Source organism: Perognathus longimembris, chromosome 25 (assembly GCF_023159225.1).
Source record: "Perognathus longimembris pacificus isolate PPM17 chromosome 25, ASM2315922v1, whole genome shotgun sequence".
Lineage (NCBI taxonomy): Eukaryota > Metazoa > Chordata > Mammalia > Rodentia > Heteromyidae > Perognathus > Perognathus longimembris.
Genome location: NC_063185.1, coordinates 8,382,852 through 8,434,668, shown reverse-complemented (window position 1 = coordinate 8,434,668; position 51,817 = coordinate 8,382,852). Strand labels below are relative to the sequence as shown.

Genomic DNA, 51,817 nt, shown 5'->3' with positions numbered 1-51,817 from the left:
ATGATCTTATATCTGATGGACTCAAAAAACTCAGTACCCAAACTCCTACACCTAATAAACCAATTTGGCAAAGTAGCAGGATACAAAATCAACCCACAAAAGTCAGCAGCTTTTCTGTACACCAGCAATAGACAAACAGAAAAGGAAATTATGGAAACAATTCCATTTACAGTAGCCAAAAAAAGAATAAAGTACCTAGGGATCAACTTAACCAAGGACGTGACAGACCTATTTAATGAAAACTACAAAAATCTAATAAGGGAAATCAAAGAAGACACAAGGAGATGTAAAGACCTCCCATGCTCATGGGTAGGCAGAATCAATATAGTGAAAATGGCCATATCACCCAAATTGTTATACAAATTCAATGCAATACCTATCAAAATCCCAGCCACATTCTTCACTGAAATAGAGAAACCAATCCATAAATTCATATGGAACAGCAAAAAACCTAGAATAGCCAAAGCAATTCTAGGCAAAAAAAAGCAGTGCAGGAGGTATCACAATACCTGACTTCAAGATCTACTACAAGGCCATCATAACAAAAACAGCATGGTATTGGTATAAAAACAGATCGGAAGACCAATGGATTAGAACTGAAGACCCAGAAATAAAACCGCACTCTTACAGCCAACTGATATTCGACAAAGGAGCTAAAGACATACAATGGAATAAACATAGCCTCTTCAACTACTGGTGCTGGGAGAACTGGGCAGCCATATGCAGAAAACTCAAAGTAGACCCAAGCCTATCACCATGCACCAAGATCAACTCAAAATGGATCAAGGACCTCAACATCAGACCTGAATCCTTGAAACTACTGAAGGACAGAGTAGGAAAGACACTAGAACTTATAGGCACAGGAAGGAACTTCCTGAATAGAGTCCCAGGGGCACAACAAATAGGGGAAAGACTCGACAAATGGGACTACTACAAATTAAAAAGTTTCTGCACAGCTAAGGACATAGCCACCAAACTAGAAAGACAGCCAACGATATGGGAAAGGATATTTACCAGCACAGCAACAGACAAAGGCCTGATATCTGTCATCTACAGAGAACTCAAAAAACTAAGCCCCTCCAAGCCCAATAAACCTATTAGGAAATGGGCAAAAGAGCTAAAGAGAGACTTCACAAGAGAAGATATAAAAATGGCAAAGAAACATATGAGGAAATGCTCAACATCCCTGCTAGTAAAGGAAATGCAAATAAAAACAACCCTGAGATACCACCTCACCCCAGTTAGAATGGCCTATACTCTGAACTCAGGAAACAACAAATGCTGGAGGGGCTGTGGAGAAAGAGGAACCCTTCTCCATTGTTGGTGGGAGTGCAAATTAGTACAACCACTTTGGAGAACAGTATGGAGGTTTCTCAAAAAGCTCAATATAGACCTACCCTATGACCCAGCCATACCACTCCTAGGCATCTACCCTAAACAGCAAAATCCAAGATATCAAAAAGGCATTTGTACTTCCATGTTTATCGTGGCACAATTCACAATAGCTAAAATATGGAAACAACCCAGATGCCCCTCCACAGACGAATGGATCCAAAAAATATGGTACTTATACACAATGGAATACTACATAGCGATTAGGAATGGTGAAATACTGTTATTCGCAGGGAAATGGTCAGAACTCGAACAAATAATGTTGAGTGAGACAAGCCTAGAACACAGAAAACAAAGGGGCATGATCTCCCTGATATATGACTGTTAACAAAGGGAGACGGAGAGACAGTAGAGACCAAGTCTGTGAATACTGTATATGTTCTTGATACATTGTATATTGCATATATGTCAACCTGACCTAGACAAGGGATAGAAAAACAGGTCGTAAGATATCATAAGAAATGTACACACTGCCCTACTATGTAACTGCACCCTCTTTGCACAACACCTTGTAAAAAAATTTATGTCCAATTAATAAAAAAAAAATCCCCATTCTACCCCCAAACAAAACAAAATATAAAGAAAACCATAAAGAGGGAAGAAATCACACACACAACGTCTGACGTAAGCATGCTTTGCCTTAGTAGTTCTGTTTTTAATCAGGTGTAACAAAGCCACGTAGATCCCATACACTGCCACGGATGGAAACGTTTAAAGTAAATTGGTCCACATGACAAACAGGCTCAATTCAGCCAAACCTTGAAGCTGCATTTCAAACGTCCCCTCCTGAGTGCAGAGCTGTAAGCACGTTGCTCTGGAGAGCCGTTCAGGGCCGTCTCCCCGCACCGGAAGAGGATCCTGTCCTATCACAAGGTTACAGTGGCTCCTTCTGCCATCATTTTTCATTCCTTAGAGCTGGCTGGAAGAGGGTCACACACACACCCCCACCCCAGGTGAATTCTCACACCAGAACACCCACTTCTTATCCGTTGTGAGCATGTAACGCGGACCAAAGGGCACTTCATGGATCCCAGAATCATTTGTCCTTTAAGGACTCTCTAAAGTGGAATAACGAAGAAGTATAATTTAATGTAGCAGGTAGCATGGGCAGGGGCAGGAGAAATCGGCAGAAGATGGCACATTTCTTCCAGTCAGGGAACTTCAGGCATAAAATTGTTCTTCCTTTTAGAACTTGCTTTTCTTTGGCTCCTGTTTTATTTTTTTATGAATATTATTTTTCTAGTTTTAGTTCCTTCACACTGTCATGCTATGTTCTCATTATTCCTTCGATTTTGAACTACCTAAACCCTAGAGTATTACAAATCTGAATTTCCATCGGAAAAGAATGTGTTCCTCATGGGTGCCAATAATTTAATATTCCACCGGCCTTCACAACAGAATAAGCAAGACTTCCTTAGGCAATTGTTTTTGTTTTTATAAGGCATTTAAAATGAAAATCTGTGGGTCTATTGCCCAATAGGAAGTAAAAAGTTCCTTCAAACAAAACAAAAAAGTACAGCAGTGTTGACAAAAATCTTCATTAACTGCTGAGCCTCAGGGCCAAATATGACAACACAGAAAGGATTCAGACTGGTACACATGGCCAATAAGACGTGTGGCTTCCCAAGGTCACCGAGTTCAGGAAGATAACATGGACAGCAAACCAGATGCTAGAACTCAGGGCCCCCGCTATGTATTTCTCCGGAGCCACTCAGCTATCCTGGCCCCCCGTTCTTTGTTCTTCACATTCTCATTCTTCATCATCTGCAATTTGGCATGCACTGCCATCCTCTGGTCCTCGTCCAGCATGTTACTGAAAGCCTGCTGCAGCTAGAAGGACAGAGAGAGTCCGTCAGCGTGTCTAGTGTCTCGCTTGCACAGGATAAAACAAAGTTCAAGCTAAAGAGCAATGTGGCTTTACAAGGGGGTGATGATGGAGGCGAGGAGCAGAAAGCATGCACCTCCCTGCGTGTTCCGGGGAGCCTGGGCACACAGGTGGTGTGAGGTCAGCCACACCCAGGCAGAAGGAGAGGGACAGTGGAGGTCCCGGGCACAGGAACTCTGCCTGACTCGGTCCTTTCTTCCAGAATGCATCGGATGTCTCAATAAGGACTTACTGAAGGCACCGTGGCTAGGACCAAGCTTTGGGGACCCAGGCACTGGGAGACCCTTTTGGCACCTCAAAGAAAACTCAGCAACTTCCAAAACTCTAAATCGAGTAAATCATATTTTTCTATTTTACAGATGTTCATTTTTATTTCTGAATATTGTAGTCAAGTTGTCAGCGCTTGCTGATGACATGATAATCTTTTTTTAATGTGATTATTATTATTATTACTCCTACTACTAGTATTTTGTTTATTGGTCGTGAGGCTTGAACTCAGTGCCTGGGTGCTGTCCTTGAGCTCTTTTTGCTCAAGGCTACTTGCTCTACCACTTTAAGCCACAGTGTCACTTCCACTTTTCTGGTAGTTCATTGGAGGTAAGAGTCTCACAGCCTCTCCTGCCTGGGCTAGCTTTCAACTGCAATCTTCAGCCTCCTGAGCAGCTAGGATGACAGGTGTGAGCCACCAGTGCCTGGCTAATGTGATGCTCTTGTGCTAAAGTAATTCCAGAGACCATGAAAGAACTCCTGGCACTAATACATTAATTCAGCAAATTTGCAGCATACAAAGCCAATAAACAAAAAATCAGTAACATTGCTATATAGCAATGTCAAATTATCTGAAAAAAAAATGATGAGGAAGACAATCCCATTTCTAGCAGATACAAGAAAAAAAAATCTAAGTAATAATTTAACCAAAGGAAAGGAGGGAATTAAAGAGATAGTGGGAGAAAGTTAAGTTTCCTCCAATTGAAGTGTTACCCAGTGCAGGCATGAGCATCACAAGACTAGCAATAAACACGGAGGTTTTATGTGCCAGTTATACCACATAGAGAAAGCCTTTGCAAGAAGAAATGCAGCACAGAAGAAAACAAACACGAGACGTGGGCAGCATTCTCGCCTGTGAATGTGGCTGATAAGAGTCCTGAGCTCCAAGGCCTCAGGTGCACTCAGAGCCCAGGTTCTAATCACAGCAGGGGCGGAGAGCTCTAACCTCCAGAGGCTCAAAGGAGGATGGGGGCCATGGCCAAAGAGAGGGCTTGAGCACAGACATGAGAATGAACAGCTCCCAGGTCAGGTAGGGTGGTTCACACCTGCCATCCCACCTCTCCTCTTGGGAGATCACAGTTCAAGGCAAGCCCAGGCAAACAAGATAGGGAGACTTCATCTCACTGGAAATGGTGTGTGTGTCTTCCATGACCTCGGCTAGGGTGGGAAGTCAGCGGCTTTACTTGAAAAATAAGGAAAGCAAAAAGGGCCCTGGGTGTAACTCAGTTTGTTTAGCCCCTGCCTAGCAAGAGCAAGGCCCTGAGTTCAAAACTTCAGGATGGTTAAAAGTAAATAAACAGGGGGCTGGAAATGTGGCTTTAGTGGTTGAGTGTTTGCCTAGCATGCATGAGGCCCTGGGTTCAATTCCATGGGAATACCATGAGAACAAAATCTGTAGAGAGAGCCAGCCCTGGGACACGCGTGGAGGGTTTCTGCGGCCTCTCTTGGTCTCTGCCACCTGGTGGTGAGGTCCTGGGCAAGGTAGGGGCCAGCTCATGATGGCCTCTGTGGGCTACTCAGACGAAACTTTTGCTTTCCTCTAGAAGCTGAGCGGCATTACCGAGGTGTAGGGAGCGGGGCAGTGATGAGCAGAAGCTGGAGAAGGGGGTGCGGAAAGGAGTTGTTGGGACACAGAGTCTGCATCTCTGAGGCAGTAACACACATGAGAAAGGACTAGGCTTGACCCTCCAGGGACATAGCCATCTCTGTCTGGGGGCAGGGCAGACTTAAAGCCACGCCCCCTCCCTCCAGGGATGACAGTGGGGTTCTCTCTATAACTCACCTCTGCAATCTGCAGATCCGTGCTTAAGGGCCTCCCTAGGATGTATAGCAACGTCACCAATGAGTGGGTCCCGTACCTGCAAAGCAGCATGGAGCCAATCAGGGCCAAGAGGATTTTTATTTATTTATTTATTTTACAAAATAAAGCACATTTTATACAGCAGGTATATTAGAATTAAGTGGTTCCTACTAATTTGTGTCTCCCAAATCTTTGCAAAATGACAAACGAACTAGGTGAGCTTTATCTTGTAGCAGAAAAAAATCTATCACATGGAAAATCCTATGAACACAAAATGTTTACAAGTTAAATATCGATTTTTAACATCATTCTGAAAGTTTTGTTTCAACGTGTCAAGCTCTTAAGAAAAATGTATAAGCAAGTAAGTAAACATGCTGATATCCAAAACTGAGAGCGCATAGGAAATCAGTTTTAGAACCACAGATTTTAGTGTGTTGGACTGTTGGATTTGTGAGTCCAAAACACTCGTCAGTACCATGGAGGTAGAAGAGCTGTCAGGGCCATGTCACTGAACTGCACCCTTAGATAGTGCCTTGAACAGCCAATGAGAATCACCTGACACAAGCTGAGAGCCAGCACCAAGGAAAAAAGTGGATACATACCTCTCCAACTCGGTGCTGATGCTAAGGAAAGAAAGGACTTTGGGATGCATTAAAAAAAGAAAGAAAAAGCGAAGATTATTACAACAGAAAGAACAAGGAATGCCCGAAGGGCCTTGATAATTAACAGAGGCAACCAATTTACTTTTCAAGAAGGCCATCAGGAATTGTGGTAGAGCATGCCAGTAGTCCCAGCACCAGGGGAGCTGAGAATCAAGAGCTTGAGGGCAACCAGAGCTACGGAAGTGAGTGTTAGGCCAGCTTGAACGACATAGGGAGACCCTGTCGCAAAGAAAGAAGAATCCAAACCAAAACCTGACATTGAGAATCGTTCAAGTTAATTTTTTTTTTTTTTTTTTTTTTGGCCAGTCCTGGGGCTTGGACTCAGGGCCTGAGCACTGTCCCTGGCTTCTTTTTGCTCAAGGCTAGCACTCTGCCACTTGAGCCACAGCGCCACTTCTGGCCATATTCTGTATATGTGGTGCTGGGGAATTGAACCCAGGGCCTCATGTATATGAGGCAAGCACTCTTGCCACTAGGCCATATCCCCAGCCCCCAAGTTAATTTTTGAATGCATGCAATTGTAAAGTAAGCAGAAAGATCACTCCCTTGCAGGATTACAAAGTTTATCCTCACCAGAATTTGAATGTACAATCATGAACATTATGACCAGGGTCAATGTGTATTGATATAGTGATCTATTTTTTTTTAATTGGAAACAGTTGCTCCGTGCAGTGATTCAAGCCTGTAATCCTTGCTATTGGCAGGTGGAGGCTGGGGGATTTCGAGTCAAAGCCAGATTGCCCTCTTCCAAAATAAAAGTTTGAGTAATGGCTGGAAGCAGTAGCATTCCAGCCATGCACAATGGCGGATGGCCACCCGGCCAGTCCAGGTATAACGTGAGACCCTATCCTGAAAGTCACCAACACAAATAGGAACTGGCAAAGCGGCTCAGGTGAGAGAGGGCCTGTCTCGCAAGTGTGTGGTCCTGAGTTCAAATCCTGGTACTCCTCCCCCACCAGAATGGAAACATTCAATGCTAGAGAGGAGAGGAGAGTATAAAGGAGGTTCCCTTTACATATTTCCAGTTTCTAATTCAGCAACATGTTGGTGCTCAGTAAATGTTTATGAAAGAACATTATTCCATCTTCCTGTTCTATAATAGAACCATATATATATAGTATTTATATTCTAAGTATACTTTCTATATAATATTTTTATTCTCTTTCTCTCTTTCTCTCTCTCTATATATATGGGTATATATATATTTTTTTTTCCAAGTATATTTTCTGTTCCAAAGGAATAGGAAACTTTGCATGTTTGAGACTAGTTCTCACTATGTAGTCCAGGCTGTCTTAGAACTCACAATCTTCCTGCCTAGTGCTGCATTGCAGGCGTGTGCCTTAGACACTTATTAAAAGTGCTGTATAACTTTTCAGGTGCTCTGTCTAATTACCGGTTTGAACCACAATCCTCAGATCTCAGCCTCCTGAGTAACTAGGATGACAGGCGTGAGCCACTGGCATCTGACAAGGTAAGAATTATTATTATTTTTTTTTGGCCAGTCCTGGGGCTTGGACTCTGGGCCTGAGCACTGTTCCTGGCTTCTTTTTGCTCAAGGCTAGCACTCTACCCTGTGAGTCACAGCACCACTTCTGGCCTTTTCTAAATATTTGGTGCTGAGCAATTGAACCCAGGGCTTCATGTATACGAGGCAAGCACTCTACCACTAGGCCATATTCACAGCCCCAAGGTAAGAAATTTCATAAAGTCAAAAATCCCAAATCCAGATATATAAGGGAAATCTAACAAAAATCAAAGACATTAGCAACTTCCAGGCCACTGTTGTAATGAACTCTTTTTTCCCCTTAAAGATACAGTAATTTACTCCATAAAATAAATGAAGAGATGCTATTGACCATACTGAAAACAAACCAACAAACTTGGCTCTGTCTCTTAAGACGAAGTGGGGCAGATAGGGGAAGTGGGGTGGGAAATCTCCAATGCAGACCCACTTTCATACTGAAAGCCTAAACCAAGAGCCAGCAATCCCTTCCAGTTTGCAGGGGAAATAATGGCGTAGATAGTGGGTGCAAAGCCTTGTTGACTTCCCACCCAGATCAAAGCTCATCTCTGGCCCATGCCAGCGGCCTGCAGGGAAAGTGGGGTCTCTGCTCCCTGCTTACCTTTCAACTACAGCTTGTCTGTTGTTGATGAGGAAGTCTTTGGCCACGAACCAGCCAACTTCCGACCCCGCCACGATTTCCATGACGTTTGTGTCGTTGAGGGTGGATGGCGACGCAGTCATGGCGTGCTCCATAAGTCTGCAGGTGCACAGGATGTAAACACACGCACAGCTCAGTTGGGGGCTTTTTTAGATTAAGGGTGCATACATCCCTTATCTCTACTGGCCTCCTTTGTGTCGGGCTCTGAGCTGGATTCCAGGGCGTGGTGGGTAGGTGGGCATCATCCCCTACCTGCTCAGTGCCCAGGGGTCTCTGCTACAGCTCAGGGCATACGCGAGGGCAATCTTGTCGTCCTCGCTGGTGGTGTTCGTGTAGACCCCAAACAGAAAGCCCCACTCTTCATCACCTCCCCGGGCAATGCCGTAGCACAGAATGGAGTCCTTAATCACATGCGGGATTCTGAAAGGCACAAGTTCACCTTGGTTAGCGCATGCTTACAAGCATGACTATAGCAAGAGCACGTGCGTCCTCGGATATAAGATCACACGGAGAGACCCGGAGACAGAGCGGTGGGAACTGTGGTCAGCGTTGATACTGTGAGGAAGGACAGGTCGTTCAACTGGGAAACTCAGTTAACTAAGAAGAGCACAGGGGAGGTGGCAAGGGAGCTCAGTCATGTAAACAATCATCACAGCCCCCAAAAGTCCATCGGAGGAGGAAAATGAGGGCAGGAAAAAGCCCAGGACTACAGAATAGAATGCGGCTTTAGTGTTCAGGGAGAATGCAAACAAGAGAGACAGACAGACAGAGGGGAAGGAAGAGGAGTAAAAAAGGAGGGGAGGGGAGAAGGGGAGGAGCTATGCCCTGATATGTGTTCATAGGTATAACACTAATAAATAATGAAAAAGAACCACCTACTAAGATGCCAACCAATCCTAGAGCGTACAATGTTTATTTATTGAGAGAATGTATCAGCCAGCAAGGATCCACTATTTGAATTCTAATCTTTGGTGACTGTGGAGAGACTAATTTAGACAATAGTGTGTTTTTTTTTGTTTGTTTTTTTTTAGAAAGGATATTTGCAAAGCAACTAGAAAGAGGGGGGAGACAGAGAGAAGAGCGAGAGGAGGAAGGGGAAAAGAAAGGAGGAGTGGAAGAGAGATGGAAGGAGGGGTGGAAATGAGGAGGGAGAGAGAAGAGGAGGGAGAGAGAGAGGGAGGTAGAGAAGGTGGGAGGTAAAAGGAGAAGGAATATACCAAAAGAAGGAGGGAAGAAACAAGAGAGCATGGGTATAAAACAGAGAGCTTTTGGAGAATAAAATTTGTTCAAATATACTGTATGTCCCTATTGAACGATCACAAGGGAAACCACTTGTATCATTTATGTGCGCTAATCGTAAAATAAAATATCGTGTAAATCAATTTTTAAAAGGGAAAGGGGGTAGGGAGAGGGAAGGAAGGGGAAAGGAAGAGAATACAGAATTGGATCAAGAAAGAGATGAACCAAGTAAAAACACACTTGTTCTCATAAGAACATTAAACATGCAGGAAATGTCTCAGTGTCAAGAGGACATAACCAGGGAATGACATGACAGTTGGTGTGACTGGCTCTTACTCGTTCTCCCCGTGGCTCATCCATTTCTGGAAGAATTCCCTGGATAGTTGAAGGCAGTCCTGGAGGCCCAGCCAACAGGCCGTTCTAAACAGCTTTTCCAGCGACAGCCTTGAGGGAAAGAATCAGAGACAGGCAATTCACATTTCCTGATCCCCTTCATGTCCTCTGCTCACACCAATGAAGCCTTGTTTCACCAAAGGAGGAGAGCCCGAATGGGGATCTTCCCATAACATTGGGTTTGTTTGGTAATTTTTGTTTTTTTTTTAAAATAGCTTTCATGATGACAACCACATTTAGGGTGCAGAGAAACATTTGCCGAGGGCCTCTGGGGCACTCAAATATTTCCTAAGACTAGGATTTTCTTTTCTTTTCTTTTTTGAAAGTTAGAAACAAATCACCACCATCCTTCATCTCCTTCAAACACACAGGCAAGGACCCAAACTCCACATCTGCCTTCCATGTTCTTTCACACCTCTCATGGCATTGGCTGTATATGGATTTAAGCTAAGTCTTTGGAGTATCCGATTTCTGCTCTGGATGGGAAGAGGAGAGGAGAGAGTCTACTTCCACCCATCTCGACTTCACTTTTCTGTATCTCAGTTCCCACTCTTCCTTCTCCTGGCTAGTAGATGCTCATCCAAGAAAAGAACAGAGGGTTTTTTTTAATTGGGGGGGGAGTGGTTTGTTTTACTTTTTATAACTGAACATGAGTATACACGATAATGAAAAACAAATCATTTCAAATAATACAGTGAAAGCAGGTGGGTAAAACCTGGCCATGAAACTTACCCTTTCTCCAAGTCTGGGGGCTGGGGAAAGAAAGCCAAACTGGCCGTAAATTTCCAGAAAGTGCCAAAGCCAAGTGTGTACCCCTCCCCCACCTGCCGTTCACAATGAGCCTTCTGACTAGCAGATGTGGGGTGTCCAGTGTAAAAATCCTCTAGAAGGCTCTGGGCATTTGTGCTTGCTCACTTGCTTTCTCTCTCTCTCTCTCTCTCTCTCTCTCTCTCTCTCTCTCTCCATTTCTATCTCTCTCCCCATTTCTCTCTCTCTATTTCTCTCTCCCATTTCTCTCTCTCTTGCTTTCTCTCCCCTCTCTCCACTGCTCTCTCCTTCTCTTTCCCTCTCTCCTCTCTCCCCTCTCTCTTTTCTCTCTTCTTCTCTCCTTTTCTCTCCCTTACATGCTGCAATTCCAACCAGTAGCCCATGTTTTGAAAATACAGAGCTGTAAATGCATGCACACACACACACACACACACACACACACACACACACACACACACACACACACCTGTGCTAGCAGGTGAATTAGGATCCCATGTCATTGTGTCTTCTAAGGATCTAGGTAGCTGAAACCAGAATTCTCCGGTCGCTTACAAACCCTCTCAAGAGAGTAATACAGAGGCATTTAGACTTTAGTTTACAAATCCGGAAGGCCCTGTGTTAAAAGGAGGCATGTGATTGGATTATCACTGCCTCAAAATACGTACAGGGCTAAAAAATTATCCTGCAGCGCTGCCACGTCCTCCCGAATGATGGCTGAATAAGTGTTCCATACGGAACGGAGTCTCTGCAGCAGATACTTCTGGAAACCACAAAGGAGACACGCCATTAGTTTTGGCTCCATAGAGAAATGGCAGGTGCGTCCCCAGAAATTACATTTGGAATCCTATACTCTAAAAGGGACTCACTTTTTACTTTCTTTATATTCAGTTCCCTCCTACATAAAACCTGGTCTCCAGCAATGCCTATGTTACTGCATCATGAGGATTAAATAATCGGCAGTATTGTGGACCTCACAACCCACCCAGTGAGACCACCATAAGTACCAGCTGCCTTAAAAGCAACCCAAAGGGGAGGGGGGAGGGGAGAATGAGGGACGAGGTAACAAACAGTACAAGAAATGTATCCAATGCCTAATGTATGAAACTGTAACCTCTCTGTAATTCAGTTTGATAATAAAAACTTAAAAAAAGCAACCCAAACACAGCCTATTGTCTTTAAAATAGAGAAAATAATGCAAAAATATAAAACCTCTCTACCTTGGAATTCTGTACTAACTACATATATATCTATGCATCCATATACTTATTATAGATGTATATCTACACATATAGCTGTGTATATGTAGTCACACATACACTTATGTGTGTATATTTCTAATAGAAACTATTTTCAAATAGGTACTATTCTTTTCTATGAGAAAAAAAAGCATATGTTATTCTTAGGGTACAGTGCCACTTCACCAAGAGCAAAGAACCCAAGCCTTGCACCCGTGGCTCACACCTATAATCCTAGCTACTCAGGAGGCTGAGATCTGAGGATCATGGTTCAAAGCCAGCCTGGGCAGAAAAGTCTCCGTGAGACTCTTATCTCCAACTAACCACTCACAAACTGGAAGTGGAGCTGTGGCTCAAAGTGGTAGAGTGCTAGCCTTGAGCAAAAAGAGCTCAGAGACAGCACCCAGGACTTGAGTTCAAGCCCCACAGCTGACAAAAAAAAACAAAAAACAAAAAACAAAGAATCCTTCCAGATTTATTTCATACTCATCCTATAAACCAAACCTATACCTTAGGTGTTTTCTTCTAAAATTATCTAAGAAAATGAGTCTGAGCACTGGTGGCACACATTTGTCATCCTAGCTACAGGAGGTTGAGATCTGAGGATGGCAGTTCAAAGCCAGCCCAGGCAGGAACATTCATGTGACTCTTATCTCCAATGAACCACCAGAAAACCAGAAGTGGTGCTGTGGCTCAAAGTGGTAGAGTGCTAGCCTTGAGCAGAAAAGGAGACAGGGGCCTTTTGGTTTTGTTTTGGTTTTGGTTTTGTTTTGGTCTGGGACACTACCAAGGTCCTGAGTTCAAGGCCTATGGCTGACAAGAAATAAAATGAATAGGCCATTACTTTTGGAAAGTCCTTTCATGAAGATGCTGGCCAGAATAAGGCGAGAGGAAGAGAGGACTTACAATGTATACACATGCTATTACCTTCAGTAACAGGTATAAGTCGTAGTTGTTCGTATCAGAAACGAGTTCCCTGGTCTCCAAGTTGACCAAGACTTCATTCCACACGATGATCTCATCCTCTTCTGCAAGGTACTTGGTTAAATCGAGCGCAGTCTCCACCTCCATGTAATTGTGTCTGTTTGATTTAGAAGCAGACACACTCAAAAACAACTTCGTCTACTGTGTGGATTGCACCCTTCCATATTCACTCCATACTTTTTTCTTTGTGTGTGGTCCTAGAGTTCGAACACAGGGCAGGTCCCATGCCACCTGAGCCATACCTCCAGTCCTGGAGTGTGTTTCAACATGGTACGATTTAGTCACACTAAATCCGAATGCCAGATGATCATGAGTTTCCATTCAGCAAGCATTAATTAGGTATAGGTCATTATCAGTGTACTCTCTGGAGCTGCCAGGGTGCATGCAGCAGAACATGTACCCACCGCTAAGAGCACCAGGGAGGAGCTGTGACTTAGGCATAAAAAGCTGTTCCCAGAAAGGTTGGGAATATTATCTGTAAAGTGGCAGAGAAGAGGCAGGAAAGTCAGAGGAAAGTGGTAGAGAAAGGAAAGGCCAGAGAAGGGCCAACAGAGGAGCATGAGAAGAGCCAGGAGGAGCGGGCCAGTGGGACTACTAGGCACAGAGATGGCAGCCCAGAGCACAGCAAGAAGATGGGAAATCGTGCCATGGGCAGCCAGAGCTCCGGATAGGAGCTTCCCACTAGGACGCTGGTGGATGAAGTTCTACAAGGGGATGGGCCTCCTTGGATGACAGCACGGAAAGCAGTGGGAAGGTGCTGTTGGTTTTGAAAACGACTCGATTAATGCTTCCAGGGGCTCCTGGCTCACGCCTGTCATCCTAGCTACTCAGGTGGCTGAGATCTGAAGATCGCAGTTGGAAGCCAGCCCAGGCAAGAAAGTCTGTGAGACTCTTATCTCCAATTAACCGCCAAAAAGCTGGAAGTGGAGCTGTGGCTCAAGTGACAGAGCACTAGCCTTGAGCACAAAAGCTTAGGGACATCACCTGGTTCCTGAGTTCAAACCCTAGTACTGGTGCATGTGTGTGTGCACACATGCGCGCACACACATCTTTATTACCATAATGGTGAAGGCATAATAAATTTGGTTGCCAGTAGCTAATAAAATTGATCAGAAAATCAGTGATAAAGACAGGTGAGCACAAAAGCAGTGAATGTAGCAAGATGAGAATGGGAGAGAACTTACAAGAAGTGATGAAGGGACACCCGTTGGGTAGCTGAGTATGGGTGTTGGGGGTGAGGGGGAGGAGGACTCCAGGGAATTCCTGACATTCTAGTTTGGGTGGCAGAAAGAACAGTGGTCCTCTTGACACACAGAGAGATAGCAAGTTATTTCCGAGGACAGAAATAACTTTCAGTGTTTCAGATAATGAGTTGAGGGGCTGGGAATATGGCCTAGTGGTAAAGTGCTCACCTCTTATACATGAAGCCCTGGGTTCGATTCCTCAACACCACATATATAGAAAAAAGCCAGAAGTGGAGCTGTGGCTCAAGAGGTAGAGTATTAGCCTTGAGCAAGAAGAAGCCAGGGACAGTGCTCAGGCCCTGAGTCCACGCCCCAGGACTGGCAACAAAAACAAAACAAATAAAACAGATAATGAATTGAAATGCCTCCAAGAGGACTGAAGATGGACTTTGGTTGGTCCAAGGCATTACATCGTTGGCAGGGAAATGGATGGGCCTGCAAAGAGTCGGGCACAGAGAGCTGAAAGGTGCGTGTGTGAGAGTCAGACCTAAAAAGATGCAAATGTATGTGCAAACACATGCAGGACGATCTGCATCCACACGATCAAACTGAGGCGTGGCGTTTGCAGGGTGAGTTCCCACAGGCCCATTCTGCCCAACAGTTAACAGACGGTATGACAAAATGAAGGCTAGCAAGCAGAAATACATCTCGTCTGTGGAAGACAGGGGGTAATTAGAGGGGAGCAGATGGGTGGAGAAAGGAAGGGTGGCAAATGCAGCCATAATGCTCCCAGCACCTAGGAGAGAGTTGAACTCCGGAACTTGGGAAGAGGAATGCGATGGAATAGATGGGGATAGAAGGAAGGGGGGGGGGTCACAGATCAAGATATATTGTACACATAGCTGGACATGTTAAACGGAACCTCTTTTCACAACTATTTGAAGGCAAAAATTTTAATAAACAACAATGGGAAAGCCAGGTGCTGGTGGTTTGCACCCTCTAATCTTAGCTACTCAGGAGACTGAGATCTGAGCATCCAAGTTCAAAGCCAGCCCAGGCAGGAAAGTCCCTGTGTAACTCATAGCTCCAATTAACTACCAGAAAACTGGAAGTGGAGCTGTGGCTCAAAGTGGTAGAGCACTAGCCTTGAGCAAAAGAGCTCAGGCACAACAAGCAGGCCCTGAGTTCAAGCCTCGCCCCCCCCCCACCACTAACACCACCACCACCAAAAACCAAGAGGAAAGATAAAAGAGAATGAGATATCATGAAAATAATGATAAATGCAATATGGGAGGGAAAGCAAGCAGAGATGTCCACTTGGAACATTCACTGCACATCTTCTACCTGGGGAGCCAGGGGAACACACACATGGTGAAATGGCCACTGACATCACAAGAGAGAACAAGTCCTCCCAAGGAAAGAAAGAAGAAAATGATACCTCCATAACTCCCTCATGGAGCTGAGATTACAGGGACATACCACAAGGCTGAGCTATTGCTTGACATGGAATCTCAAGAACTTTTTCATGGCTGGCCTCAAACCATGATCTTCGAGAGAACCTCCTCTGTAGGGTCACAGGCTTTCGCCACAGTACCCAGCGACTTCTCAAGTGAAAATGTACACTGTGAACATACGGTCATTTATTGGTTAAACACCTAGCAGTGTAGCTTATACTGGGGAAATCTATGATACATAAACTCAACAATTGTGTAATGTATTAAAATGCCATTTTGATCTCATTAAAATTACAGCTACAGCCCATCAGCCTTGGGTAACTTCAAAACCTCAACTGATAATTTATCTATTTCCAACCATTCTTTCTGCTATAAAAAATTCCACCGTGAATAACAAACATGACCTTAGTTTTAATCAGGTAAGGCCTACGAATACTAAAGATTCATATTCACAGTAATGGGCTGTGGTCTTTTATACAGTTCACGAAGTTCACCCTAAAGCCACAGGAGAAGAAAATATACTCACTTAGACAAGAAAAATGCATCCCCCATCAACTGCAGTCTGTGTATCACAGGGATTGCCTGTAGATCAAGACCCAAATATGTATAGGGAACAATATGAGGATTTTTAGTGATATATTTTCCAAACAACAACAATAACAGCTTTAAAGATCTGGGCTGCATACAAATCACTGCTCTGGGAATTATCTTAAGTGTAGAAAAATAAAGCAATTTACAGAGGACACTCCCCAAAACATAATTCATGACACATCTGTTTCTAATCAAAGATTCCTCTGGAATTTAATCATCCAGTGGGGAAAGTGTTCCCAAAATGCAACTTGGAGGAAAAACATAAAACAGGCAACTGAACTTAAAAGGCCTCTCCAAACACAGGAAGCATACATTGAATTGTATTATAATGTCCAAATTATTTCCAAATTGGAATTTGGAGCAGAGAGCACTTTGCAAAAGCATTTAGTACTATTTTGATAATGTTGAGATTCTTCCCAATGACCTGTGTCCTCTGAAGGTCATAGGACAGTCACTCAGTGCCCTTAGCAAAGCCCTTTAACCCACAGGAAGATAGCGCTCACGTGCCCACCAAACCCACCAGGTTTCTGACCAGCATGCATTGCAAAGCCAGAGCTTTGACCTCAGCCGCAGGCTAGAGCTGCCCAATGCCGGTGACATCATTCCACCCAAAGCTGGCGACATCATTCCTTCCCACACTTTCCATCATCTTGACATATTCGGTCAAAGACATTGTACCTGATCTATTGCCCTCCCCGCTGCATGACACACAGAGGAGCTGGTCAGGAGTGGAGAGGCCCAAGGTCACATACTTAAATAATAAACAAAAGCATGGAAATAAATCTCCCTGATCCAGAATCCAAGCTCCAGGCCAATGTGCTCTCTGGCTAGAAGCTCCTGTGTATCTCAGGGAACTCTCCAACGGAGAGGGCCTTATGGTGGTGTTGCATTCACCATTCGTGCCGCAAAGTGGAGTCAGAGCAGAATCCTGAAGACTCCAATTCCACCAGCAGGGACCTGGCTTAATCCAGCCAACCAAATTCCGACCCATTGGAGCTGCACAACATGCTGGTGCTTACAGACTTCATGTCTTACAGTGTCTTTAAATTTTAAAAAATAATAATAAATTTAAAAAATTAAATTGGGCTCTCATTTACATTGATTTATTCATGTCTTGTGAATTTATTTCTCCCCTATGAGGGAGAGTGGAAATCTAGTTTTAGTGGTAACGTTAGTGTTTTTCTAGCATATACTAAATATCTATTGTGGGTTTCAAAGTCTTAAGTATTTAAGTGTGTGTGTGTGTGTATTTTTTTGTCAGTCCTGGGCTTGAGCTTGGGGCCTGGATACTGTCCCTGAGCTATTTACTCAAGGCTAGTGAGCCACAGTGACACTTCTGGTTTTCTGGTGCTTAATTGGAAATAAGAGTCTCATGGACTTTCCTGCCTGAGTTGGCTTTGATTAAATGTATTTTAAACTACACCTTCTCTAATCCTCACATGGTTATAACTGGATCATATTCCCATTGTACCTAAAAATAAGGAAACAGAACTAGAAAATTTTAATCACTTGCCAATCACAAAATTAATGATGAATAGGAAAGTGTATTCTGGCTCTTGCCGACAAAGCTTAAATTAGTTTGGCAAAGCGAGAAGAATGTCTAAAAACTACAGGAGTTTCGTCCCAAATCACCTCTTTCTGAAAGTAAGAAACCATATTCTCCAGTATGGCTTGGCGGGGGGGGGGGGGGGGGGGTGGTGGTGGTGGTGCAGTGAGGACTCTCCTCCCACCACAAAGATCACTGTAATCACTGCTACTCAGGAGGCAGAGGTTGGGAGGATATTGGTCCCAGGACAGTAGGGGGAAAAAAGTTAGTAAGCCCCTGTCTCAAAAACAAAACAATAGGGCTGGGGCATGGCTCAAGTGGTAGCTTATATTCAAGTAGCATATGTTAAGTCTCTGGGTTCAATTCCTGATACTGCAGAGAGAAGAGGGAGGGGAGGAGGAGGGGGATGGAATAGGGAGAAGAGGGAAGGGGAAAAGGAGAGTAGGAAGAGAGAAAAGAGGAGAGAGGAGGGAAGGAGGGAGGGAGAGAGGGTGGAAAGGAGAGGAGAAAGATGACAGTGTACTATAAATAATAATAGTTAATTAAAAGCATCATAAATAACCTTACCTTAGGATCCCTTTCAAGCTGTTGCTTTAATTTCATCCAACCCAATTGATCATAATTAACCCTATAATATCCAGTCAAATTCAGATTTAAAATCACCCATTCATGGTCAGAATATGAAAGCTGCATTTCAGGGAACACTTCTACAAAACAACCACAAAAAGATATGATATGTCTTTTAAGAATTTCAATACACTTTATATAATCTCAATTCTTTCTTGTCATTTTGTTGTCGGTCATGGGGCTTGAGCTCAGAGCCTGGGTGCTGTCCCTGAGCTCTTTTTGCTCAAGGCTAGTGTTCCACCACTTTGAGCCACAGCTCTACTTGCACTTTTCTGGTGGTTCATGGGAGATAAGAGACTCATGGGCCTTCCTGCCTGGGCTGGCTTTGAACCTGGATCCTCAGATCTCAGCCTCCTGAGTAGCTAGGATTACAGGCGTGAGCTGCTGGTACCCAGTTTACAATGGCAATTTTAAACAACAAGCAAAACTGAGGGAATGCTAACATATGAGACCCTACCTTATAATACTATCTTCTTTTTTTTTTAAAGAAAGCCTCATAAAGTTCCTTTTATTTACATGAGCAGGTGTCCTTTAAATGAAAAATCTTTTGTTTTGTTTTTCTGTTTTTTTTTTCTTTTACCAGTCCCGGGCCTTGGACTCAGGGCCTGAGCACTGTCCCTGGCTTCTTTTTGCTCAAGGCTAGCACTCTACCACTTGAGCCACAGCGCCTCTTCCAGCCTTTTCTATATATGTGGTGCTGAGGAATCGAACCCAGGGCTTCATGTATACAAGGCGACCACTAGGCCATATTCAAAGCCCCTTATAATACTATTTTAAACTATTTAATCACCTTTGGTTAGAAACTTTTCTTAAGACCTCTATAGTCAACAAGAACATGTACACTTTCTTTTGTTTCTTAACAATACATTTTAGCTGTAAATGAAGTAGGAGTTTGATAGCTAGACATTTTGGCATTCTTACCCTGCCTTTATAAATGGTTACATGTGAGGGGGAAAATCAAATTATTTACTTACTGCTGTCTTTCTCTAGCCAGACTAAAGATTGGGCTATTCCACTCTTCATCCAGTGAATAGGGACAATCCACGTGCCACTTTGTGGAAGAAAAGGAAACAGAATAGCTAAGATTAAAGAGGTAATAAAAGAGCAAGCAACACTCAAGTTCCTTGGTCATTCCTTTCAGGTATATAGGACTTTGCTCTTAGAATTCTTGTTCTTTTTTTTTTTTTTTCCTCTTTTGGTGCCAGTCCTGGGGCTGGAACTTGGGTCTGGGGCTCTGTCTTTGAGCTTTTACACTCAAGGCTAACACTCTCCCACTTTGAGCTACAGCTCCACTTCTGGACTTCAGCTGGTTAATTGGAGATAAGAGCTTCACAGACATTCCTGGCGAGGCACGGTCTTGAATAAGCACCAATGTGTACATGCACATGCACAGGCCACGTGCATACACAAGACCTTCTCATGCGTGCACACACACATGCACAAAGCTGCTCTTCAAGGACAGAGCTGCTATTCCAGCTCTACCTGTGGCGCCCTATTGATTGCCGCTGACCCAGAATATCAAGCCATTGGTATTTAGAGCACTGGAGTGCTCTAAGTCCTAGAGCAATGCATATTCTGATCCTGGATCGTAGGTCACTGGCCTTGCTCAGGCCGGGGGGCTCTATCTCGCCTCAGCACACAGTGACAACACTATATGGAGTCGCCCTTTGCCACTGGACGTTGCATTTCCATTTCACCAGATCTTGACTTCAGGCAGCAAAGGCATCTACTTGTGCCACCTACTTGTGGGCTAGGAGTGTCCGGTTCTCAGCTTTCCCCAGGTAAAAGGGCTCCTGCGTCACGGCACCAGTGGACACGTGTAAGGTGACCACAGGAAAGCCACTCTGCTGGGTCCAGGTATCCATGATGGCTTTCACTGTCGCCGGCAAAATAATTCCAGTCTGGCTATCTATGGCCTGTTTTGAAAAAGTCACCCAAGAAACAGGCAGAGTTTATCAGCCAAACCTTTTGAAGTAGCCAGGTCTCCCCAAAAGAAATAAAGCAAGCATTCTGCCCCCTCATTTAGATAGAAATCCCAGTGCTTGATATTGTACCAGATTAGATTCTATGCTGTTTATCTCTACAGGGTTTTTCTTGAGTATCTGAGGGGGACTTGTGGTGGGACACACACACACACACACACACACACACACACACACACACACACACACACAGAAGTACAGGGTCTGAGGTGCCCATCGCACTTCAGAAGACAGAACAGCACTTGCAGGGAAGCCACCATGCTCACCTTCCTACATCACATAAACCATCTCTAGTTTATTTATGAAACCTGTCATGGACCAAGTGTCCATATATCCAAGTCACAGTGTACTGACTGATGATCTGCAACATTCAATGGGTTCAATACAAATGCAATTGTCTTCCGTGTACTAGCGGACACACAGGTTGAAGGAGCCACACTGAGACTGGCAGACAGATAGACAGCTGGTAGATATTAACTCACGCCTTCCTTCACTCACTGAAAATATTGTTTATCATATTCATGGATGTAATTTGTGCCAGGCTATATAATCCCCAACGTAGGGAATATTACTGTCATTCACCTATGTCTTCCAATCTCTGACAATGTGTCAGATGAAAAGACTCATCCAAAAGAAAATGTCCCAAAATATGACAATCACCATTTGAAAATGACTCCACAGGTCATCTTGCTCAGCATTGGAGTAAGAAAATGCCTCCAAATATGACTGTAAAAACAAAGAAATTTAAGTTAAAAAAAAATAGAACGCCCGGAAACTTAGGTTGGCTGCTATGGAGTAATAATTTTGTAAACATACCTTCAGGGCGCTGATAAATAAATGCTCGTTTAGGAAACAGGAGAGCATCCGAAGCACAGACGCCCCCTAGGACATAAGAACTTGCTCAGTATTCAAACAAAATTCAGCATCTACAAACCAAAACACTGCATGGTGATCAGCAAGGTTCTGAGTTCTGACTGCATTTACACTCTAAAAAGATACTTGAATTGTCCACCAACTATGCTAATCAATAAGTAAAAGACAAGCAAATGTCCTATATATAAAGAGTTCAGGAGGGCTGGGGATATAGCCTAGTGGCAAGAGTGCCTGCCTCGGATACACGAGGCCCTAGGTTCGATTCCCCAGCACCACATATACAGAAAACGGCCAGAAGCGGCGCTGTGGCTCAAGTGGCAGAGTGCTAGCCTTGAGCAGGAAGAAGCCAGGGACAGTGCTCAGGCCCTGAGTCCAAGGCCCACGACTGGCCAAAAAAAAAAAAAAAAGAGTTCAGGAAACACAGAGATTTTTTGCATTGCTTATTGTTATTATTAAGTTGTTGTACAAAAGGGGTTACAATTCCACCAGTCAGCTATGAGTACAACGCTTCTTGATGAATGTCACCCCTTCCTTCATTTTCTCCCCTTTTCCCACTTCTGTTCCTAACCTCAAGTTACACAGTTCATTCTTTTTTTTTTTTTATCCTAGTGAGTGTATACTGAATATAATGATTACATTTGCTCATCCTTCCTCACAAAGATTTTTTTTTGCCAGTCCTGGGGCTTGAACTCAGGGCCTAAGCACTGTCCCTGGCTTCTTTTTGCTCAAGGCTAGCACTCTATCACTTGAGCCACAGTGCCCACTTCTGGCTTTTTCTTCATATGTGGGGGTGAAGAATAGAACCCAGGGCTTTATGTATACGAGGCAAGCACTCTACCACTAGTCCATATTCCCACAAGATTTTTAAATGGAAATATTTATATGCAATAACAAATTCCTACCAAATGAAAGGATATGCCTTTGCCATAGTAAGTTGAACAAGTTTCCTCTCAAAATGGTAGACAGCAAGCCAGGTGCTGGTGACTCATGCCTGTCATCCTAGGTACTCGGGAGGCTAAGATCTGAGGATCACAGTTCAAAACCAGCCTGGTCAGGAAAATCTGTAACACTCTTATCTCCAATGAACCACCAGAAAACCAAAAGTGGCACCGTGGCTCAAAGTGGCAGAGCGCTAGCCTGGAGCAAAGAGAGCTCGGAGATAGGGCCCAGGCTCCAAGTTCAAGCCCTATGACTGACCAAAGAAACAAAACACAGGTAAATAGTAATATCGAAAATAGGACTCAGTTGAATGTTGCTAGGTGAAAACAAAGTGAACCACATTTTCTGGTAAAAATTAAGGGTATTCACATCAGCAGTTTTAAATTTCATTGGAGTCTATACTCTGTAGAATGCAGTGGATGCAAATTTCTGCCAAGGGAAGGTGTCTCTGCTATTACCTTGTAGTATGTGAATAAGTCAAACAGGCCGATGATCTCACTGGTTCCTGTGAAGTTTTCCCCCTTCACAGACACAGCTCGGGCCTCCAGGGCGTGGTCTTCTTTGAGGACGCCATGTAACAGGTTAGAAAAAAAGATCTCATTCTGTCAAGGGAAAGATAGAGCCACATCAGCCCGCCAGGTGTCATAGAAACACAAAATTCAATGGTCCTAATGTCCCAAACTCATCACAGAGGAAAGAAACAATAACTGAGAAGTGCCTGCAAATCATAATTCACCAAGAGAAAGTCAGAACTCCTTGGACAACAAGACTGTCATATATTTTCCTTCATCTTGTGTCTTTTTAACTTTAATTGTGTGTGGATGTGTTGGGGAGTATGTTGGCCCTGGGGCTTGAACTCAGGATCTGGGTCTGGGCCCTGTCCCTGAGCTCTTTTTGCTCAAGGCTAGTGCTCTACCACTTGAGCCACAGCTCTACTTCCAGCTTTTTGGCTGGTTCATTGGAGATAAGACTCTTACAGACTTTCCTGCATGGGTTGGCTTCAAACCGTGACCTCAGCCTCCTGAGTAGCTAGGATGATAGGCATTGGCCTTTTAATTTAACATTTTAAGGAATTAACTACACACATCTTGGCTTTCCAGAACCATCCTCCGTGGAACCCGATTATGGATTTTAATCATCTAGAGTTTCATTGGTATTGAATCAGTGACTCAATAAGAGGAGTCCAGGTCTCTTAGAGGTCCATTCCCACAGCAAAATATGCACTAGATTTGCAAATCTGCAGCCAGGCTGATGTTGCAAACTATATGATTGAAAACAAAAACAAAAAATCCACTGAGTGGCTTTTATGTCTCATGCATTAGGAGACAACCACTTATTGGGAGCTAGACACATTTCTCCTCAATACAGAACTAGGAGGAAATGCAGCGTGGTCAGAGCAGGTACACAGGAGACTCAATAACAATCATTAATAATAATCTGCGCAGTGACTACAGGAAGCCCATTTCAGCTCAGAAGTGTCCGGATGAGGACCTCAGCCATGACAACGGTTACAGACAAGCAGTCAGGGGCTACGCACGACTCCTGAGGCCCTGGGTTCAATACCGGGCACCACAAGAAGAGACAATAGGGTGAGAGACAGTGGCAGCAGCCCCATCACCAAGTCTGCTGCCTCCCTAGACAAGCTGGGAGAAGAGACAGGAAAGTCAGTGAGTGACCTCAGAGCCGGTACTTCGGGAGCCTGGAAACCCTGTCCTTAAGCTTCCAGAACCTCAACCTGGACCCGTTTGCACGTGCTTCACTTTCTCACAGCTGGAATTTCACCAGGAAAGAGAAGAAGCGGAAATCTATGACGGTGGATGGTGTTGCAATTCCTTTACTTAACATTGCCTCAATCACTAGATTGCACAGAGCCAACGCTTAGGGTCTGCAGAGACCCCTGGAATGAGGCCACAAGCCATCCCAGCCCAGCACCGGGAAAGGCTCTCAAGTGTCAGGATCTCATGTTCCTCTGGCCAGAGCAATGATGATCGCTCCATTCCACGAACATTCGTGGCATTCCACAAGTAGCTGAGAAGTGCTGGCTCTGAAAAAGCAATTAGAAAACCACTGCTAGAAGCAACCATGTGGCACAAAAGGTGCAACTTTGGCTTCAAATATACCAGCAAGGTCTTCAAGTCCTGCCAGAAACGGATAGAAAAGTTAACCATTTTAGCCGCAGTCAGAAGTGACGGAGATGGATATGAATGATACATTTTACTAAATTAAGCAAAGAGAAACTCCTTTCACTCTTGACTACTTCAAGCATTTAGTTAATTTGGGATCCAACTCAATGCTTTCAAAAATAGTGAGAAATGGGATTCTATTTCATAAAGGAGATGCACATACAGTTTCGTAGGCAAAACATTCCAAGACAATGAATGATTACTCTATATATGTAAAGTTGATATGCATCCTGTACACATATGAACACACACATGTGCACACAAACACACACACACACACACACCCTTAGTGCCTCAAGGGCAAGAAGATTCCTGTGTCATCTCTGTGGGACGAAGGTGTTAAATATTAGCATGGTCCGGAAGTGAACCTCAGCTCTGACGTTAATAACTGTGAGGCCTCAGGTAACTTACTTCATTATCTTGATGCCTCAGCTTCCTCAACTGAGAATGAGTAGTGAGACCAGCACTTGTAGAGTTCTGAAGACTGAGCTGATGTGTGTGCAGAGTGCACGCTGCCTAGTCCTTCTGCTCAGGCAGCTGCTGAGTGACAAATACAATGTCACTGTCCTCGTTTGTCAATGTGTGTGTATGTGTGTGTGTGTGTGAGAGAGAGAGAGAGAGAGAGAAAGAGAGAGAGAGAGAGAAAGAGAGAGAGAGAGAGAGAGAGAGGAGAGAGAGAGAGAGAGAGAGAGAGTCCTGAACTCAGACCCTGGGCACTGTCCCTGAGTTTTGTTTTGCTCAAGGCTAGCCCTCTCTACCACTTGAGCCACACTTGCACTTCCAGCTTTTGTTTGTTTGGTTTTGTGGTTAGCTGGAGAAGAGAGTCTCACAGACTTTCCTGCTGGGCTTTGAACCATGCTCCTCAGATCGTGGCCTCCTGAGTAGCTAGGATGCCAGGCATGAGCCACCAGTGTCCAGCAGGTTTGTCAGCTCTATTATCTTGCCAAACAAGCCACAGAAACAAGCACCTGCCTACTATCATCATCTGTGAGGAAAGATGGAAACTCGACTACCGAAATAAACCCAGCCAGTCCTCCGTATTCGTCGGGTCCACAGCCACGAATTTCACTAACCACAGATCAGCATGGGAAAACACCACAGTTGGTACTGAACCTGTATAAATTTGTTTCCTGTCGCCACTCCCTAAACTATCATCATACAGTATTTCCACGAGAAAGTGTATTGTGTGTGAGCAGTTGCGGAGTCACTAGCCATGCTTATGGGGCTCTGGTATTGCACCAGGCATTGTAGGCGACGCACGGAGACCTCCAGTGTACAGGGGCCTGTGCTCAGCCTATATGGGAACAGCCCGGGTTTGCACGGAAGAGATCTGAGCATCCACAGCCTTTGCGCTCTGTGGGGAGAAATGCCTCACGGAGGCTGAGGGATGTCGGTAGAAGGACCAGAATCTCTGAGTCTCCTTTAAAGTTAATTGACTTAGCCTGTCATAAAGCTGAGCCAGTGAAACTCAGTGTTGTGAATATTAATAATCTCTTTGAATGAGTGCATACAGGGAGAAGAAAGGAGAAGGCTGAGCACTGGGGAGGGAGGGGGTGAAGGCCAAGGGTACAGAGAGAAGCAATCCCACGGATGGCAGGGGCAGAACCAAGTCGGGACGTGAGTCAGGACAGCACCTCTACTCTGCTGTAGAAGTGAGGGCTACATCAGCTCTACATTAAATCTAGATACTTACATGTCAAATCAATTGCTCTACATAATTACACCAATGGAATTATCAGATATATAAGCTATCATTGGAATGATCCAATTTTCATACCTATGAGTTTATTTTTCAATATGTACTATCTTTCCTACCATCAGAAAAACAATATCAGAAATAATATGTAATATGACTCACTGAAAGCAGCATATTACTTCAGTGTGAAAATGTCCTAATCAATTCCTCCTTTGCATAAAATAGATAGGTAAGTAGGTAAATGGATAGAAAGATGATAGCTTGATGACAGATAAATAAATGATAGATGATAGATAGGCAATAGATACCTGATAGGTAGGTAGGTAGGTAGATAGATAGATAGATAGAGTCCAAATGGTCATGAGTCAATACAAAGTAGAAAGCACATGACAGATTCCTATGTAATTCTCATTTAAAAAAATATTTACAATGGGTGAAATACCTGAAATAAAATGAATCAAAAAGATAACATGAGCTATCTCTGTACCATTTTCAGAACAAATGTCAGGGGTGCACTTACCCTGGGGAGCGTGGGGTTGAAGTGGCTAGTAACCCCGAACTCAAAGTAGGATGCAAAGCCCTCGTTGAGCCAAATATTGTTCCACCACTTCATGGTGACCAGATTTCCAAACCACTTTTAGAGATGGGAGATAAAAAAAAGAATTTTCTTAAATTTAAGTTATATTTACCATAACCATATGTTAAACATATATAAAGTAAATAAACTTTTTTTGTGGTCTGTCATGGGACTTGAACTCAGGGCCTGGGCGCTGTCCCTGAGCTCTTTTGCTGTGCTCTATCACTCTGAGCCACAGCTCCATTTTTGGTTTTCTGGTGGTTCATTGAAGATAAGAGTCTCATGGACTTTTCTGCCACAATTCTCAGACCTCAACCTCCTGAATAGCTAGGATTATAGGTGTGAGTCATCAGCACTTAGCTGGTAATTAAACTTTATTTCCGTGGGCTGGGGATATAGCCTAGTGGCAAGAGTGCCTGCCTCGGATACACGAGGCCCTAGGTTCGATTCCCCAGCACCACATATACAGAAAACGGCCAGAAGCGGCGCTGTGGCTCAAGTGGCAGAGTGCTAGCCTTGAGCGGGAAGAAGCCAGGGACAGTGCTCAGGCCCTGAGCCCAAGGCCCAGGACTGGCCAAAAAAAAAAACTTTATTTCCCACCAATAATAAAACATGAGGGCTGGGAATGGGGCTCATTGGTAGAGTGCTTGCCTAGCATGCATGAGCCCTCAGTTCAATTCCTCAGCAGTGCATACACAGAAAAAGCCAGAAGTGGCACTGTGGCTCAAGTGGTAGAGTGCTAGCATTCAGCAAAATGAAGCCAGGGACGGTGCTCAGGCTCCGAGTCCAAGCCCCAGGACTGGCAAAAAAAAACAAAACATGAAAACAGGACTCTACAATGCAGGTTCTTATTTTAACATAAGGAGACATCAAGCATGCATTACTCTGAAATAATGATTTTACCTCTCATAAGTGGAAGCAATTTGTGTTAAAAAAACAAACTATGATGTTTAGACATAGATCATGTAGAGTATTTCTTAAAATTAAGGAATATATTTAGTTCAACAAAACAGAAGGCCTGAATACTGACTTACTAGCTATTCACTCTTACACCTTGTTGTAAGCAAATGTATGGGGTGGATTTTTTTTATACTGGCTTTTTAAATGTAATTTTTTATTGTTATTATAAAGGTGATGTACAGAAGGGTTACAGTTACATAAGTCAGGTAAAGAGTACATTGCTTTTTGGACAGTGTTACCCCTTCCCCTGCTCTCTCCCAGTTTTTTCCTCCCCCCATCCTCACTCGCAAGCTGTATAATTCATTTTCCACAGTGTCCAGTGAGTACCATTGCTGCAATGGTTCACTCTTTGCAAATGTCTGTTGGCCTATGATTTGGGCCCTGCCCCTTGTACATCACCCCAGAAATCATTCGATCCACATGAGGTCCAGCTGCAATGATTTCCTACGTGAACCAACCAGAAAAGAGATGCGGGTTCTGAGCAGAATTAGTGAAGAAAAACACAAGACTTTCCCAACATCGACAGCCCCACGCCCTGCTTGCTAATCCAATTCCTCTAAGAGCTACTAGCTGCCTGAATTCCAAAAGAATCAGTCACCTAAGCAATAATTTTAAAAAAAAAATGATACTTGAGGTGACCCGCCCATAGCTTGGGAAGACCACGGCTCACTGGAGAGACTTTCAGACCTAGCAAGTTGCTCCTTCCCACGACTGCTTAGGAAGGCCCACAGCTGAGAAGGCGAGGCCTTTCTTGGTAGATGGCCCCTGTCCGGACAATCTCATGTAAATCCAGCTGCCCAAGTCGCCACCTAACCCAGCAGCTAGGATCACGGTCTGAGAGTCCCTAGGTCTATGACATGAATCTGTTTGCACTGTCTTCCCCCAATGGGGCCTGAGGATTACGAATGGCTCCCCTCGTTGACACAGTGACTCAATCCATTTACTCCCTCTCCAAAATAAAACTAAAGGCTGAAAGTAATTCATGGATGACAGGTAGTGATCTTTTAGCGACCTTTCTGAATATCCTTTGTTTTGTTTTGTTTTCTTCTTTCTCCTTCCTCCTGTCCTCTCCTCTTCCCTCCTTTCCTCTCCCTTCTTCCATCCCTCCTCCACTTCCCCCCTTCTTCCTCATCCTCCCTTCCCCCTCCACTTCCCCCTCCTCTCTGACAGGAGAGGGCGTGAAGAGCTCAGCACGGTTAGGCAAGTTTTCTCCCATTTCCTCAGTCTTTTGTCCTTTCGTTGACTTTTTAGATGGGGTCTGGTGCTTTTGCCTGGGAAAGAGATCTTATCTTCAGCTTCCTACGAAGCTGAGATTATAGGCATGCGTCACCATACTTGGTGCTGTGTGGCTTACTTTTCCTAAAGAGGAAATGAGTCTTTGCAGGTAAAATCCTCAGCCTGGACTAGCCTGGTTCTCAAATCTAACTGGATCCACTACGCAGACCCTCCCTTGCTTTCACTCCCTGTTGCCCTTCTCGAGACGTTATTTGCTTTCTTTTCCTCAAATCTGGTGGTGGCAGGGTTTTGTTTTCTGCTATTTGGGGGTCTAGTCGCTGGAGAAAACCTTCGTGCCAAACAAGGAAGAGCATTTTACCACGTGCCTGGTGCCCAACCTCGTGGGACACAATGTAGGAGATGAGAGTCTTTTTTTCCATCAGCTCGTCGCTGGGCTGCAGCAGCAGCAGTGACTCATCAAACATCAGCAGCCCCCAATTCTCCATCGCGCGCTCATCAAAGACGGGCAAAGCAATGAAATCTAAGTGGATTTAAACAGGGGAAATAATCAAATCATCTTTTTTTTTTCTCCCAACGGTTAAGATTCCAGCTATAAGTCATCTCAAAAATGAAGTCATAAAATTTCTGAAGAAACAAGTGAGTATTTATAACCTAAGGAGAAGTCTTTTTTTTTTCCAAGTAAATACCAAAGACAGAGACCAGAAATAAATTGTTTTGACTCTATATAAATCAAAAAAGTTCAAGGCCCAGGCTAGCTTTGAACTCTCATTCCTGTCTCCACTTGTCAAGTGCTGAATTACAAGCAGGTGACCCAACACCCAGCACCATGTAAGTCCTTCTGATAAAGAACCTGCACCCAACCATACAAAGAACTCCTAAAACTCAACCATCTCAAAACAACATGGGCAAAAGATCTGAACAGACACCACACTAAAGAAGCTACAAATGACAAACAGACGTGAAAAGACACTGTATCATTTACTACAGAGCAGAAAATCAAAACAATGGGAGATCACTATTGGCCTGGGGAAAAGACTCCAATCCCAATGGTGCTAAGGGCTCAGGGTCACAGGAACCCTCCCTCACTGCGGGGGGAGGGGGCTGCAATGTGAAACAATCACTCTGAAGTTCTCTTCCAAAGTTAAACATGAGTTTGCCATACCATTTAAAAATGACACTCCTAGGGATGAGCCCAAGTGGGCCAACTGCTTACGTGTGTGCACAAAAAAAAATCACACAGATGTGTGTGGACGATTCACCCATAATCACTAGATATTAGAGGCAGCCACACACACACACCATCAGCAGGCAGATGCATAGAGGCCCCGAGAACCCGGCACCAGGACTCTGATGACCACAGGGGCGTTTTTCTTGCATGGACACCATCACCAGCTAGACTTGCTGGTCTCCCACCCTGCGTGACCGGCGGCAGTAGGCCCGGGGCCTCTGACGGCACTGAGGCTGCTTTGCCTCGTACCTCGTCCCTCCTGAGCCCAGATGCTGGAGCTGCAGTGACTCCACCAGGAACACAGCTTAGCACATAGCATTATGGGGGTCGGGGAGGCCCTGGGGCGCCCAGGAGGAACCTGGGCCTGGAGAGTGGTCAGCCTAGCTGGACACAGGGCACCACGCGGAGCAGGAGCCCAGGCCTTCGTGTCTGGAGCTCCACAGCGGGAGCTGGGTGCTGACAAGAAGCCCATCCTGGCTCATCCGGGTCCCTGTGACCCCCATGCAAGTGGCTGCACAGCCAGAGAACCCACAGCACTGGAGAAAAGCTGTCTTACCTGTTTTGGGGAGGGGATAACTGATGTTAAATAAATCCTCCAGAAAAGAGAAGATGGGGCCAGTGATGTTCAGGGCAAAGTCGGCATTTCCACTGGCAATGGCGTCTTTGCGGGCCCAGATGCTTATCTACGTGGCAAGGAGGAAGCAGAAATGAGGAAGAGCAAAAAGGATCTGGGAACAACTCCCACTCCATGCTGCTCTACAGCCGCCCACCACCCAAGCTTTGCATGAGCAGGACCTGTGCTAAGAAAAATCCCACAAGGTAATTCACAAACTAGTGACTAGCAAGAGGAAACACATCCCAAACCATGAAAACAAACAAACAAACAAACAAAAAACAAATACAAATAAAAAAGAGGAAGAGAGAGAAAGGCTCAGAAGGAGTAATACCAGGGGAAAGGGTGACTCTGATGTGAGTTCATTATAGATGCGTTTTAAATCTCACAACAAAAACCCTTTGTGCTGTTCATTTGTGCTAATAAAAAATAAACCTACGGCTGGGAATATGGCCTAGTGGTAAAGTGCTCACCTCACAGACGGGAAGCCCTGGGTTCGATTCCTCAGCACCCCATATATAGAAAAAGCTGGAAGTGGCGCTGTGGCTCAAGTGGCAGAGTGCTAGCCTTGAGCAAAAAGAAGCCAGAGACAGTGCTCAGGCCCTGAGTTCAAGGCCCAGGACTAGCAAAACAAAACAAACAAAAAACAAAAAATAAACCTACAAATGAGAGTTTAAAGAGAATGAAGTGATTTCTTCAGAAAGGGCATCCGGTGAGTCCTGGAGGAAATTATGTATGATTGTGATTACCAAACAATCTGTGGATGAGCCAGCCACCCGCTTACAGGAAGGGGCTCTCATAGGAAGGGGCAGTGTAGCCCTGCTTGGCCTTCGCTTTTCAGAACTCATTTCTGCTGATCTGAAGCAGAACTGCGCTGTCCCTGTGGTTACCCAGCATGGCCCTTAGGAAGCAAACTTAAAATCATGTAGTAATTAAAACAAGCTGGGCATAGAGATCATGCCTGGAACCCCAGCCTCTCAGAAGGTAAAGAAGGGAGGACTGAGAGTTTTGAGGCAAGTCTGGATAAAATTAGTGAGGCTCTGTCTGAAAAACAAAACAGAAGTTGGGGGCCACAGTGTCTCATGCCTGTAACCTTAGCTTCTCAGGAGGCTGAGATCTGAGGATCACAGTTCAAAGCCAAGCGAGTGCGGCAGGAAAGTCCGTGAGACTTTTATCCCTCAATTAAATACCAAAAGAGCCAGAAGTGGCACTATGGCTCAAGTGGTAGAGGGCTAGCCTTAAACAAAAACGAAGCTCAGAGACAGTGCCCAGGATCTGAGGTTCTGGGTTCAATGCCCAGCATCACAATAAAAATAATAAACAAAACATAATCCTAACTCACTTTCAAATGGTAAAGATTAATTTCTCAAATGTAAAAAGTGTTGATCAAGATTTTGTTGGGTTTGAAGGGTGTCGAAGCAAGTGAAAATCTACTATTTCTCACACATTCAGGACAGTAAAAGTAAATCTTCCAATTTTTTTTCTGATATATGTCAGAAATCATTTATGTCACTTATTTGTGCAGCGTATGCTTGTGTTTAGCACCAAGTGCTATATGTATATGACAGCATTTTATATTCTATCGCAATATCATCTAAGCAATATTTTAAAATAGAATCACCAGCATGTTCTTTACAACCTGTATAAAACTAAAAACCCGTGGAACAGAAGTTGGAGGTGAGAAGAGGAAAATGTTGAATGTAATTAGCTTCAGAAAGAGCTGTGTGCAGAATGCAGCTGAAGGCTGGGATTACAGATGTGCGCTACCCTGCCCATCTTGGGTATGTCTCATTCTGCCAACACACACTACCAGCTTTCCCAGACTTGGGATGTGCAACAGTGGGGTGCCAAGCATCACCCCCACATACCTGTAGAGTGGACACACCATCTGCGGACAGCATTGTCCGTCTTCCCCCCGCCCCCCCCCTCAAGCAACCCCCTGTTGGCACCTCCTTCCCCCGCTCCATCCTGCTGACACGATCAAAGTCACACACGGCGAGTGCCACCAAGTATGTGGGCATGCGGGGTGTGGTGCGAAACGTGGTGACCCTCCATCGGCTTCCGTCCTCGTCCACCTTCTCAGACTGACCTAGGGAAACAAACTTTAGTCCCAGTCACGATCCATGGAGACCATTCCCAACTTGGAAATACTCTGCCAGGTCAGTTCTCCTGGAGCCCCCCTTCCCAGGTACTTCCTGTAATCCTCGGGTTGGAGTTCACCATCTACCACAAAACCATCAAAACTACATGAAGGATTCAAGCCCCAGTGTTTCTCTGTGTCTTGGTTCCTGTCTGCCTGCCTGCCTGTCTGTCTCTCTCTCTCTCTCTCTCACACACACACACACACACACACTCACACACTCCAGGATCTAAACACAGAGTAATGATAAAGGCAATAGTCACACTAGCTACCCTGATTTGATCAGTACACATTGTAACTCATAAATATGTATAACTATTATGCCGGTTGAAAGCATTTTCTAGTGCTTCGGGACATGGGAATGCACGCTCCCTGCTCAGATTTGATCATGACATTGCATTCGTTGTATATTATTTTTGTGCTAGTCCTATGGTTTGAACTCCGAGCCTGGATGCTATCCCTGAACTCTTCTGCTCAAGGCTAGTGCTCTACCACTTGAAACACCCCACCACTTTCGATTTCTTTTTTTTTTTGGTGGTGGTTCATCGGAGATAAAAAGAGTCTCATGGACTTTGCTGCCCAGGCTGGCTTTAACCACGATCCTCAGATCCCAGCCTCCCAAGTAGCTAGAATGATAGGTATGAGCCACTAGCACACTGTGCCCAGCTCACACACTGAATTCCTGTATCAAATCATCACAGGTGTTCACAAAATACGTACAACTGATATGGTAATGACTAAGTGGACGATGGTTAAGTTAAACAGCAGCAGGGGGAGGGCTGGAGGCCTCTCGGGTCACGTGCTCTGCACTGGTGGTCAGTGTGTGGGCTCTGGTCCCCACACTGCCTTCGCTTTCTGCCACCCACTTCCACTGTGTCCATGTCCTGCGAACTCCCCTAGACCTTCATGCAGAGCTGTCTGGATCTGAGGAAGGCTAAGGAAGAGAACCCCCACACACACTGTTCTCCACAGAGGCTATGCTCAGCCTAAACCAACCTCACAACCTGATATGGTGAGGACTAGCCCGCCATCGTGACATGAATGGGACTGGGAGGGGGCCCTGGGCAGGGCCGGCGGGGCGGGGGGGGGGGGGGTGTAGGGGACCAGGGCAGCATGTAGGGCACAGAGCCCCTCTTCTCAGCTGTAAGTGGTTGCTGTCACATGACAAGCGCAGAGCCAGTGTTATCAGATCTTCTTACTTTTTCAAGGAAGTTAAAAAAAAAAATCTAAGGGCTGGGGATATAGCCTAGTGGCAAGAGTGCCTGCCTCATATACACGAGGCCCTAGGTTCGATTCCCCAGCACCACATATACAGAAAACGGCCAGAAGCGGTGCTGTGGCTCAAGTGGCAGAGTGCTAGCCTTGAGCAGGAAGAAGCCAGGGACAGTGCTCAGGCCCGGAGTCCAAGGCCCAGGACTGGCAAAAAAAAAAAAAAAAAAAAAAAAAAATTTAAGATTTTTAAATTAAGATATGAAATGTATGCATCCAGTTGCCTAGAGAGAGGAAGGGCAGGCAAATACAGTCCTTACAATCAGCATGTTAGCGATGTGAAAACGGAGCCTCTTCACCTGAAGGTAGGGGATGGGGTGGGGAAGGATGGAGGGGAAGGATGGAAGGGCTGACCCGGAGCACAGCCTGCCTTGTGGAACTGAAACCCCTTTGTACAGCTACTGAAAACAAATAATGACACTAATAAAGAAAGAAGCTGGGTGCCAATGGCTCTTGCCTGTCATCCTAGCTACTCAGAAAGCTGAGATCTGAAGGTTGTGGTTCAAAGCCACCCTGGGCAGGAAAGTCTGTGAAATTCTGGTCTCCAATGAACCACCACACACAAAAAAAATCCAGAAGAGGAGCTGTGACTCAAATGGCAGAGGGCCAGCCTAGAGGAAAGAAAAGCTCCAGGACAGTGCCTAGGCCCCAAGTACAGGCTCTAGGACTAGCAGAAATAATAATAATAATAATAATAATAATAATAATAATAATAATAATTAATAATAATGAAAATGATGATGAAACCTCTGCATCTTTGGATATTAATTCAAACAAAAGAAAACTCGCAAGAGCCGAATAAAACACATCTATGCATCAGATTCAAACCAAGACTTCCACACTGGCTCATTCCCACTAAGGATCAAAGGGAGAGGGCAGAACTAACCGGCCGGTCTGTGTACAAGGGCTGAGTCCTGTTCCCAGACTCTAGCACATAAGGGTGTGGGATTTACCCCATACCACCACCACCACCCCCAAATCCGGCTCTCCCCAGCTGTAATAGAGTGCCACTATGATCACACTGCCTAAGAAAGCTGGCCTGGCACCAGGCACAACAGAGTTCACGTTTCTAGAATGGTGGGGAGCTGACCTACCCAGAGGAGGCATGTTGGAAAGGGCTACGTAGCTCGGGTGATGAATGATGGTAATGTTAAACGTCGCCTTCAGAGCCGGCTCATCCAAGCAGGGGAACACGTTCCTGGCATACGTGGGCTCCAAATGAGAGGCTATCAGGGCCCTGAAAGACATTGGCGGGGAGGGAAAATTCACTGCTTGCTGTCCCAGATCAACGGAAGCAAAATACCTACTGACGGGGACGGCTGCTAACTAGGTGTATGCAGAAAGTCTCTCAGAGCTTTTCCTCTGAATCTTCACGGCCCTCTCTGTGACACCGACTCTATTTCCTGCCGCTCCTAAGGGTTCTTCTAATACCTAAAGTCTCAAAAAAAAAAAGTGAACTCCTTCCTTTCCAACCACAAAACAAAATGTGCTTCAGTATCTCATCAACCTTTCAAACATAGTTTTATAAATAAAATAGGACAAACATAGTAAATACGCAATGTCAATGTTTTGAGAAATAGGCCTTTAAAAAAAAAAAAAAAAAAAAAAAAAAAAAAAAAAAAAAAACATGGACAGAAGGGGGGCCTGTGGCTCCCCGATGGAAGATTCTAGACAAAAGACCCATAATCCTGCCAAGCCTCAGCTCTCCTCCTAGAAAACAGAAACATGATCAACATCGCTTTACTGTTTACCTTTTTATATTATTAGTAATTAAACCTACCAAGAAATCACCTTTGAATTCTCTGTTCCTTCCAATTTCACAAACCATTGTTGATACAGATAAACTTTAGAAGAACCATAGTTATGGAGCAGTAGTAGAGGGCTAGAAATCATTTATTAAAAATATGTTTAATTGCCAACACTGCTAGCTCACACCTGGAACCTAAGCAAGGGAAGATGAGATCTGAGGATCTTGGTGGATCAAAGTCAGCCCTGGGCAGGAAAGTCCTGATACTCTTATCTTTAATTAACTACCCCAGGGGCTGGGGATATAGCCTAGTGGCAAGAGTGCCTGCCTCGGATACACGAGGCCCTAGGTTCGATTCCCCAGCACCACATATACAGAAAACGGCCAGAAGCGGCGCTGTGGCTCAAGTGGCGGAGTGCTAGCCTTGAGCGGGAAGAAGCCAGGGACAGTGCTCAGGCCCTGAGTCCAAGGCCCAGGACTGGCCCAAAAAAAAAAAAAAAAAAAAAAAAAAAAAAAAAAAAAAAAAAAAAAATTAACTACCCCAAAAGCTGAAAGTGGACCTGTGGCTCAAGCAGTAGAGCACTAGCCTTGACCTAAAGCTCAGGTTCAAGTGCCAGGCATAGTGTGTGTGTGTGTGTGTGTGTGTGTGTGTGTGTGTACACATACATACATTTAATTTTAAAATACATTTATCTGGTTGCTGGTGGCTCATGCCTATAATCCTAGCTACTCAGGAGGCTGAGATCTGAGAATCATGGTTCAAAGCCCGCGAGAGGAAAAAAGTCTCTGTTAATTGGAGATTCTAACCACTCAAAAACTGGAAGTGGAGCTGTGTCTCAAAGTGATAGAGCGCTAGTCTTGAGCAAAAGGGCTCAGCGACAGTGCCTAGGCCCTGAGTTCAAGCCTCATGACCTACAAAAACAAAACAAAACAAAAAAAACATTAACAGGTTGTAAGAATTTTAGTGTACTGTACATTAAATATAAATCATGTTTGACTACTAGGGGCTGGAATGTGGCTTAGTGGTAGAGTGCTTGCCTAGCATGCATGAAGCCCTGGGTTCGATTCCTCAGCACCATATATATGGAAAAAGCCAGAAGTAGCACTGTGGCTCAAGTGGTAGAGTACTAGCCTTGAGCAAAAAGAAGCCAGGGACAGTGCCCAGGCCCTGAGTTCAAGCCCCAGGACTGGCAAAAAAAAAGAAAAAGACAAAAAGTCTAACATAGGCAGACAACTGTTATCTGGGCATGAGCTTGGACAAGATGCAAAATACTGTCTCTGAAGCAACCAGAGTAAAAAATGACTGAGAGAGTAGCTTAGCAGTTGAGTGCCTAGCTAGCAAGCACAAAGCCCTGATTTCAAACCCCAGTATTTCCAGGTGATCTCAAAGGCCCTTTAGCACTTGAAAATGAATTCTAAAGAGCAAATAAAGATAGTGAACAAGCTGAGGGGAAAGGCCCAGGCGGAGGTGATGAGTAAGTAGCTTGGAGATGACTCACTGGCTTCTCTGAACTTGTAGAACATTTTGTACGAAGTGGTATATGAACATAAAAACAGCGTAATGTGCAGCGAGAAAGTATATCTGATTAGATGATGCATGGCTGTATGTTGGGAAACCATTCAAGGGCCAAGGGTTCGGTAAAAGGCATGCCAAAAAGTCAGGCGCCATGATAACCCCTCGTGTGCCGTGGCTTTACAACGCTCCTGCCCCTCAAGGAGTATTCAAGGAAGGAAGGAGGGAGCTACTCAGGAAGCTGAGAGCTGAGGATTGCTGTTCAAAGCCAGCCTGGACAAGAAAGTCCTTGAGACTCTTATCTCCAAATAACCACCCCAAATCTGGAAATGGAGCTGTGGCTCCAAGTGGTATAGCACTTGTCTTGAACACAGAAGCTCATTCAGGCCCTAAGTTCAAGCTCTAGGACCAACCTCTCCATGCTCATGCTCACATCACACAACACACACAACACACACTCACACACACACACGCACGCACGCACGCACGCACATGCAGACGCAGACTCTCAAGGAGGTGGGAAACTTCTATGGTGTGGATTCATAAAGGCTAAGAGACCTTAGAGAGTTAACACTTTAGCAAACCAATCATCAAGTGGGTTCCTTGCAATGTCTATGATTCAGGTCTCCAGAGAAGTGAAATAAAGGAAATTCTCTTGGATTTTATTCAACTATTTCCCTCTCCAATTTCGTACAAACAAAAAGCAAAGAGAAAGTCCTCACAAGCCCTCTGTGGCTGTCCATCTCAATTGTAACTGCGAGAGACAACACGGGCCCAGATGAGTTAGTTATACCACACGCCACATCTGCAGACCTCAGAGTGACATTTCTGTTCCTTCTCTCCCACCCCTTCCTCCCTCTTCCCTCCCCCTCCCTCTCTCCCCCTTCCCTGCTCTTTCTCCTCCCCCTCCCCTCCCCTCCTACCTTTCCTTTCCCCTCCCCTACTCTCCTTTCCCTCTCCCCTTCCCTTTATTCTCCCTTTCCCCCTCCCCTCTCCTTCCTGTCCTCCCTCCCCCTCTCCCTATCTCTGTCCCTTCCCTTCTCTCTCTCCCTCTCCCCCCCCCCCCTCTCTCTGCCCTGGAATTAAGGATTCATCTGGGAGCATTTCTTCCTAGTGGCTCAGCATTTCAGAGCATTTCCCCAAGCACTTGTTTTTGCCACAGACTCAAGGCCTTGCAGCTCTCCGGTGCTAGAAGAGATCTCAGAAGTGGAAGAAAGAAAAAAAAAAAAACAACAACCAAAAATCACCACACCTTTGGGAAATCAGTCTTGCCATAAGGGAAGAAAAATCAAACAAAACACCACCGGCTTGGACTCGCTCAGTAAAGCCTTTCATTCCAAATTGCCTAATGAGCTCCGTCAGCCTACAGCTCTCCCCTAACAAGTGTGAAATATCAGACTGGGTCGGAGATTAAATAAAATTCTTCAAGAGTTTCCCTCCACTTAAATTTTGTTACACAGCGCACACCCAGAAATCAAAATGTTGAGTAGAGCCAGATGTTAAACTGCTGGCCCGTGGATCCTGTTTGTTGCCTTACTTGTGCGATAAGCGATTGTTACCAACTAGGCCTCGCCATATAACAGATACAAACCCCAAAGGAAGGAGTCAACCCATGTTACCAAGGCATCCAAAGCAAGTGGCCTTCAAAGCGTGGGGCCCTCGCCGGCATCTCAGCTGGCCCCTGCAGGTCACAAAAGCAAGGTGAAGATATGAAGGACACAGAGATAGAAAGGAGATCTGGTGGGCACGGGGTGACATCTAACTAAGCCTCCCATGTGGTCAGGGGGTTGAGGCAAGGCCTCCTGCAAGCCTCCAACCTCAGGCTAGAAGGGGAAGACGCTGAGAGCAATACTAGTGTTTCCTCAGGCCAGGAAATGCAGGAGAAAGCCAAAACAAACCCTGTGGCCAGGGATGCTCTTGGTCGGGCCAGGTATGGATCTAAAGGCAAGAGAACAACTGACAGCTTTGGAGACAGAGACAGAAGATAGATGATGCCTTGGGCCCCATCAAAGTCCCGGACAAGCCGGGTACCAGTGGCTCATGCCTGTCATCCTAACTACTCAGGAGGCTGAGCTCTGAGGACTGCAGTTCAAAGCCAGCCCAGGCAGGAACGTCAGTGAGACTCTTATCTCCAATTAAGCACCAGAAAATTAAAGTGGTGCTGTGACTCAAGTGGTAGAGTGCTAGCCTTGAGCTGAAGAGCTCAGGGATATCACCTAGGCCCAGAGTTCAAGCCCCACAAGAGATAAAACAGAAGTCCCGGGCTAGGGATAAGAAGAGCTATGGCCTGGCCCACAGGGGGACCATCCCAGGTCCTGTTCACACAGCCGTCTGGACAAGGCTAAGAAGCTTTGAGATGTACTTGCTACTTGACATCCAGGGACCAAGGAAAGAAATGAAGAGCAGAGCAATGGGAGGAACACCCCTGTGGGCCGAGAGAATTATAGAAGAAAGACAGCAGGAAGACTGTGGTTAGTCTGAGATGGTAGACATCTCAAGGAAAAGGACATCATGAGGGCAGAATTAGGCCAGGTGAGCAGAGCGCAGTTCAAGCAGGAGCTATCGAAATGTGGCCGGGTGCCAGTGGCTCACAACTGTCATTTAAATTACTCAGGAGGCGTAGATCTGAGGGTCCTGGCTTGCAGCCAGCCTGGGCAGGAAAATCCATAAGACTCTTAGCTCCCATAAACTACCAAAATGGCTGAAAGTGGAGCTGTGGCTCAAGTGGTAGAGGCAAAAAAAAAGAAAAAGCTCAGGGACAGTACTCAAGCCCTGAGTTCAAGCCCCAGGATCAGTACAAAAAGAGAAATGTCCAGTGTGCTACCTGTTCTTATTAAGCCCTGCCCTCCGGGAACCCAGTGAAGTTCAAATAGCAGGGTGTCAGTGGCTCATGCCAGTAATCCTAACTATTCGAATAGGAGGCTGAGATCTGAAAAATCAAAGCAAGCAGGGAAAGGTAAATCCGTGTGACTCTTAACTCCAATTAAGCACTCAGAAAAAAAAAGTTAGAAGTGGTGCTGTGGCTTAGGTGGTAGAGTGCTAGCTTTGAGCATAGGCGCTCAGGGACAGAGTCCAAGCCCTGAGTTCAAGCCCCAGGACCGGCAAAAGAAAAAAAAAACTCACACCAATAATTATGATTAATTATGAAAGACTAAATATTTTCCCCCAAGCAGAGGAGCAAAATCAAGATTGTTCATTCTTAGTAGTCTTGTATAATATGGTGCTAGAAATTTTAGACCATGCAATAAGACAAGAAAACAAATTAAACTGCAATTGCTTTGGTCATTTATTGCATAATTCTTTATGAGAGCCTCATTTCTGGACTTAATGTCCAACACCACCAAATAAATAAATAGCCCAAATGACATAGTGCAAAAGGAGTCCTTACACAGCATTGGAGGGGATGCAACTTAGTGCAGCCACTCTGGAAATTAGTTTGGAGATTCCTCAGAAACATCAAACTGTGGGAGACTGGGAGCGAGAGAAAGGAAGTTTGAGAACTGGGCATAGAGGGGAGACCCCATCTCAACCAATAGCTGGGCATGGTGGCATGAGCCTGTCATTTTCAGCATCAGCGGGAGAAGCCTACAAGAGGTGTCAAGATCCAGTCCAAAAAAAAAAAAAAAAGTAAAACCCTATCTTAAAATCACCAGTGCAAAAAAGAGTTGGAGGTGTGGTTCAGTCATGGAGAAATCACCTATAAGCTTGAGACTTTTAGTTCAAATCCCAGCACTGCAACACAACCCACACAAAAACACTACGAGAGGTAGGCCATAATCCTGCTCTAGCTAGACTCCTGGTCATTGCATGCAGAGGAATGTCAGTCAGCACACAAGGGAGATGCCTGCACAATTCACCAGAGCCAAGCGATGGAGTCAGCTATGGGAATGCATGAGGGAGCACACAGCGGACTCTCCAGCCACAATGAGGAATGAAATCATGATGTTTCATAATGTTAATAAACCATAATGACATAAGCTAGCCTCAGAAAGACAAATGGCATATTCTCTGTCACTTGCAGCCTCTAGAAGCAATGTGGATAGGTGATAGATTAGATAGATAGATAGATAGATAGATAGATGATACATACATACATAGAGTCCATTATAAATATTATGCAAATTGAATAATGAGACCCATTAAAATTTGTAGAAAGAAAGGGGGTAGATGAGCCAGGGGTAGCATTAGAGGGGGCAAATGTAAGCGAAGTCCATTCTATCTTGTATGGAAATACCACAATGAAGTGCTTTTGCACAATCAGTATAAGCTTAATAAAGAACGGGGACAATTCTCTTCATAGTGGATGATCCACCGCACAATGCACCTTTTGGAATACGTATTTATACACAATCAAGAAGGGCCTAACTGCTGCTACACACAAATCACGTGGCCCTCATCTCACATCGCATTACATGAGAACAGCTCATGGCTGGAGCCCTCGTGCTGTCTGATTGCGAGATAGGAAACACACTGGGTCCCAGCTGCACTGATACACAAAAAAAGAGACACATGAACAAATGGCCTTTTCAAGAAGAAACCCCTGTCAGGTATGGATGCAAAGAGTTGCTGTTTTCTCCCTCTGAGAGAACATATGCTCTGAAGTGCAGTTATTTTGAAAAGTTCTTATCCTAATGAGACTTTTCAAGAACTGATGATGCTGATTTGAAGGAGAAAAATACACTGCCTTTAAGAACAAAAGTTACAGATTACATTAGTGAGGCAGCTCACTAAACTTATTTAGATCTTATTTCAACCATGGATGGGGGGGTCACTTGGTAGGGTTGCTCCCTCAGGAGGATGGGAGACAATTTTTTTAATGTAATAATAAAGGGCAAAGTACATGCAAGCCATAAATGTCAGCCACAAACGGTCCACCAATGTGTGGATGAAGAAGGAAAAGTTCACTGGTTTATTTTTTTTTAATTGTTTTAAGGCTGGGCACGTGTTGCACACCTGCAATCTGTTCCTTGGCCCTGTCTCCCCCACCGCTCAAAAAAGTTAGCAAGACCTTGGGATGTGGTGGTTCCCAGCTATGCGGAGGCAGAGCTAAGAGGATTCCTGGTTGTGGCTAGCCAAGGAAAGAGACCTGACATGCTTAAAGGCCGGAGGTTTCCCCCCACCCCCCCAAGTTTAAGCACCAATACCACCACAAAACAACAATAGAAGACTCAAGTCCCTTTTTTTCCTGTCTTCCCTTTCCCAGACATTCCTGCAGAGGTGTAAAAGGGACGCATGCACAGGAAACTCCTGGGAGTAGGCCCGTTGTCATTGCTTGTATTATTTTCCCAGCCGTGAATATCAGAGCCCCTAACCTGGCGGGGGTTGCTGCTGCCTGCCCGCCAAAGGCCGCATGGACCCCAGACAGGGGCGGGGGGACGGGATGGGAGGGGGCCTGGGGGGCCTGATGTCCCACCGCTGCCACCACGCATTCGCGCTTCAGCACCCAGGCTCACGCCTGTCACCATTTGCCGCGCAGGAGGCTGAGATCTGAGGATCTCAGTTCGAAGCCAACCCCCGCAGGAAAGTCCGTGAGACCCTTGTCTCCAACTAACCACCGGAACGCTGGAAGCAGCGCTGTGGCTCCAGGGGTAGCGAGACAGCCTTGAGCTGAAGAGCTCCGGGGCCCCGCGCCCGGTGGCGGGGGGGCGGGGGGGGGGCGGCGCCGGAATGCAGGCACCCGGACCGGACCGAGGCCCGCAGGTGCACGCGCGCACACACAAGTGCAGGCTGTATTCCCTAGCAGGGGGAGGTGAGAGGGGAAGTCGAGGCAGAGCAGACACCGAGGAAAACAGCTTGGCCGGGCACCGAGGACGCAGACCTATGCAGACTGATCCGCCCTCGCCTGCGCTGGCCCCAGGGGTCAGGGGAGACGGGGCGAGGGGACCCGCGTGGCTGTGCTGACGGGGGAAGGACGGAGGGGAGGCGGGGTGACAGAGGGGACGCGGGCCGGCTCACCTGAGCTGGGGGGGGGGGGGGAGAAGGGATAGGGGGGCCCCGGAGAGGACGGAAGGGATCCCGCGGGGAAGACGGAGGGGACCCCTGGGAGGACGCAGGGGACCCCGGGGAGCACGGAGGGGACGCAGGGAGGGCGGAGGGGACCCCGCGGGGAAGAAGGAGGGGACGCGGGGAGGCCAGAGGGGACCCCGGGGGCACGGAGGGGACGCGGGGAGGGCGGAGGAGACTCCGGGGAGGACGGAGGGGCCCCGGGAAGAACGGAAGGGGACCCCAGGGGGGGCCAGAGGGGACGCGGGCCGGCTCACCTGAGCTGGGGGGGGGGGGGAAGGAGGGACAGGGGGCCCCGAGGAGGACGGAAGGGATCCCGCGGGGAAGACGGAGGGGACCCCTGGGAGGACGCAGGGGACCCCAGGGGGGCCGGAGGGGAGGCGGGGAGGGCGGAGGGGACCCCGGGGAGGACGGAGGGGACGCAGGGAGGGTGGAGGGGACCCCCGGGGAGCACGGAGGGGCCCCGGGGAGGACGGAAGGGGACCCCAGGGGGGGCGGAGGGGCCGCGGGCCGGCTCACCTGCGGCGGCCCTGGTCGCGGTACTCGGTGAGGAAGAGCCCCTCCCGGGCGTCCCGCGCGGCGCGGCCCGCGAAGCTGAGGCGCAGCTCGTAGCGGCGGCCGGGCTGCAGGGGCTCCCCGAGCTCCAGCACCGCGAACTCGGTGTCCCGCGCGAACCACACGTCCAGCACCGGCACCCGGCCCGCCTCTGGGGCGGCGGCCTGCAGGGGCCCCGCGTCCAAGGGCCCGCGCACCTCGGCCCGCAGCTCGGGGAGGAGGCTGTGCAGCAGCAGGCGCGTCGTGGCCGCCCGGCAGCGCACGGCGAGGCGCACGCGGCCCGTGAAGTCCGGGGCGGGCGCGCCGGGGCGCAGCCGTGGCCACAGCTCCACGTCGTAGTGCTCGGGCGTCAGCCAGGGCGGCAGGCGCAGCCGCTGCCAGGGCCCCGGGGGCCGGGCCGGGGCGTCGGAGACCGGGGCTGGCGGCTCCTCCGGGGGGGCTGGCACGAGGACCTCGGCGTCCTGCGCCCCGGGGGCCGGGGACGGCTCCTCCGACGGCGGGGCGCGCTGGCCGCGGGCGTGCAGGGCGCCCAGCACCGCCAGCGCCAGCAGCAGCGCGGCGGCCAGCGCGGCCAGGCCCAGGGCAGCCCCGCGGCTCACATAGAAGCCGGAGCGCGCGGGAGGCGGCATGGCGGGGGTGGAGGGGGGGCGCTGCGGGGTCCCGGGGGCCCTGGCGGAGAGCAGCGGCGGGGTCCCGGCACCGCCACCCCGGCTCCTGCTTCTTATAACGTCCCCACCCCTTCCCCGCGGGCGCCGGGAGGACGGGCGGGACGCGGCCCCACCCGGCCATCCAGGCCCCGAGGGGCCCCTCGCGTGCGCGCGGGCGCCGGTCGCCCCCCGGGCGGCGTCGGGGCGGAGCGGCGGGGATGCGCCGCACACCCACCAGTGTGCTGGGCGGAGGTCGGGGCCCCTGATCCCCCCCAGGAGCCGCAGTGACCACCCCCCCACCCCCACCCCCGTGCCGGGCGCGAGGGGTGTCCGCGCCGTCCACACAGGGATCCCACCCAGGGCGCAGCCAACCGGGGGCCCAACCCCCGGACAGCAGGGAGAGCCGCGGACGATCGCTGTCCCAGAGACTTTCGGGGTTCAAGGAAAAGGGCAAGGGGGGCCCACAGAGAGCAGGAGAGCGGATGGAGAGCTGGGAGGACGGAGAAATGGGGGGGGGGGGACACAGAAAGCTGGGGCGGGGCAGGGAGCAGGGCTCCTGGCGGGGCTGTGCGCACCTCGCTCTCCCTGCCCTGCCCACCCCGGAGCACAAAGCGGCCGCCCACCGACTCCCCAGTCACCCGGGGCCCCCGCGACGGGCGCTGCGCCCCAGGCGGCGCCTCCTGGCCCGTGCGCCTGGGCGAGTCCCCCCGGCCAGCCGGGGCGCGGGGTCCCCAGTCTCTGCCAGTGAAATGGGAGGGGGAGGGAGCATCCATCGAGAAGCTTCGAGAAGGTGGGCACCTGAGGTTGGAGAGGCACTCTCCTTTTTGATTTTTAATAGTGAGAAAACAAGGCTCACCCCGCCTTCCCCGGACCGAAGCTCCTTACGGGAGCTGGAAGTGGGGCGCTCGCTGCACGCACCACCCGGGATGCACCGCCGCCCCGCAAGCCCCTCCGGAAGACGCCGGGGCGTGGAGCAGCGGGACACGCGTGCGGCGGCCCGGGCGCGGGGACTGGACCGGGCTTGCGTTACCAACGACGGGGCTGGGGCGCGCGGACGGGCCGGGGCGCGGGGATGGGCCGGGACTTGTGTTACCAACGACAGGGCTGAGGCCACCCGCCGTTCTTAGAAGACCCCCCCAACCCCCATCCCACCCCCCACTCCACCCACCCCTGGCTAGAAAGAACCCGAGGAACCAAAGAAAAGCCGGCCGAGCTTCCGCCTACCACACCTGATCCGCCAGAACTGATCACAGTAATATAGATGTGTTCCACTACCATATATAACTATAACTATAACCATATATATATAACTATATATAACTCTCACTATATACACACACACATACACACACACACACACACACACACATACACATATGGGCTGGGAATGTGGCTTAGTAGTAGAGTGCTTGCCTTGCATGCATGAAGCCTTGGGTTCCTCAGTACCACATATATAGAAAATGGCCAGAAGTGGCGCTGTGGCTCAATTGGCAGAGTGCTAGCCTTGAGCAAAAAGAAGCCAGAGACAGTGCTCAGGCCCTGAGTCCAAGGCCCAGGACTGGGGAAAAAAAAGAAAAAAAAAGCCAGAACTTGAGCCATGGCTCAAGTGGTAGAGGGCTAGGCTTGAGCAAAAGAAGTTTAGGGACAGTGCTCAGGCCCTGAGTTCAAGCCCCAGGGCTGGAAATATATACATACATACATACATACATAGTTTTTAAAATAGAAATTGGCTTCTAAGGTTCAAAGTACTGAAATCACACTAAATGACTCAGTGGTGTACAAGTCTTACTAAAAAGGAAACTATTTCTGATAAATCAAAAATGCCCTCTGTAATCTTATCTGAGTATATTGGAAACCATGTATACTGGTATTAGAACTAGGAAATTGAAAGGGAATACCAAAATTGAGAGACACGGGGTAAAAAAAGAAAAACAACTACAAAAGCAATACTTGCAAAACTGTTGTAAGTGAACTGAACACTGCATGGGGGGAAAGGGAAAGGGGGAGGAGAGAGGGGGGTATGAGGGACGAGGTAACAAACAGTACAAGAAATGTATCCAATGCCTAAGGTATGAAACTGTAACCTCTCTGTACATCAGTTTGATAATAAAAATTTGGGAAAAAAAAGAAATGTACTCACTGCTTTACATATGAAACTGTAAGCCCTCTGTACTTCACATTGACAATAAAGAGAAAAAAAATGCCTAGCAGAAGATGTTGCCCAAAAGCGCCCTGGCTAAGTCAAGGGGATAACAATGTTTCGTTTCTAAAAACCTAAGGATATTATCTAAAGTATTTGATGTCTCAATGTAAAGACAGTTATGAAATATTGATCCATTTTCCAGGGAAACATTGACTAGACTTTTTTTTTTAAGTTAATGCTTCTCAGGAAATATACTTAGCCCTCAGACGAGCCAAAGTGGTGATTCTCCAATGGAGGTGGTGCTGGTGGCTCCTCCCCTTTCAGCAATGTCCACACACAATTGGGGTCTTCACAGCAGATTGAAGGGAGTGGTACTAGTATCTAGAACAACTTGGGAATAGTCATTGCTAAGTGTCCAAAACTAACGCAGAAAACACCCCCCTCCCCCCCACACACAACATACAGCCCGCTTAAAAAAGAGAAAAAAAAAGGAATGCCACTATCCAAAAGTTCTTCACTAAATCAAAATCCTACACCTTTTTGATTTGTGTCCCAGGTAAAATGTCAGCTTTACATCTTTGGCTGCCACTGACTCATTCATAATAATGTTTTGGCATACGTATTAGTTTTGTTTCCTTTATTTCTTGATATTACGAACCCCTGTGATGCTTTCTTCCACCTCTTGAGCCGCATGGTTTTCTTCTTATTTTTAAATTTACTTTGGAAATACCATTTTTTTTGGATGGGCAATATGTTTAGGAGTTAAAAGCTAACACAGTAAGAAGTCTTGCACGTTCAGATGTCTGTTTTCATAGTTGGTGATTTCAAAGCTTGTGTATCCTTTCAATGTGGTTGCACAAATCAAGCAAAGGCAATTATAAACCCTCTGTTTCTCCCCCTTTCTCTTATTGAAAAAGAAAATAAGATAGCAAGTTACAGTTCTGTGCCTGCCCTTTCTACATTAGCCACAAATAGATTCCACAAATAATATTGCCACAGGGCAGTGTGTTGAACGGACACACCATGGCAGTGGGATTATTTGGCTCCATTCACAAGCACATGTGCATCCCCCAGGGTTTTTTTATTGCAAGGATAAGACGTGGCAAGAGAACGTGCTTGGGAGGTCAGGACAAGCGCTCCCCAAGGCCCGGATGTGTGAAAAGGGGCCAATATCATGCCATCAGCTTGAACCCCCAAGGTCTACGAGGGCCATCTTCTCTGCAGATAGCTCAAAGGAGAACTTTTTAGGCCCCATAAAAGTAATCAAGTCCAGTTGCACAACATCAGGAAACAAAACAAAACACAAAAAAACAACCCCGGGGGTCTCTAGGGAGAATGTCAGTCTTTAAACCAACCTCACATAGATTATCCGAGAGTGAAAAACCACATCTCTAGCTGTCAGTCACGGTCCTCAGGTTCAGTCAGGACCACTGACATTTTTTTTCCTCCAGAGAATTAATGTGAACATTGGGGGGTCGGGGGGTGGGGGGAATGTTCAGAAATAACCATTTCAGAATTCTGGAAATTAACCAATATCTTGCAGCAATCCATGGAGTAATTTATTCAAGAAAACAGTCAAATTTCAGTGTTAGGAGGGCAAAAAAAAAAAGAAGCAGTGAGCTGTGTAGTTATTTAATTTGATTGAATGCTCATCTATCTCTTTCCAGATCTACAGTGGCCTTGAAAATCAAGTACACAAGTAGAGTGAAAACTGATGGTCTGGCAGCACTGGAAAGAGCTGGGACACCTTCAAAAACTTGATTTCCAGGAGTCGCTCTCCCTGGAATGACCTGGTAGCTTCCCAAAAGATGCCACATTCAAGCCAGTCTATTTGACTTGACCAGGAGTCTGCCAGAGTGAATAGCCTTTCCCTAGGTGCCTCAGCTGAAAACACCCAGAGGCAAGTGTTTAACAATGCAACTGCCAGAAGGGGGCCCCCAAAATGGGAGGAATAAGTAGTTCGTTGCCAAGCTTCAGAGGAAAAGCACAAGGTAGAGATATCCATTGGAGACTGAAGAGCTCCCACCTATTCCTGAAAATCTGAGACACTCACACATGTCAATTGGATACACGCTCAGGATAGATAGGAAAAGGCCCTAAGCGCTCACTTCTGGCTGATTATGAAAGCTGACACAGTTATCCACTTCCTGGCAGAGTTCTGAAAGGGTGCACCAACATATACACACGCATGCGCACGTACACACACACACACACACACACACACACACAAAGCCCTTTCTTAAAGGCCCCAAGGCATATTATTTTTTTTATTTTTATTTTTATTTTATTTTATTTTTTTCTCAAATTTTTATTATCAAACTGATGTACAGAGAGGTTACAGTATCATACGTTGGGCATTGGATACATTTCTTGTACTGTTTGTTGCCTTGTCCCTCATGCCCCCCTCCCTCCCCCCCTTTCCCTACCCCCCCAGGTGTTCAGTTCACTTACACCAAACAGTTTTGCAAGTATTGCTTTTGTAGTTATTTCTCTTTTTTTACCCTGTGTCTCTCGAATTTGGTATTCCCTTTGAATTTCCTACTTCCAATACCAGTAAACACGGTTTCCAATATACTCAGATAAGATTACAGAGATAGTGTAGGTACAAATATAGGAAGGTGATACAAAACATCATCAATAATAGAAACTACACATACACATAGGACGTTGAAAATAGTTACAACTGTGATATATCACTTGTTTCCATAACATGGAGTTCATTTCACTTAGCATCCTCTTATTTGTTTCTAAGTGTATAGCTATTGGGCCTTGTGATGCTCTGCTATGGCATGCCTAAACCTGTACTAATTATTCCCAATAAGGGAGGCCATAGAGTCCATGTTTCTTTGGGTCTGGCTCACTTCACTTAGTACAACTTTTTCCAAGTCCTTCCATTTCCTTACAAATGGAACAATATCATTCTTTCTGATAGAGGCATAAAATTCCATTGTGTAAATGTACCACATTTTCCTGATCCATTCATCTATGGAGGGGCATCTGGGTTGGTTCCAGCTTCTCACTATGACAAATTGTGCTGCGATGAACATTGTTGTGCTGGTGGCATTACTGTGATTTTGTTTGTGGGCTTTTGGGTAGATACCCAACAGTGGGGCTGCTGGGTCATAGGGGAGTTCTATATTGAGCCTTCTGAGGAATCTCCATACTGCTTGCCAGAGTGGCTGAACCAGTTCCAAGGCATATTATTTTAATATTTAAGTTTACATATTGCTATTAGCTAAGCAAAGGCCTCGCTGACCTATCATAGCACATATTGAATTCATTCAGAAAAGTTGCTAAGAAAAAAAAAAGACAACAATAACAACAAACCCTGGCTCTATTTTTATAATTTTTAAAGAAGTCCCAGAAAATAAATAGAAGTAAAATTCTCTAATATATTCAAGGATATTTATGAAAACCCTACCATTTACATCACAATCAACAGTGAAAAACTGAAAGGTTTTGCTGTAAGATGAAGAGCCAGTTTGCTGGCTTTCATTGATGCTATTTGACATAATATTGGAAAGTCTAGGCAATATTAAATTCAGGTTTTAATTTCTATTTCCTGCTTTACAGTAAGGCCAAACACTTTTTCACTCCTTGCCTTTTCCCCTCAATGTCCTCCAGGAAATCTTTTGTTCACACACAATCGCCTTTGAAGTCCACAACCTGTAGGCACTATGGAAAAAGTTGTGTTTAAAGATGGTTACATTTCTGTCTGGATATATTTCTTGAAGAGTATAACATTTCCTTCCATCCTCACAATTCAGATTTGTGGCTGGGAATATGTTTAAGCCTAAGCATCTTGCCCTTTGAGGGTTTATATTTTGATTAAAACATGGTGAGTTCTTCTGAGGTTTTTAACTGGAGTTCTTTCTTCAGTTAGAGAAAGTTAGGCTTATGTTTTTAATGATTGCATGCTTCTATTGTTCCTGCTTCTTCGCTGGAATTAGCCTTCGTTCTCAGGTTGGAGGCTGGCTGTTTCTCTTCACATGCTGTGTTTTGATCTTCGGTGATTTTCTCTTTCCTTCCTGGAGGGTGGCCTCTCTTCTCCAGCACAACCTGTCACTCCAGCTCATCTCCCAGGTCCCCTGCATCTCTCACGTGGCCCCTTTTATTACATCCAATAAGTGATTGCGTCTCCTAGGACACTGAGGACAGTTATGCACTGAGTGAGGGACTGCATGGGGGGTGGGCTGGTCCCCGCAAAGCCGCCATTTCACCTGGAGACAGCAAAGACAGTAGTCAACGAAGCCTTTCGAGCATCCGTTTAGTAGCAGCAGACCAGGCCTTGGTGCCAGAGGTCCTGGGCACAGAGGGTAAGGACTTCAGCCTTGTGGGACAGCAGGAGGTGGCAGGAGGGGGACAGGAGGGGACAGGAGGGGCACAGGAGGGGGACAGGAAGGGACAAGAGGGGACAGGAGGGGGACAGGAAGGGAGAGGAGAGGGACAGGAGGGGACAGGAGGGGCATAGGAGGGGGACAGGAAGGGACAGGAGGGGGACAGGAGGGGACAGGGACAAGAGGGGGACAGGAGGAGATGGGAGGGAACAGGGACAGGAGGGGACAGGAGGGGGACAGGAGGGGACAAGGACAGGAGGGGGACAGGAGGGGATGGGAGGGGACAGGAGGGGATGGGAGAGGACAGGAGGGGAGGGGAGGGGACAGGAGGGGGACAGCAGGAGGTGACAGGAGGGGACAGGAGGTGACGGGAGGCGACGGGAGCTGCAGCAGTGGTCGTTGGGCTTCCACTTCCCATCTCCACCCAGGACCTGGCCGGTCGGTGCCTGAGTGCCAGCACCACACGGCTGCCTCCTCCTCCAGCCGTCGGGCTCGGGCTCGAGCTCCTCCGCTTGTGAGCCCAGCATGAGGCGGAGGTGGAGGACTTTGCATGGACCCCACCCCCATGGGCTCCACAGTGACAAGGAACCCCTGCATTCCCTTAGTGCTTGGTGCTTAGTCCTTATTTTTACCCTTCTCCAAGCTGAGTGGCAAGCCAGAAATTTTGCACCAGGAGCTCAGTGTGAGATTCTGCGCCCCCACCCCCCAGATGCCTGGACCCCATGGCTTGTAGTTTTATACAAGATGCACAGGAAAGGCAGGGGCCCAGAAACCACACTTGAGGGGTGACGGATACTGCCTTGAGTTAAAACGACTCATTCCCAGGGACTCTCTCTCCCGTGCCACATCTGTCAGTCCCACTAATGTGTTTAAAATGCAAATCAATACTTGAAGCCTTTGGCACTGATCAAAACATTTTTTTTTAAAGCAGTATAAAGTCATGGGTGTTTTCTTCCATGGTATTTTGCACACAATCTGGCACAGGA

The 51,817-nt window shown here is 46.6% G+C and overlaps 1 protein-coding gene across 1 annotated transcript; it reads right to left on the bottom strand.

The window, feature by feature from the left end:
• Positions 1-2,009: 2,009 nt before the first annotated feature.
• Positions 2,010-44,333, bottom strand: Lvrn (laeverin). The gene is made up of 20 exons (XM_048334234.1): positions 43,669-44,333; positions 34,981-35,123; positions 32,427-32,566; positions 30,421-30,547; positions 29,002-29,156; positions 26,384-26,497; positions 22,443-22,586; positions 20,989-21,054; positions 20,833-20,898; positions 19,934-20,106; positions 19,165-19,241; positions 18,131-18,270; positions 15,953-16,008; positions 12,732-12,885; positions 11,235-11,329; positions 9,745-9,852; positions 8,422-8,589; positions 8,131-8,268; positions 5,328-5,403; positions 2,010-3,222 (listed from the first exon to the last, which is right to left on the bottom strand). The coding sequence occupies exons 1-20, from the start codon at positions 44,331-44,333 to the stop codon at positions 3,082-3,084; spliced, it is 2,946 nt and encodes a 981-aa protein (XP_048190191.1). The 3' UTR covers positions 2,010-3,081.
• Between the last annotated feature and the right edge of the window lie 7,484 nt (positions 44,334-51,817).

Bases quoted from the DNA above. Each gene is read 5' to 3' on its own strand.
- Lvrn (XM_048334234.1), bottom strand. From the start codon at position 44,333: ATGCCGCCTCCCGCGCGCTCCGGCTTCTATGTGAGCCGCGGGGCTGCC. The intron at 22,587-26,383 runs GTAAGTGCACCC...TTCCCTTGACAG, and splicing joins TCAACCCCACGCTCCCCAGG to AATGAGATCTTTTTTTCTAA. The intron at 3,223-5,327 runs GTGAGTTATAGA...CTGTCCTTCTAG, and splicing joins CGGATCTGCAGATTGCAGAG to CTGCAGCAGGCTTTCAGTAA.